This window comes from Dipodomys ordii, unplaced genomic scaffold, assembly GCF_000151885.1.
Source record: "Dipodomys ordii isolate 6190 unplaced genomic scaffold, Dord_2.0 Scaffold36, whole genome shotgun sequence".
Lineage (NCBI taxonomy): Eukaryota > Metazoa > Chordata > Mammalia > Rodentia > Heteromyidae > Dipodomys > Dipodomys ordii.
Window position 1 is genome coordinate 16,323,858 of NW_012267252.1, and position 70,969 is coordinate 16,394,826.

Here is a 70,969-nt window from a genome sequence, read left to right on the forward strand (position 1 = left end):
CCCTCCAGCTCCTCTTGAGGACCACATCATTGCCCTGAACCCCATGACGCTGCTGATGCAGACCTGTGCATCACCCTGCTGGACCAGTGGAGACCCCTGTCGTGTAGACCACCTGATTTCACGGCACTAACTTGCCCAGGCCCTGGCTGCATACTTCCCTAATGATTTTACTGACTCAAGACATTAACAGCAACCAAGGTATGATCAAAGAAAGTCATCCATCAGGAATCAGCCATCTTCATCGCAGCTTCTCAGCCTCCACAGGGTGGGGGGAAGCTATTTCATATATGTGCTGTTAAGTGAATAACAAATTGCTTTCTCTTTTTACTAGCTTTTAATGCTAATAGTGCCATTTATTCCTGACCTTCAGAAATAGGAGATATTTTAAATGACAACATAAAAAAAGAGTTCTTGTGTGAAAACCCAGGCTACTTTAGACGGCATATTATCACTTATAAGTATAGAGTGTGTCAACACCATGATTTCAGCATTCCATTTCTTTCTCACTGGTATATATTTCAGTTGACATTTATTGTTCTCCTGTGTACGTGTCAAGTTCCAGAATGACAACTGTGTTCAAGCCGTGATGCTCAGTATATATAAATTACATATAATCAGTGTTATCTATTAGAATGCTATTTGTGACAAATCATGTTCAAAATGAAGAAAATTGAATTGATTTTTCTGTTATTTTTAATATTATGCCACTCGGCAGAGAGCCTTTGATTGGATCTTAAACACTTTAATGTTCTACTTTTGTTTGCCATGGATGAGAAATGAGAGTTTGTTCTATCCACAAAGCTAAAACAATTTATAAAACAACAAAATCAAATTTCTAAAAAGGCATCCTTATTTCCCCTCCAAGGGAATAAATTTGGTAACCCTGTTGTTACTGGGGATAGAACTTAATGACAAAAGCCAAGCATGCACATTTAATTTCTAGGCATCCATTTTCTTCTATATTAGATTTTTAATTTTAATTCGGGGTTTGTTTGAAAAGCTTGGGAGAGTCTGTCTTTTCTCTCAAGCAATAGAAAAGCCATTGCAGGCTTTTCCTGGCTAATTCAGGCTTCACATCAGACTTCTTTTCCCTCCCTCTTCGCAGAGAGCTCTGACTGCATGAAGTCTTGGTCCTGGGGTCCTCCTGGAAAGGTATCTCTCAAGGGGGTGTCTTCTTGATGCATATTTCTAGCAAAATAAATTGCTTGCAACTAGAGTCTATCTATCCCTACTCTTGGCTTAATTCATGGTTTACAGCAGTGGCTGGTGAGTTAGGGCTCACAGAATAGCTTTCACACTTTTAGGTTGCTTTAAAGTTACAGAAATGAACAATATTTCATGATACAAGGAACCTATGGACATTTCAAATTTCCAGGTCTATTGATAAAGTTTCATTGAAACACAGTGGCCATTTAGATATTGCCTATCTCACCTTCCCTAACAGATGACAGAATTAAGTAGCTGTGACAGAAAGCAAATACTGTGGATCCTAAAATATGATCTGGCCCTTTGAAGACGTGGTCTACCTGTAGCTTACAAGGATTTATGTCCTACTAAGGGGGTTAAGAGTGTCTAGGCAGGAAACTGGGATGCCACTTGAACAGAAAGCTGCATTTGTGACAACCAATGTCATAGAAATGGTTTGGGTTTTGTTTTTTGTTTTGTTTTGTTTTTGCTGGCTCTGTTCACAAGTAGATAAGGAGAGAAGACCAAGGCAAAGAAGAAGAAAAAAACCAAAATAATCTTCTCAGCGACACATGTGACAAGTGCATACAAGCATTATAAAACTGTCTGGAATGTCCTTAGACATCCGTTGTCCAACACTTGTAACAATGCTCATAAAACTGGAGGAGTTTAAGCAGATGGAGGTGTTTCAGGCTAACTTGCATTGGTAAGAGGTCTTCCCAGCTGACAGACCCCAGAGCCAGGGTCTGAGTCTGTAGCGGGCCGAGCAGCAGCTGCAGCCAGAGAAGCCCCGGAAGATGTCTTTGTGTGGCCCTCAGTAGAGTGCCTAGTAGAAACAAGGGCCGAGGGACACTAGACTGGTGCTTGGCTCTGTCAGGCTTGGAGGTTATTTCCCGATGTGGTCAGGGGAGGCTAGGTGTACGATTCTTCCTCAACTTGAGAATCCTGACCAGTTCTATTTGAGATCTAGACAGACACATCTCACTTGCATCTGAAACGTATCTGCCTCCTCTGCTTTTTCTGGAAAGTGGGCTTGCTTTGGGAGCCTCTCCATCCTTCCCACCCCCTCTGCTGACAAAGCAGCTGTTGAGAAGGCAGACAGGCAGCGGCTCCCCCTGCATGCCAGCTTGGCCCAAGCGAAGCTCACGCTTGTGTGTTGCTCACCCTAGGTTCGGCGCCCCAGCACACCAGGGATATGTTCAGGAGAAGGAATTTGCTCCAGGAATCCAGAGGCCTTCGGGGGAGGAAGGAGCCAAGACCCCAAACTCTTGCAAGTGCTGAGATAGGATGGAGGCTGAGGAACAAAGTGGCAGGGCAGGGCAGGGCAGGGCAGGGAGACAAGTCTTAACCCAACCTCAAGCCTGTGCTCAAAGTGAATGGTGCTCTCCATCCCTCCTTCCTAGTCCTAGTGCTTTTAACCCTGGTCGAAGGAAATCAGAAGACTTACGAGCTTTATGCCTGCAAGCTGTGACACCTTAAGCCCTTTGTGTGTGCTGTGTAGCTTAATCCTCCAAAATAAAACTTCCTGAGGAAGATATTAGTACCACTCATAACCGAAGGTTGATACCTGAAGCAGTTAAGTTTCCTGCTCAAGGTCACTCAGCATTTCTGAGACACCCACAGGCATAATAGCTCCTCTAACACAGAGGTGTGGGCTTGTACATTCCTCCATTTCCTTCCTGAGCCCAATCAGTGTGAAAATTCCACTCTTCCAAGTAGTTTGTATTACTGTGGCAACGGCCAAGAGATGACCCATAGTATGTCACGAAGGTTCTGGGCGCAGACCAGGCCTCAGACTGCCTGGCTCTGCCTCCTATTGTGTGTGATTCTGTTTCCTCCCCTTGTCCTTCCTCTCTTCCTCTCTTCTTCCCATGATGCATGCTAAGCAAGCACTCCACCACCAAATTATATTCCCAGCTCCCTACCAAACTTTTCCCCAGCCTTTATATCCATGGTATTGCACAGGCTCTTTTATTCTATACGTAGTAGGAATTGGATGTTCAGAGAGGTTAACAAAACAATCTCGAGTCACACAGCTAAATTTGAAAGAGAGGGGGAAAAAAAGCTTAATTGAGATATGAACCCCAGGAATCTGGGAGTCTGCCTTCTGCCTGCATACTTCACAGCTGACCATGAGCAAAATTAAAGCTGCCATGGAAATCTGTTCAGAGACAACATCACGGTCTACACCGTAGGATCCAGAGACAGAGAACCCTGGCAGAGCTTCTTCACCCGAGACTCTGGAGGGAGCTGTCAATTACCACCCAGAAAGAAGAGACCCTCAAAGAAGCACTCTAATCACCATGGAGCCCAAACTAGCCCAACAAAGGGACCGGTTTCCCAGGGAGTTTTGTCTTATCAGGTAATGGAATTGTTTTTCCGTGGCAAGAATGAGCTCATTATGGATGCAGCTTGTGCTAATAATGATAATTTGCCAAGCGGTAAAATCACCTCTCCACACCTCCCCGGGCAGACAGACAGGATCTAGAAATTACAGGCTAGGAAGAAACAGAAAGGATAAAGATTAGAGAGAACAATTACAATGCGGAACTACTTACACAAAAGGAGTGCGAGATTTGTGTGTTGAACTTGGTGATCTTAGCCATGAACTTGCAGGAGAGTTTGATACTGTTAAGGCATTTTTAATTGCTTTTACTCGATCTCGTGGCCTCTGTCATTGGGCTGTTGTTTTTTTGTTTTTGGTTTGGGGTTTTCTTTTTATGATTTTGGATTAAAAGCTCAAGCTGTAGTTTTAAAAGATGGCATAAAACAAATTAGTCAAGGACTTAAATATTGCTGCCTGATGTGCCCTTAAGAGAAGAGCAAGATGAGGGTAATGGTAAGTTGTGTGGGTTCTGACACTCCGTAAAGTTCATTGCAAAGACCTTCAATGCCCTTGAGCGCCTCAGCTCTGCACACTGTAGCTTCTGTGAGGGTGGGGGAGGGGGCGAGGCAGACAGGTCTCCCTTGTCACTCATCTCTAAGGGGATCATTGAGATTCAGTGGCTCAGCAAGGCCCTGAATGCAAGGGCTGAATGCAAGGGTACTAGTTTCCCCTCCAGGATTATAGGATCACTCATTCAACATTTAAGAATTGTCAGGAAAAGGAAAGAAAAAGACACAGGTGGCTCATGCCTATACTCCTAGCTACTTCAGGAGGCTGAGATCTGAGGATCGAGATTTGAAGCCAGCCTATGCTGAAAGTGGAGGCATGGTCCAAGTGGTAGAGCAACAACTTGGCTGAGTAGGAGGGCAACACCCTGAGTTCAAGCCCCAGTACACACACGCACACACACACACACACACACACACACACACACATATGCACACACACACGCACACACACACGCACACACGCACACACACAAATGCACACACATGCACGCACACACACACGCACACACACACACACACAAATGCGCGCACACACACGCACACATGCACGCACACACGCACACACATGCACACACACTGAACTGGGCCTCGGACCCCGGAAGAGATTGTGAATTTGCTTCTTTTGAGATACGAGAGATTTTTCTATGCAAACACAAACCTCCAAAAAAAAAAAAACTAATTCAAATAAGGAGTTTTACATTTTTCCCCATGAAAGTAATGCCTGTTGGCTGGAGAAAATCAGAAAAAGCAAATAAAAACAGCGATTATCATCATCTAAATAACTACTATCAGAATTACAGGCTGCTTTCTCCCAGTTTTACTAAAGAAAAACAAAGGGTGGGCGGGTGTGTGTACACACTTAGGTTTGTTGCTCACAGACATTTTATGGCCTGTGCCATCCATGTATTATATCAAATATTTTCCCTTCAAAAACATCAACTCTTTTTTGAAGATGATATTTTTATTTCCTTATTTCTTCCAAGAACTTGATACATAGACATACACACTGCACATATTTGAGGCACACAATTTGATAAGTAATCGCCATCACATTAATAGAGTATATTAACTGTTTTCCAGCTCAAGTGTGTAGAGTTCTTTTTGTGTGTATGTGGGGGGTGGGGGGCAGGGTGGATGGGTGGGAGCAAATTTAAGCTTTTAGAATTAATTTATTTTCCAAATTTACACAACTCTTTAGCATTTAGTCTAGGCATCTGGACCCAGAGTCTGTGGTAGTAATTTTTTTATCCATAGCCTCAGTTTACTAAATATATCCTGAAATCTTCTGTAGAAATGTCATTGAAGAAAACCTCACAGTTCCTGAAGCTACTCTTTACAGACTTCCATCTCAGACAACTAATGCAACAAATCATTTAAACTCGGCTTTTCAATAGTACACACTTCTTGCAATTTTTCCTTTTAATGGATTGCTCTTCTCAGTTTACATTTGTGTTAGCAATTCTGAACTAATTCATTAACATTACTGTCTCAAATTTTATATCCCTACAAATCTCCGAAGTTATTGATGCATGGCTGTGAAAAGAATGTGTGAAATAACACAAAGCTAACAACAAAAATGCGAATTCAGTAAATACAAGCAGCAAAACACCAACAACCTGAAGGTATACTTGCTGTGATAAATTGTCCCCAGATACTAAATATGTATCTGCCAAGACACAAAGTCCATTGACCATTAACTGACTGGTTCCAAGTTTGAAGCATAGGTGTACTTTGAAGAATGTACTTTTAGATTGATAATTACAAAAATAGTTCAAAGAACTACTTGTCTTTGATCAGCATCTCCTAAGGCTGAAAATCCAGAGAACCTTAGTATAATTACCAAGAGATGTAATGCTTTATTTATTTTTTTTGGGCCCAGTCATGGGGCCTGAACTCTGGGCCTGAGTGCTGTCCCTCAGCTCTTCAGCTCAAGGCTAGCACTCTACCACTTGAGCCACAGTGCCACTTCCGGCTTTTTTCTTTTTGCTTATGTGGTGCTGAGGAATCGAACCCAGGGCCTCAGGCATGCAAGGCAAGCGCTCTACCACTGAGCCACCTTCCCAGCCCAGATGTAATGCTTTAAACTGCTTTAGTTCATTGGCTTTATTGGTACTTACCAGCATTTTTTTTTTTACTAATACTCTATTTTCCATCAAATCTAATCTAATCTAGCTTGCTTAGTTATCCTGTCTTCTTAGCTTACCTAATCTGCAACCTTTCCTCTGTCTTTCCTTGTCTTTAACTATGCCCTTGAGGCTTTCAAACATCAACTGAAATCAAGTCTTCCAAGCAAATGGCCCTCATAAACAGGCTGGGGTAGTAATACTAATATCAGATAAAACATATTTCAAATTACAATTAGAAAAAACAAAGAAGAACATTTCATATTAACAAAGTGAACTCTCCATTAGGTTTCTGTCTGATGTGGTTCCATGGTCTTGATTATTTTCTTCAGGTTATATACCTCCTTTTAGTATTTTTAGTATTAATGCTGGCTTCTTGTTCATGAATTCCTTTCATTTTTCTTTATTAAAAATTTTAGTTTCTCCATCTATTGAGAATGCTAATTTCGCTGGCTATACCAGTCTGGGTTGGCAGTTATTGGTTTTCAGGACCTGGATGGTATTTTTCCAGGCTTTCCTGGCATTGAGGGTTTGTATTGAGAGATCCACAGTGATAACTAATTTCGTTTCCATTGTAGTATATCCTTCTTTGATTTTTCAGCATTTAAAATCAGCTCTTTGCAATTCAGGTCCAGTGTCTTTTCTACAATGTGTCTAGAAGTGTTTCTTCTAGAATCCTGTCTTCTAGGTGTTCTGTATGCTTCTGTAATGTGGGTAAGGTTTTTTTTCTTTTGAGATTGGGGACATTTTCTGTAATAATCTTAATGAATAAGTGTTGCATCCCTCTGTTCTGGTATTCCTCTCCCCTTCATCGATCCCAATTATACATCAACTCTTAAGTAATACTGCACACTGTGACCTTGAGTCCTGTAGAGGTGAGGTTGCTGCTTTGCGGGACACTCGCTCTTTACGTGGTCATTGCTCCTCTCTTTTTGTGTGCTGTGCTGGGGCTTGAACTCAGGGCCAGGGCACTGCTTCTTGGCTTTTTTGCTCAAGGCTGATGCTCTACCACTTGAGTCCCAGCTTTAGTCCCAGCTTTTTTGGTGGTTAATAAGAGTCTCATGAGCTTTCCTGCTATGGCTGGCTTTGAACTGCAAGCCTCAGATCTCAGCCTCCTGAATAGCTAGGTTAACAGGCCTGAGCCACTAGTGCCAGGCACTTCAAGGGTTCTCTACCATTTCTGGAATACCCTGGTCACGCTGGTGAACTCTGTGGGCCTCTCCTCAAAATAATGTTTCCCAGGGTCTACAGTTCAATTATAAAATAAAACAAATCAAGAAAACAGCCACATCAGAGTTTCTTTCCCCCTATATTGGATGGCACTATGTTGGAAAGCTGGCTACAGTAACTCTAATAGCTACTGTAAATACACAGATGTGTATTCATATTTCCAGCTGCTTGCAACAAATGATGCAAAAAAAGTTGTTATTTCTGTAAGACTGAGGTGACCCCTATGTCTGTTGGTTACATTGATAAATGAAGGAAATTCTAAGTTCTGCTTGTGGGGCTGGTATCACTGGAGGTGGGAGCCTTCGTTCAGCAAGGCTCTGCATTCTCTCTGTGGTCTCTAGGCAACCTGGGGGTGGCGAGGAGGGAACCAGAATTCCTGCCTTGGAAAGCGCTCCTGACAGAAGCCTGCTGAACTCCTGGCTCCATTCATGTTTGAGCTTTGTGATGTCCGTGGCCCCCTCGCCCGGGAGCCGCTTCTGATTTCTGATGAGGAAGGTAGAGACAGCAGTCACTTGGCAAGGAACGCCAAGGTGTCACCATCACCACAGCTAGGAAGAGGCAGGCTGCAGAGTAGTGAGGCAGTGAGGCCCTGCCTACACCTCAGCTTTGAACTCCTGGGCTCCGTAATGATGACACATGTCTGTCACCAATACTTTGTGGGAGCATCTCTGGAAAGCTGGGAGATCTGTGCCTTCCAGCTGGAGCTTCCTGTGAACTAGGACCCTGAAAACCAAGGGTTGAAGTAGGCCAGGCCCCGGATATGGTGCAGATGACCGGGTTAGAAGACTGGGCCAGGGCATCAAAGAACCTGGGCCAGTTGTCCAAGGTTAGGAAGAGAAGACTGCACCCCGGCATTTCTCAAGGTCAGAAGTACTGGTGGCTCACACCTGTAATTCTAGCTACTCAGGAGGCTGAGATCTGAGTAATGTGGCTCAAAGCCATTCCAGGCAGGAAAGTATGTGACACATTTCCATTTTCCACCAGAAAACCAGAAGTGGCGCTATGGCTCAAAGTGGTAGAATGCTAGCCTTGAGCAAAAAATGCCCAGGGACAGCATCCAGGCCCCAAGTTCAAACCCTATGACCAGCAAGAAAAAAAAATGTACCTTAGGGAAAAAAAACCCACAAACACCATTAGTAGACTAACAGATACCTTCTTTATTCCAGCATGACCACAAAAATCTCCATCACTAACAGCATGTTCTTACCAACAGCACAGACAGGAGTTCAAGTACCCTTGTCCCTCAATTCCCTTTTTGCCCTCTAGGGGGTGGGTGTGGGCTGATTCTGCTACTAGCATGGCAGGCCTCTGGGCCTGCTGAGATCCACCTCTCCCCGGAGGCTGCACCCTTCTAGCCCTCTGTGTCGGCCTTCACCTTCTTGTGGCAGGTCACATTAGGCCACTTAGCACAGTCACCTGTTGGAACTCTGGGGTTCTTACTCAGGGGTCTCCCATGGGAAGGGCAGGTTTCTCCTGAAGAGGAAAAATCCCAATGTGAGCTGCAGAGAGGGCTCTGTGCACATTCTGTCTCCCTCTGCGGAGCAGTGGTTAGGATGAGCCCTCCCTGACTTACCAGAAAGGATGAGATCTGCGCACACCGGTGGCAGCTGGTCCTCCTGCTGAACATCTAGAGGATTAGGAGGCTCTTCAGTGATGACCTTATGCATTCTAAAGTGAGAACCAAAGCCAAGTGAGAGTTACTGGTTTTAATAATAATAATAATAATAATAATAGAAGAAGAAGAAGAAGAAAGAAGAAGAAGAAGAAGAAGAAGAAGAAAGAAGAACTACTATGACACAAAGAGATCCTGAGCAAGCACCATATGTTTAATTCTTATAACTTATACCCAAGGCTAAGATTTTTTTTCTTATTTTATTTTGTTTTGTCAGTCGTGGGGCTTGAACTCTGGGCCTGGGCGCTGTCCCTGAGCTCTTCAGCTCAAGGTGAGTGCTCTATCACTTAAGCCACAGCACTACTTCCAGTTTTCTGGTGGTTTACTGGAGATAAGAGTCTCACAGACTTTCCAGCCTGGGCTGGCTTTGAACCACGATCCTCAGATCTCACCCTCCTGAGTAGCTAGGATTACAGGCATGAGCCATGGGCACCTGGCTTTTCCCATGTTAAAGAAGAGAACAGCAGGGCCGTGCGAGCCACTCATGGGGTGTCCTGATGTCTCTGCCATCCCTCTCCCTCAGCATCTTGTGCCTGGACAGTTGGCCCTGTTGGTTTGTACTCTTAGCCCTTTCCCTGCAACCCAGCAAGGACCAGCAGCAGCAGGTGGGCGTAGGAGCTTGGTTGTATACTGGGAAGGCCCTGTAATACACAATAGCAAATCAGACCCAAACTAATCCCTACAGTGTGGATGGGGTGTTCCTGGTAGCCCGGCCCTCACCCAGTTCAGCTGTGCTGTGCCCTCTGTGGGTCCGACTTGAAGCCACACTTACTCCTCATATGTCTTCTGTTTTGCCTTTGCATCCCGCTCTATGATATCCAGAAAGTCCTCGTAGCACTGTTTTGCCATGACAGTATACCTTGTGGCACAGCCAATTTCAGTGACTTTGGCTCTAGGTAGATACCCCGCCCAGCCAGGGATGGGGGGCTCGTGGAGAGGTTTCTTCATATACTGGTAATCTGTAAAGACACCCAACAGGCAGCCCGCAGAAGCTCATTAGCATTCCAAAAGGAGATCTAGAAACCCCTAAGTCTACACAGCTAATGAAAGCAACTATGACTGGGTGAAGGTATATGTCAATCACTTGGGGGGAGGGCTTTCCAAGTCTAATTTCACTGAATTCTCTCACCAACCACAGGGTACCACAATCCCCTCCAATGTGTGGAGGAGCAGATGAAGACTTGGAAGCTGGAGGGGAGAATATCAGACTCAACACCTAGACTGTGCCTTCAGGTCTTGACTATGACTGGCCAGCTAGGTGACCCTGGAAAATTTCCTGCCCCCCTGCCCCCCTGCAGTTACCAAGCCTCACAATTCAAAGCTAGAAGACACCCTTGGAGCATCTGGTCCATCCTTCCCTTCCCTAGATGAAGAAACTGGAGCCAGTGGTTACAACGCTAGGCTATAAATCATAAACTTGTGCAGATTCTTTGTAACGCTTGAAAATTATATTTTCTTGAAAAGCACCCCAAGAACTATAGTAATCGAAGCACATACAGGACATTAGATTGTAAAATAATCTAGGCCAAATCACCACTGTGATTATTCTTCTATAATCATCTGTCGGGGTTTTTCCTGTTCGGTGTAAAACCTCTTCCTATGAGTAAATGGGGGAGCAGGGCCTAGATTCAAACCCAGGGCTGACTTTAGGAAGTGATCTCAGCCAAGTGACAGTTCCTCTAGAAACCTTACTTCTCCTCCAAAATGGAGATAACAGTCTCAACCATCGTGCAAGCTCACAAATGATCCAAATCCCAAAGCCGATGTTGGAAAACCACTTTCCTGGGGGCTCTCAGTACTTTCAGGCCTCCCCTAGGTGTTCCCAGGACTCCTCTCCCTCTCCCCAGGAATTCATCTTCCTGTAAAGACACTGAGCCCTGGGGGCTCCAGGCTGTCTACATGTTGCTTTTTCTGTGGCTGCCCAGTTTGCTGCTGCAGTTTCCGTCTAGGGCCAGGATCAGGAGTTCGGGAGTGGGCCATACCTAGAGTCATGGGGTGATAGAGCCGGGCATAATCATGCAGTGATCGCAGGACCGTCTCCTCCGACGAGACGGGCTTCAGTTTCTGACTGGTGGCCACTGAGTAGCGAAATCGATCCATGTCTTCTTTAAGGCGCTGCGTTTTCTCCTGGAAGGCTTTCATACAGTAGTCCATGTTGTCCTGGCTGGAGCTTTCCTGGCAGCTGAGGTACGGCACAAAGCCTGCAATGCCCCATAGCACCACAACCTGAGCACAGGGGCCTGTGCCGGACCCCAGCCACACAGCCTCCCCGTGCTCTCCCGCTCAGCCAACCATGCTGGGTTTGCCCACAGGCCATTAATACAAGTAGGGAGGTTTTCCCCACTGTGACTGGTCTCTCCCATGGAGGGGGGTAAAAAAAAAGAAAAAGAAAATGACTCTGGAGCTGGGGGTGGAAGGCCTATTTCAACAAAGGCGATGGCAGTCATACTCTTTGATAGCAAAGCCCTCGATGTCAGCCTGAGTCTAGCAAATGGGGAAAGCATTTAATGGACCGAAATGATAGTCTGAGGAGTAATTGAAATTATTCATCTTTTATTTTTGAAGAGAGAAAGCATATTTTCCTTGACACTTCCCAAATGCAATTTGGGATCTTTCTTGCTGGACCATAGAGAAATTGCAGGCTTATTAAAAGCAGGGACCCTATTACACAAAAAGGTAAATTCATTATCTGTGAGGCCCACTGGAGGACACATTTTCACCATTTCCCACAAAATAACATGTAATCATTACAATTAGTATGGGTAAAACACAACTATTTATTTAAACTAGATGCTGAATCCTAAGTACTATAGAGCATTGTCACAATTGAACCATTTTTTCAAAGCAAAAATGAGGACAACTGGTTAAGAGCTTGGCTTTAAACCATGGGGTAGGTAAATAAATATCTGCGGGGACGGGAGGCCAGTGTTTTTGCCTTTGTCAAAGAAAAACTGGCTTCTGGTTGGAAGTGGCGTAGACACACCCACACCCACTCCAGAGCCCTTGAGCCCACTACAGATCAGCGGCGGACTTTGTCAGTGTTGAAATCCTCTACCTGCTACCCAGTCTCTGCATAGCCGTGGGCAAGCCGATATGGAGAAGACCATGGAAACCCTTTTCTGCAGGGTCTACTTCAATCCACACAGATTTTCTAGAGGGGCATATTAGCTCTCTCTCTCCCTCTCCCTCCTTCCCCCCATCTATCTCATACACACACACACACACACACACACACACACACACACACACTCAGAATGATGTGGGCCACCTCTATGAAGCTTTGCTACATCAAGCCTTGCTTAAGACACAGACATTTCAAAGTGCATCTAAGTGTTGATTCCTTTGGTGACCACAAAATCATATGCATCCCATATGATGAGGATGTGTTATGTACCCCAGATAAATAGCTTCAATCTTAACCATGAAGATATCTTAATCTTAAATCTTAATTCCAGATGACTGTGACACTGCGGAGTTATAATAGAGTACCTAGAAGTGGGATTGTCCCAGGTTTAGGGAGGGCTATAAAGCTAGTGACTGGTGTCCTTGTAGGAGAAATGAGACTCTTGGGGGTAAAGGAGCTTGGGACAAGTCATGGGAACATTGAGAGAGTAATGCTTCCACAGGCCAGGAGACACCTGGGCCACCAGAAACTAGAAGGGGCAAGAAAGGACTCTCCCCTAGAGACTGGAAGAGAGCATGGCCCTGTTAACTCCTTGGTTTCACACTTAGGGCCTCCAGAATGGGGACTCCGTTTCTTCTGTTTTAAGCTGCTCAGTTTTATGGTAATTTGTGATAGTAGCTTTAAGATTTTTTCTTTAATTTTCCTTAAGAAGTTGATATTTAACAGTCATGTAGACAATGACCAATCAGAAACCTCCATCTAAATTTGTCAGAACCCACATCCAGTTTAATTATCGTTGGTAGGACTGGGGTAAGCCAGGGCAACCTTCCCCACTCCTGCTCATGGGACATAGGATGTGCTACAGAGGTAGGACACAAAATAAGTTCTCAGTAGCCCAGAAGCCTGAGAAGGAAGAGCCTTTAGCCAGAGGGATCCCTGGTCCTAGTTCAGCATGGACTAGGAGTTTTTCTGGACAAAAGACTTCCAGCATTACAATAAGGACACTCCTTGGAAAGCCAAAGCAGTTGGCTACCTGCCCTTTAGGGGACACAGGAAGGAATATAAGATTTTAAGTACAAGGAAACTTGGGAAAACCCAACTTGAGAAGGACAGGGCTCAAGTTTATGTGCTGTGTCTACCCCTGTAGCATTGTGTCCCTCCTGGTCCAAACTTACTCCACACAGAGTAAGTGCTAGCATACCACACCACGTCCTGGCCAGTCCTGTCTCCCCCTCATCCCAGCCTAGCTATCATCCATCTGCAGCCCTGGGTGCTGTGAGCGCTTATCTTCAATGCTGGGGGACCTGCGCTGGCTCAGTCAGCACCAAAGAAATGGACAGTGGGCCAGGGCAGGACAGAAATGAGGACCATAGGTCTCCAGAGCATCACCACTTACCACTGTAGCCTGGTGTGACAGGCGGCTCTCTCATGAAGGTCTTGGAAGGCTTCATGATTTCGCTCTCCTTCTGTTAACAATGGCAAGAAGGAACGAAATAGTCTCATCTCAAGTCCCTGCTTCAAGAACACATTGCACATGTGCAAGAGGCCCCTGGGAAGAGAATGACCTTGAGGCTGGGACTGTGGACCATCACCTTTAACATGATCTTAAAAAACAGATGTATGGATCACCAACCAACCAGGAGTGTCTTCTGTCCCTGGGAGGCTTCTGCCCATCCATTCATCCATTTGTCTGTCTGTCCCTCCTTCCATCCATTCATCCCTCCCTCCCTCCTTCACGAACTATGCAATGTGTTAGAGGTGAGTAATATAAAAACGAATAGGCAACTTCGTGGGTGAACCTCGTGGGTGGAGAGAGTTGAGGCACCCATACTCCCTGTGCGCCCCCCCCTTTTCTTAATCCGGGTGGAAACTGGTTGCGGTGGTCATTTTTGCCACCAGCTCGCTCCATCCCCAGAACACCTGGCAATATCCAGGGATATTTTCGTTGGCATTACTCCGGGGCTGCTCTCCTGGGGTACACACGAGAGCCCACAAGGTTAGTTCTGGCTGGGAAGGACCCCAGGTCCCTCAGGGCCGCCGCGGATGCGGTCCGGCCAGCCCCGCGCGGTGCGGCCGCGCGGTCGGGGCGTGCGGAGGGCGCTGCGGGCCCGGCGGTGGGAGCGCGCACTGACGGCTCGCGGTCCCCACGCGTCCCCCGGGGGGATGGCAGAGGCAGCCGGCCGCTGGAACAGGACCAAGGCTCCCTGGGGGCCAGCACTTCCGCTTTACGGATGGGGCGGAGCGAGGCCCAGAAAGCCGGGGCGAACCGGTGACCGAGTCCGGGGGAGAAAGTAGGCGAGAAGTTTCGAGATGGGGATCCTGAGAGGCGTCAGGGAAGGCGCCAGAAGGCGAGGACAGGACTTTCTCCTCCGCACCCCCTTCTATCCTGGCCTCCCCTCACCTGCGCGGTCCAATCACCGCAGGCAGGGCCTCCTGTGCCCCGCCTCCACCCCGGCCTCCTGACCCCCGCCTCCTGACCCCGGCTTCGCTGGGTCTTTGTGAGCTCACCCCCCTGGTGGGCGTGGCCTGCGCGGGGCCCCGCCCCCTGTGGCCCCGCCCCTTCCGGATGCGCCCTATCAGAACTGGAAGCAGCGCTCCCCAGCCTCGACAGAGGAGAGTGAATGTCAGCCCAGACTTGAGCAGAATTCATGCGTGGTCCCCAGCCAGGCACCTGAGCCGCCACCGTGCCTACATCTTGCCATGTGGGCCCGGAGGGCCTGGGCCGGCCCCTGGAGGAAGCCGATGGCTGAAACGGGCCTGGCCAGAGAGGTGGGAGGTGGCGTCTGAGCGGGCCCAAGGCTACAGGGGCCAGCAGAGGGGCCAGCCCAAGGCTACAGGGGCCAGCAGAGGGGCCAGCGGGAGCCTGGGAGAGAGGCCAGAGTTCAGGCACTTCCCTGGGCTAGCAGCTTCCACCTCCACCCATCCCTTTCTGTCTCCTATTAGGCAAGGCTGTTTGGGGGGTTTTGTTTTTCAGATATGCAGAACACATAAAGAAGCCCTAAATCAAAATGAAACCCAGTGTCTGGAGATATTGAATCACGTTCCTTTTTAACTAAACCTGACTCTCTGGGAGGAAGAGTCCTGAGTCTCCAACTCCTTGGGTTCAAACCAGCATACTACTCTATAAACCAGATGGAGAGCGACTGTGTGATCTTACAGATGGCTAGCCCTAGCTGCTGTCCTTACAGAGAAACTGAGGCCCAGCTGCCTGGTGGCATATGTTCTGATACAGGTACAGGCTATCTCCCAGCCATCCCTACCTCGACTTCCAGGAAACTGAACTTCAAGAGATGGGACCAACCACCATTTCTGCCCCTCCTGAGACACTCTCACAGGCCATCTGGAAGCTTCTAGAGCCTGGAAGAAAGCCAGCCAGTTTTGCATGCCTGCTAGGATGCTGGAGGGCAGGGTGCCACCTTAGGCCTTCTGCTTCTGAAGTGACTCATGTGGGTACATGGATTTGCCCCCCCCCCTGAATATCAGCTTTCTCTGGCCAGATCACTTTGTTCCCATATGGGAGGGAAATCTGTGGGCAGCCAGGGAGTTTGGTTCCCAGCAAAGGGCAGTCTTGTTAATAACGTGTATATCATCCAGAAAAGGACCCCCAAAACCAGTGAATGTAGATCACTACTGTTCTATAATCCCACTTACAAACCCACAATGAGGAAAAAGAAAGAAAATTCTGGGCCACGTCAGATCCAGAGTTTTACTTTATTAAACATCTGTGAAGACAAGAGCGTTTGCAGATACGCTCCTGTCTGGTTGTGAACTGCCGCAAAGTTCTGTGGTTTGGATTTATCCTGTGGTGAACAAGACCCCCAGTGGCTGGAATTTTAGAATATGGTTCCGTATTTCAAGCAGATGAGAGGTGTTAGTGATTCTATGGCCAACAACATTATACTAGCCATCCACACAGGCCATTCCCAGCATACGTGTGCAGCTTAATCACAGCCATTACATCTCTACAATGTGCAATTCGATCTTAGATTAAGAATGCATTTTGACTCCTGTGTATACTGGTGCATGCGATTCTTTGCTACCCTGGCAATTAACCAGACCTGGACTCTACAAGCTAAACTTGGTCTAAATAACATCCTAGGGTTGGGACAGACTGTCATCTGGACTGGGCCACCACTCCTCTGGCCCCTCCTTCCAGGCAGCTTGTCTGTCACTGGGCATTGTGAAAGCCTGCTGTCAACAGGCAACAATTCTCCTTTTGAGTAAGGTGGCTATCAGATAATAAATGCCAGTGACAACTGAGTAATGGGTCTGTACCCCAGACCTCATAGAAATGTTCTAAGATCAGGAAGTGTGTCTAAGCATATTTATCCAAGGCTCTTCTTCTAGAATATTTCAGTAGAAATGGGGACAAATTTAGGAGGGTTGTTTAAGGAGTTTAACTACTAGGGCTTCATCTCTGGAACCAGAAGAAAGTCCAGTAAAATTATCACCCCCTACTTCATTATCAGGTTTCCCCAACTTCAGATATCTATGAGCTTACTTAAAGGAAATAGGAGGAGGAGGCATCCTTTGTGTAAGGTGGGAAGCGGTTTACATTAGCCAGGGAAAGAGGGGCTTGACTACATTGCTCACACTTAACACTCAACCCAGTAGAAAAGCTTGCTTTAGGTACTTTGTTCCTTGCTTTGACCCTGGCTTACTGAAACATCACACACAAGTGGACTATGCTTTGTCCTCAAAGTGAATGCTTTGCCCCCATCAGGAAAGGTCAACAGCCCGGCAGGATGCAAGGAGTCTAAGAAGGATTTTCTGATTGGTTCCTCAAGTCATGTTTCAGGGTTCACATTGCTTACAGCACCAAAACATTCAGCTCTCCAAAGCTGGACAGGAGAAATCAATACATTATATGTTCCTTTAAATGCAGCATGTGAATCTTTGGGAGGGATGTGCGGGTGGAGGGGCTGATGAAGCTGTTGATCCAGGCGGGCCATGTGTTCACAGTGTTCTAACTCATAGGCATCGCTGTGTGTTGCTCAGTCTTGTACACACAGTCCATCCCTTGGTACCGGCACACATGGTTGATTAGTGAGAGCAGTTAGGAGATGAACCCGGAAGCTTACAGGCAGCAATGTCATCAACAAAATTAAAAAGCATTTCCTTTTTTTTTTAACAAGTAAAACATTGTAGAAATGAAGATTCTGTACAAGATTCTAATATTGTATGTACATAAAATTATATTCCTTATAACGAAATTGAAAGGCTTGTTTGTAGACTATGGCTGGCAACACCAAAGATCCATAACACTGAGCTTTGGAAGCAGAGCGAGCAGTGGGGAGACCCCTAGAAAACACACCTTGGTGCCTGGAGGTGAAATCCCCCAACTGAGTTTGAGACTCATCTAGTTCTGTGATTTGATAGTGTTTCATATTCTAGCAAGGATTTTTGCAGCAGGCAATGTGAAAAAAAGAAGATATGTTAAAATGAAATTTGCAATGCTATTTAAAATCTGCATATTGGTTGTGAGAATGGGTTGGGTGGACTCAACTTGCATTTGAAGTTCATTTGCTCATTCTCCATTCACTCATTCATTATGCATGCCTCCCGTGATGTGAAGTCAGAATGAATTCCAGCAAGTGGGAAAGACAACTTTGAACAGACCAGATGGACTGGGAATCAGATCCACGAAGCTTTATCCTCAGTTGGCTCTGGAATGTTGGAGAAAAGTGGCTTTGACCATAAGAAAGTAGAGAAGCCAGCCCTTCAGGTTGGTTCCTCATCTGTTTTCTGGGTTCCTTTTGTGATATATTTTCTCTCCCCAGATCCTTCCTGTGAGGGTTAAAAGGGTCACTCGCACCTCAGGCCAGGTGGGGCCCTAGCCCACTCACGAGGAATACAAGCTGTGAGCTAAACCCTTTCCCTAAAGGAACTCTGACTGGAGAGGTACAGACCGGCTGGGCTACAGCTTGGACAAAACAGAAATGTGGTAATTCTCTATTCCCTTGTAACTTCCACACTAAATGCAGGTTCTGGCCCTCCCCTTCAAGCCTGCTGCAGTTAACACGCACGGTGGAGCCAGGAACCTACTCTTCCCAAGCACCCAGGCAGTTCTGACTCAAGTGAGCCACAGACTTCCTTTAGAAAAGGATTCACCTAGGCAGATTTTCATGAAACATGTCATAGAAAAGGTTCTCCTTGCATGCTTCACCATTGGATTCCTTTCAAAAGGTGGGAATCGATGTTCAAAATTCTCAAGAGGGGCAAAGAAGAGCAGAAAGGAAGAGTTAGTTTAAAATGTTTATACTTTTCAAGGCAAGAGGCTGTTCCGGACATTGAGTCCTTGCTACGTGAGCAAAGCAAAGGGCAACCTATAGCCTCCAACTGAATTCCTACCAAGATGATCTAGAATTGCTTGTGACCCCGGGAGGTCAGAATTGGGCATTCCTTGGAATTATATCACAAGACATTCATTCATTCTTTTCCACAGTTTCATTTTCTTCACTTTTCTTTTTCTGTGTTAGCATTAGAGCTTGAACTCAGGGCTTCATACTCTCACATGGCTTTTTCACGACAGGCTGGTGCTCTACTAGTTGAGCCACATCTCCACTTTCAGCTTTTTACTAGTTAACGTGAGATAAAGTCTTGTGAACTTTCCTGCCTGAGCTGGCTTTGAACCACAGTCCTCAGCTCTCTCTCCTGAGTAGTGAGGATTACAGGTGTGAGCCACCAGTGCCTGGCCCTACAGTTCCATTTCTGAGGTTTCCATTACCAGGCTCCAAAAAAGTACCCTATCGTATTTTTGAAAAAGACTGACCATATTTTGAATTTTATTGCAGTGTTTTCATCACTGGTCTGTTTGATCATTAGTTATTGTTGTTCATCTCTTACTGTGCCTAATTTCTAAAAGGAACTTTTCCACAGCTATGTGAATATAGGAAAACGCTTCCTAGTTTGAGGCACCCACTGGTGATCTTGGAAGGGAGCCCCCACAGGTGAAAAAGGAGTACTGCAAGCCAGAAATTCTTGGGACATCCATTTTCACCAAAGCAAGATTTTTACCTGCTGAAAAGCTGTCCGCTCTCTTACTCTCCCAGATTCTAGCCAAGGCTGCTGTTATTCTCCACCAAACCTAGGAATTTAAAGAAACTAAAATAATGCCCAGTGTAGGCAATCTTCTTCCACCAGCTAAAAAAACAAACAAAAAACAAAAACCACTCCAAATCCCCACTGAATTGCCACTTTAACCCCACTGCAAGTGTGAAAAGAGATTCACTGCAGATGGGTGATATTTTATGTTGTCTGCCATCCTAAAGGTTAAAAGTCCTTGGCTGAAGCTTTGTTCCTGCTCAATAGATCTCAATTCTACACTACAGGGATCTGTTCAAAGCCAAGCAGATCAGTGCTGGGAAGTGTACTGACTCCATCTCCTCAAGTGACTTTCTCTTTTTGCCACTTTGGTACCTACGAAAACCAGCTGCTTTTCTAGGATCCTTGCATTTCCTAGTCCCTGATCTAGATCTTAATTTCTGTCAGTTTTTCTGACTCCAAAGTGTCCTTGAGAAATGCTTATTTCTCACCCTGGTTGGTCTCATCTTTCTTGCTGAAATTCAGGTGGGCAATGATGAGAAGGGTCAAGGTCGGGTCAAGGGCAGCCGAGGTTGAGGTCAGTGGATGCAGATGAGTCAGGTCCAAGGGGACAGGTGGCAGGGGGGGGATGCTTAGTAATTTAAGAAGTCAATGCCCACTTTGACACTCTTGGACGTGGCTATATCAACGGCTGTGGCCTTGATCTCGGTGTCCCCGAACTGCATGAGGGTCTGGATTTCCCTCCGGGCAGGCACCGCTGTGCCGCTGGTCCCCGTGAGATCCAGGCGGAGCGTGCCGCACTTCTTCACCCCGGGGTCGGTGATGAAGCTCACGTCGTCCTGCTCCGAGCTGTAGATGTTGATGACGATGACCAGCTGCGAGGGCTTGGCTGGGGTGTAGCTCCGCTTGACCAGCTCCCCCAGGGCCACGGACTGATCGGCAGAGATGAACTTGTCGAAGACGTCGGTGCACCAGCGGGTGCCGTCCTTCACCAGCAGCTTCTCGGCCGGGTGCTTGCCCTCCACGTAGCGGTTCAGCACGCCCACCCCGTAGGTGAGCGGGGACCGGCGCACCTTGATGACAGCGGGGTCCAGGCCGAAGAGGACGGCGCCCTTGAGGATGGTGAGGCCCACGTCCTGAGGGATGATGATCCGGCACTTGTCGCCGAAGGCAGACTGCACCGCCTGCTGCAGCAGCGGGGCCTCGGCGAAGCCCCCCACCAGGAAGAGGAACTTGACGGTGGACACCTCGGGCTTCTGAAACAGGTCCTCTGAGGAAGGGAAGAGGGAGGGAGGAGGTTGGGTCACCAAGAGCCAGCAAGGAGAAGGCAGCTGGGCTGTCTCGGCGTGTGTGATGGACTACATCACTCGGCCAGCTGGATGGCTGGCAAGCCTAAGTCCACTGACCCCGAGTTCTCGCTGAGCTCAACCTGTGGAGAGGTTTGTGGACCAGAGCCTCTCGCTGAGCTCAACCTGTGGAGAGGTTTGTGGACCAGAGCCCGCTGCTGCCAGCAAGGGCATTTTACCAGAGGGGCGGATCAGTGCACACAGAAGTCAGTGCTCAGGAAGGAAGAAGATTCTTACAGGGCTCTTCACCCACGGTTCTGTGGGTACATCGAGATAAAGATGTCTTCCTGCTACCAGGGGCTCTGAGCCGCAGGTGAGGTGTGGGGTGAGGATGAGGAGTTTGGACAAATGGGCCTCCCTAGGTCCTTGAGGAAGGCCAAGACCGTGGGATAGCAGCATTTCCAGACTCTCGCTGGCTTAAGTGCCAGCTCCTTCAGCAGGGTGAGGAGTTCTAATCTGTCCTGTCACTCCAGTTCCCAGCTCTCCGGCTTTGGAGGCTAACAGTTAGCTCGGGGAGGACAGGGTCTCAGCTGCTTTTCAATATCGGAGAAGCAGCATCTGGAGCCTGGGCCCAGCAACCTCCCTCAGACACGCCCACAGCCTACCTAGCCCCTCCCAGCGCCGGCCTGTGGCTGATTGGCTGGGGATGCTGGGCCCCCTTCTTATGGCTCTGTCCCTCCCCCCACACACACACCTCCACAGGTGACCAGGCACTGGCCGATACTTACGGAGGTGTTCAATGATACTGTCGATGGTTGGCTTAAAAAGGGCATTCATGGCATCTGGACTCATCCTCAGCATCCCCTGGGAGGACCACTTCACAAAGTCCACACTGGAAATGTGCCACAGAGAGGAGCAAGCAATGAGTGAGTGCACAGCGCCCTGGCTCATCGGCATAGACAGCAAGGGGTGTGAGCAACGGCACCCTCAGAACAAGTCCCTCACGCTGCCAGGACCTGGACCCTCGGAAGCTCGAGAGCCAACCGCTTCTGCTTGAGACACAGCCTCTTGCACGTCCCTTAGCTTTTTACTATACTGACCTTCCCCCAAGCGCAATGAAGGCCAAAGCCTAGCGAAAGACACAAGGAGGGGACGGAGGGACCTCTCTGGCTTTGGGAGGACTACCGGCAGCAGTCGATGTATGCATAGGAAAGGCCTGTAGGATGTATTTGCTGCAGTGCTGCCTTAGCTATGAACTGTATGCTCAGGTGCATCTTCTAAGCCCTGCACAGTGTCACATCATGGGGATAAGTCTACTCCTAAGGGAAGGCCTCGTGGCTCTAGCAAAGACCCAGCGGTGGTACAGAGCAGAGAGAACCATGGATTCGTGGTGTGGCTGGGTGCCAGTCTGACCCCACCCCTGAGTAACTACAGCTTCTGAGCCTGTCGCTTTCCACTTTCTCCAAGGCCAAAGCTGGTTTTCTCATCCTGCACCTGTCTCATCTCCCTCACAAGGGAAGATTTCAAGGTTAAACAATGTCACGGTGATGTCTGGGAAAACATTTAAGCAAGTTTGGGGTACCAAACACATGTCAGTTTGTTTGGAGACAGGGTCTCTCTGTACCCAAGCTGGCCTTGAGCTAGACATCTTCCTCCTCCTGCCTCCTCACTGCTGGGATTACAGGCGCCTGCCACCCTGCCTGGCTCAACAAACAGCTTTAAAGTCATTAAAAATCTATGATTTTTGTCTACTGGGTTTTAAATTGGGCTTTGAAATATCTTTTCAACAAACGGAGTGATGAACACGGGCTGGCAGACAAGTCAGATTCTCATGGAAGTCACTGAGCATTTAGTGAACACGCACTGTGGGGCTGGGACTGCAGCAGTGGCCAGAACCATTCCCAATGACTGTGCTAAGCACGTCACACAAGTGAGTTCATCGCATGTCCACAACTACTCTTTGAAGCTAAGGGGATTATTACTCCCATTTTTCCAGATGGGGGAAAAAAAAAGAAAGAAAACTGAAGTGCTCGCCCAAGTTGAGTCACTCTCCAAGATCCCACAGCTAGTGGGTAGGATCCGCACTCAGAGCCCACAGCCGCTTCCCTCCCGCCTGGGACTCAGAGCATACACAGGCAAGGCTAGCTTACTTGCTCTTCCTCAAGGCGTGTTCCACGCTGTGGCCGCGGAACTTCTTGTAGTAGTCGATGAAGGAGAAGGGTAGGGTGATGTTCAGTGGGTTCGTTCGGTCTGGGGCGGCTGCTCTTTTCCGAGATTCAAACGCTATCATCAAGTCCACCCAGGCTGCAGGACGTTTGATCTTGAATTGTTCGATGAAATCTTCGCCAAATATTTTACACAGAAGCTTTTCAAATTCATAATCTACTCCCAAGGATCCATAGGGTCCACCTGAATGGAGAAAGAAACAGGAGCCCACAATGAAAACACACACACACACACACACACACACACACACATACACACACACATACACCCACACACCCACACACACACACATACACATACACACACACACACATACACACACACATACACCCCCACACACACATACACACACACATACACACACACACACACACACATACACACACACACACACACACACACACACACACACCAGAAACTGAATCTGAATTGTGATAATCCAGCCTTCCCAGTGCTCTTCTCCAAGGCACCAACAGGCAGCAGCCCACAGCTTATAGTTATTTAAGTACCCTTAGTTGCTCTCATTCCATGGGGAGAACATTTTCCTGCAGAAATCTCTCATCAATAGACTGTTGTAAGGCAATAACATCTCAAATATGAGCCACACATTTAGTTAACGAGGAGCATCCAAGGAAAGCCAAGGGCAGAGTCCGGGAAATCTGCGGGTCTCACCTCATGTCTGTGTGATGCACAGCACGGGAAAGATTTGTGGGATCTCGAGATCTTTTGCCTTTTATTCATGTATGTTCTCTGCTGTGGCAACCTAGATCCAAGTGATTGAGACCTCTACAAGCCTGAGTTTATTCTAAATCATACATGGCAGTAGGTTCCAACTATGTCCTTGAACAACTTTCAAAAACAAACTCCCTTACAGGCACTGGTGGCTCACACTTGTCATCCTAGCTACTCAGGAGGATGAGATGTGAGGATTATGGTTCAAAGCCGACCTAGGCAGGAAAGTTCATGAGACTCTAATTTCCAATTAATCACCATAAAGCTGGAAGTGGAGCTGTGGCTCAAGTGGTAAAGCACTAGCCTTGAGCACAAAAGCTCAGGGACAGCAGCCCAGATCCCAAGTTCAAGCCCCAGGACTGGCGTGTGTACACGTATACACACACACACACACACACACACACACACACACCCCTTCCCTTGATGCCAAAACTCAATGAGTTTAACTACACTTTTTTCTTTCCAATTTCAAACAGGTGTGAGTGTCCCCACTGCTATGGTCCACATCCTGGTGACATGGAGAAGAACAACACTGAAAAAGGCTGACATAAACAAAACAAGTGTATGGGAAGGAGACCTTGTGAGGGATGGGAAAAGCAGCCGTGTACTGGCTCACCTGTTGCTTTATACAATTCCTTCAGGTGGCCCTCTGGTAAGCGGATCTGATGGACTGTCAGATCTACAGTGCCTCCCCCACTGTCCACAACGACATACTTGTCACCTAGTGGAAAAACAGCCATCCTTTAGAGAGAACACTTGTCAACCCAATCTCAGAGATGCTGGTGGAAAACAACTGGTGTACCTAGCTAAGTGCATTAACCCGCGCATTTGCACAGTGGTTTTGCTAATTAGAAGCACAGCAGGTTATTCATGACTTTAGAGAACGCAATCACATCAGCCCAGGAAGGCCAGCTAAGTATAGATGATAAAGAACCCAGAGGAGCGAGTCGTGATGACCAAAAGCACACACCTGGCATACCCCGTTACCTGCTGTCCAAAGCAAAACTTCTCCAGGATGGGGAAGCCTCCGCCCCTACCTGTCTTTGGAAACGTTTATGTGGTTTTACAGCAGGCAAAACTGTAGCTCCCCCAAAGGGCTCTGCCACTAGTGTTGAACATTTTTATCAAAGCACAAACAAAAGGAATGATTGGGAATGCAATTAGGGGCGAGGGGAAAGTGCTGAGGAGCACACATACATTAAAAATAATCCAACAAGGGCAAAGAGCATTCAAGTTCAAGGACGCTACCTTCCTCCAGCTCGGACCAGATTTCTCCTATGACATTCTCCACCAAAAAAGTCCGGCTCTGCCGATTACGCCGTATGTGTTCCTTCGCTAGTGGCCGACAGAAAGAAAATGATGATGGGTAAGAAAGCATGAAAAGGCAGACAGTCATCAGTAGTCAGTGGAGACAAGTGTGAGCAGGTGCAGGAATGGAAGGTCTATTGACACTTGACCGAAATGATGACGAGACGCAACATTAGTAATTGCAAAGCCAGCTCTGCCCAGGAAAAGCAGCAACTTCTGACAGCCTTCATCCATTCATCTGCTCCATGGTGCTCGCCTGTACCCAGCAGTAAAGCCCACCCAGAGGACATTCTGACCTCTGCTGACACCATTCTATGGGTTAATGACAAAGGGCCAATTGCCTGGCTTTGCTGCTCCAAGTAGCGTGCCAATCAGGGCACTCAGTGAAAACAATCTCTGGTCAAGGAATATAAGGGATGTAGGTTATGTTTCCCCGACCTAGATCCTAGATAAATGCATAGATTGGGGAGCCATTTCCTGACTCTCTTCAAGCCAATGTGCTCTGCAGCCACAAGGTGGTGCTTCAACCAAAGATGGCACCCGAACCTGGCAAAGCTCTGAACTGTGAAGCTCAGTTAGAAATCCTGGGGTCAACCTCTGCGGGCGTCCACCACCTCTGCTGTGGGTTGGACCAGCGCACAAGTGATCATCTTTATGTTCAGATGAGGGAACCAGGTCAGAGAGGTTAAAGGACTTGCTGTTCCTACAACTCTTGTGTTACAGCCCAAAATATCCTCTCAGCCCACACAGCCTCATGTCTTTGAGATTTAACAATCTGTAGGAAAAACCAGGATAAAGGGATGGCTAGGGATGGGCAAGGTGCTTTGGAAAATACCTGGGAAGCAACAGAGCATAGAAAAGACAGCCTCAAGCCAATCCTTTAACCCCACTGCGTCTCGGGTTTCCTCATTCTTAAAATAGGGAGTATTACTAGTTGGTCTAAATTTCTCATGGGCAGAGGAGGGACTAGTTCCGAATGTATTCTGGTTCTCTAATGCAGAACAGATGCACACAGTAGGTGATGATGAAGGCAAAGCACCTACTGTAAGACCTGATGGTCAGGCTCTATGACTGATTCCGAGCAGGTGAAGCCCGTGGCAACCTGTGCCATCCATCTCCTCCCCCTCCCCCACCATGTGCTTTGGGTTTTGTTCTTCCGGTCTCCAAGCGAGTGCTTTCAAATGGTCCAGGAAACGGATGGTTATCCAATAAAGCACTCTTCACCCCTGCCTCTTTCTGCAAGAAGCACAGTGAAGCCCGGTTTACGAAACGACTTCCCTGGGCCTCAGGAAGTCTGGGCAGTGCTGAGTTCTTCAGTGCCGGGGTAGAGTGGAGAGGGAGGCACCCCGAGCGGGCGCCTCACACTTCCTCCCTGCTCCCCTCGCTGGCTCTAAATGAATGCGAGGAACAGACCTCATTAGCGAGGATTTGATTTTCCAAACTATCTCCATGGCCCACAAAATGGCATTCATAAAAAACAGCCAGGCGAGGCTAATACGTTCTGAGCTCCCAACATATCATCTCATTCTTTAGGCAGATTAAACCCAAGATTATAAACAAATGTATCCTTTTATTGAGTTCATTAAATCCTTGAGGAGTCAAGTAATGCCCACAGCAAAGCCCATTTGCCAGCTGCCCCCCCTCCCACGGGCACCCGCCAGGCTCTGATCCTTAGCAGCCTACAAGCAGGTCTAGAAGCACCTGGCTAAACACCACCCGGGCTCCTCACCTCATAATTTTCCATACCTGCCTGCAAAGGCATTATGACCAAAGTTTTATGGATTCCCCAAACCAAATAAAACCCTCTAAGCACACACAACAGCAGATCCCACAAACCATATGCATGCACGCGCGCGCGCGCACACACACACACAATAGCATGAGGAGAGAAGCGCTAAGTCAAAGGAAAAGAAACCCCAAACTGAGCTCTCAGGGAAGTCTGTCATTCAAAGCCAGATTTCCCCCTAAGACAGAAGGGCCATACACTTCCAAAGCAAGGCAGCTGACTCTGACATGAATCTACATGTATGAGCCATCCTTCTTCCCAGTGAGACAATAAGCGGGTTTAAATACATGGACTGTCCTGAGTACTTGAAACACGAATGCATTTGATTTTATTGGCAGTAGGGCTGACCTTAGCATCCTGTGGGGATGCTAGAAAGGGATCCATCCATCTCTCAGCTTTAAAGCAAAGCTACCTTCCTTCCTTCTCAAGTAAATTGGATCGCTAACATAGTCCGGGACAGGTGACCCGCAAAGCTCTATGTACAGCCCGGTGACTGAGGTTCACAGACTCCTAATTCCAGGGATTAAAACGTAAAGAGGTAGCCTCTGGGGAGTCACTCTGTGGAGCAATGCAATGGGTGGTCTGCAGAAGACCCCAGTACATGGCGGGAAGGAATGTGCATTTCTTCTGGGCAGGTTTGGGTGGGCTTTGAAGAGTAGAAATTCAAGCTTATGGTGTAGGCTATGAGGAAAACGGGCTTGGCTTGTTGGGGACAATCCTTACTGATGTCTTCATTCCCGTCTCCACGGGCCTGGCACCTTCCAGGGCAGCCTGGAGTGGGTGTAGGTGACAGACACATGTCTGCTCTGAAGGCCCCCATCTGACAGCACAGCAGAGCTGGGGTGGACCCAGCACACCCCACTAGCACCTACACTCCTGGTGGTGCACTGACCCTGATCTAGCCCATCTAAAACCTCTGGAAGCCTAGATAGACCCGAGGAATATGGACACTGAGGAAAGCCATGCTGGGGACCAAGACTGTGGCCATCTTGCATGTAGGTAACCATGGAGGAGAAAAAGCTCCTTCAAATGCCCACACTAGACTTCCACAAGGGGGCGCTACTTCCTACAACCAAGTACACATCGCAGCTACATTAGGACCTTAATGAGCTCATCACACACGAGGCAGCCCAATGAGTCAGCGGCAAATCAACAGTCTTAATGGAGGAATTAATAACAGGCAAATTACATGAGAGTAAGAATCAGTTAATCAGCAAGAAAGATTAAGAGCCTAGTAAAAGGCAAGGCCAAGAACTGCTCTCAGGTTCCCCCCTCAGATTCTTGAGGACAAACAAGTCCCCCTCCAGATACTTGGTGGATCGGGGTCCTGAGTAGGGAGGTCCCCACCCTCTAGGTACCCTGATTCTTCCACCCAGCACTAAGTATCTTTTGCATCATCCCAAGTAGAAGAACATTCAGGGCTCAGGAGGGGCAGAGAGGGAGGGAGAGAGAGAGCAGAGGTACCCTGTGTAAACCCCGCTCCTACTGTGTCACTGCCGCGGTACCCATTGACCACCGCCTTGCTGCTGAGCTCGATCATCTGGTGCAGCCGCAGCTTCCGGCAGTAGATGGAAGCCGCCTCGGGCTCCAAGGAAATGATGAGCTGCTCCGAGTTCTCCGGGGAGGCCAGGCCCGCCTGCAAGAGAGAAGCAGAGCTAGGAGCCAGGGCAGGCCCAACCGCAGGACGCCAGGCCTCATGCCGACACTCCCAAGAAAGGACACTCACTCTGCTTGCTTGGGACATGGCCTCCACAGGCCTCTTCAGAGCTCATAAAAAGGGGTGACTGGGTGCTGCACCCCCAAACACCTCAGTGTGTCCATAAAAATAGGTCTGCATCCCCAAGAAATGCAAGGCTCTCTAGCCATGAAACCTTTTGCACTTGAGGCTTGCTTGGCCCAGAATGAAGACGGACCAGGGCGGAGATGACAGGATACACGGGTGATGGGTTCCACATTCAAGTGGTAGAGGGATGGCGGCGTGGAGGTCCCGCACTTGGAAACACACCACGGGATGGAAGGAAGGTGATCTGTTTCCGGTTATAATAGGCCTCATAGTCTGACTGAGGTAGAGCAGGCCCTAGGGCTGGTAGACCCCAGTTTGGCCGGCATGTGACTTTGCTGTCTGGACATCCGACCAGAAGTCCTCAGCATGCCGGGAGGGGCTCTGCCACCTGCCTGCTGGGGACAGCAATAGTGTGAATTATACATATAATACATGCTTAGATCAGATAATACAGAAGCATTTTAACATTTCTTACAGCACTGGAGTTTTGAGCTCAGGGCTTCACCCTTGCTAGGCAGGCACTCAGTGTCCAAGCCACGCTTCCAGCACTGATGTGCACTGGGTATTGTTGAGAGAGAGTCTTACTTCCTGCCCAAGCATCTACCTGGTTCATGATCCACCTATTTTTTGGCTTCCCATTGTAGCTAGGATGACAGGTATGCATCACCGTGCCCAGCAAAATAAATCATGTTAATGACAGAAGAATTCAGCCCCCAAGTTCCCATCTACAGTCTTTTATCTGCAAACATTTGGGAACTTGGCTGACAGAAGGCAGAAATGCTTCTCTGTGGCATGTGACCTGTTCCAGTCATGGCTACTCCAGGCTCAAAGGAAAGCTAATCCAGGAGGCCCCAGAGCCACCCTTGTGAGCATGCTCAGAGAGAGGAGCCCTGACCCATGTCCAGGTCCCTGCTCACCTCCCCCCAGCTCTGAGCCAGAGCAGGACTCTCACTTCAGAGCTTGATCAGGATAGAAAATAACACATATTGTTCCTGTCTCCACTGTGCGTCTTCTCTGTTGTCAATGCCCAGGGAACTGTCATACCCACACCCCTCCCCATGCTCTACACCAGATGTTTGAGGTTTAGTAGACAAAACAAAACAAAACCCTTACCAGTAAACAAAAGCCTTCTTACAAGCCTGTGGCTATGGGCAGAGGCACTCAGGTGGTTTCACTGGTGAGCAAGGGAGGCAGGGCATCCCTGGGTTAGAATATTGGGAATGCACAGACCGCTGGAGCTTTGTACCCAAAGGTGCAAGGTCCCAGCTTGCCCAGGACAGAGGGATTCTGACACAGGAGACTCAGCGCTGAGCATCAGTCTTGAGTGGCGGTGCCAGCACTTGGTGGCGTCTTGATCCCCTCAGAGCGGGCTCTGCAACTCCCTCAGTAATTCTACTCTGATTAACTTGAGCTATATTCGAGGTGCCTGGGCCTGGCACTGTGACAAAACTCCCATGTGTCGCTCACACTCCCTTCTCCATTGACTTAAAGGTGATATTGCTCCACCAACACGGTAGCATCCACACCCACCATCGGCCTGCTCCAAGGATCCGAGAAGCTGTGTCTGCCCTTAGACAATATCGTCCATGACTCAGGCAAGAGCGGTTTCCCTCTGCTCCCTGTTCAAGCAATGAAAAGCCCCTCGGCCCCAGCTTCCCTTTCTTCCATGGGTCCTACCAGACACACTGTGTGCAAGACAGCTGCAAGTTAAGATGTCCAGGGAAAAGCAGATGGGGTCACACACCTGGAATGCCAACAGGAGTGGAAAGAGCTCTGGATCGCAGCTCTTGGAGGGTGCACAAGGAAGAAATCCACAGCAGAAAACAGAATGGGTCCCCCTCCTTGAAGATGGCTCATGCAACTAAGCATTCCATCCGAGCCTCGTAACACCCCAGGACCTCCTGGGGGAATAGAGCCCAATGGCAGCTTCCCCAGAGAAGGGCACAAAGGCATAGCTCTGCAGTGCTCTCTTCCAAAACTGAGACTAGACACTGAGCTGGGAGAGATGGGGCCCTGGGTGGAGCCCAGGGATTCTGCATGAAGGAAGAAAGCAGCTCCGAGACACATTACAGACCTTTGGTCCCGTGGGCGTGTTAGCCTACCTGGTAGGATTTGCCACAGCCGTCCCCGGATGCCAACGAGAGCCAAGGCCAGGCCTGTGGCCGAGCAGACAGGAGGGAGAAAGAGCTGCCCACAAGCTCCTCGTTCCTCTACCCACCCTGGACCTGAGATTCTGAGCAGGTGCTCTGACTTACATGGGAAATCAAATCAAGGAGCACAGGCATGAAAACGCTTGGGTAATAGGACACGGCAGATGGTCTTCCCTGCTCCAAAGCTCCTGCCTCCTGCCACTGAGAAGCAACGCCCAGGCCACCTGAGTGTGCCCCAAACAGCACACGCAGTACCCCACAGGAGGGCGTCTTTCATCGGTCCCTCCCCACTGGGCTAACTTCGGCTCCACAGAGGTAGGGGCTCCCCAATGCACCTGGGAGAAGCTCCAGGAGGGGACTGGGGGTGAAGAGAACCCCACTGCAGAGGCAAAGCAGCAGCAAGATGAGGGAGGTGTTGGCAAGTGTTTGGGAAACCCTTTTGTTGGACCCAGTTTCTTTCGTGTTCCCCAGTAAGACTAAGAGGGCAAACAGAGGAGCACTGGGGGCAGGGGCGAGGCGGGCAGGGGAGAAGGGCCGCTCGCTCTGCGCAAACCATCTCCCCAGGAGGATCCGGAGCCACTCGCGGCCTTCAAGGACAGGAGAAAAGGGGGAAGGAACCAACCAGACCCCCAACATCCTGGACACCTTCATCTCCGATGGGGTCTCCTTGCCTGGACTGTAAGCTTCATTCTGCTCAGGCACTTGAGCGGAAATAGAACATTCTGTCGGTGGGCTCTGCCTTTGGAGCTGGAACCTTAGTTACTGATGTGTGCTCTCCCTCCGCTGGGGCCCCTGTCAGGCCCTTCACCTCTATCAGATGACCCTGGCTCTGCCCTTCATCCTGCACTGTTCTGCCCTCTGTCTCTGCTGAGCTGAACAGAAGCATGCCACAGAGGAATCTGAGGATTCTCCAAATAGAAAATGTCGGAAGCAAGAGCCTGCTATTCCACTTGACTCCCCAGGAATCTGGGGCAGCAGGAGCAGCCTTGGGGCTGCTTTTAGAGCTGTTCTCGTGACTCACTCAGAAGAAACAGGCTCCCCAGCTCTTCCTTGGCTTTCCGATCTGCCAGGAAAACCTGCCAATGGGATTGCGTCCACGACTGAGAAAAACGGCCACATCAGGTAAGTGCTCTGCTAGTCTGTCATCAAGTTCAAAAGGGCCCCGGCTGCACCAGGGCGGGGCGTGCTGCACTTGTCTCTCCTGACAGGATTATTTTTTTTTCATGGCAGCTTGTTCTGCCAGAGAAGCAAATACCAGCTGCCTTGCCTCCCGTTAGATGACATCATCATGCATATGGTAGCATCATTTATTTAGCAGGTTTCTGGAACCTACTAGAGTTACACATTTTAGGCAAAATGCCTTCAGGAAAAAAAAAAAAAACTAGACTATTTCCCGCCCAAGTTTCCTCCCATTTCAGATTCATCACAAACTCTCCTCTGCTTCCATTTCTTCCCAAAGGCTTCAGAAGCGGATCAACTGTCCCCTCTGCTCCTGTCTTGTCCCTGGAGACTGGCAAAGGGTCTGTAGGCATCCTGCCTGCCTCATCAGAGACGGAGATTCAACCCATTGCTGCAGGAAGCACCGAGTCTAAGAGACGGATGATGTAGATGATGTGGGAAGTGATTTGAGCAGAGACCCCCAGCTCCAGAGCTGACGATGCTGCATAGAGCGTGATCCCACATCTGCTCCAGACCTCACGCCCTCCGGTGGGAGGGTGGCACTCAGCATCACATGACTGTGCCCTGGTGACAGAGTCCTCCAAGCCTAGGAGGGTCTCTGTGTGTGCCATGCACAGAGTGGGCATGCCCAGTTCTCCATTGTTCTGATGACACCCACATTCGGCCACATTCTCCGGGCTTCTTTGCAGGCCAGCTGGAGGCACGGTGGGTGTAGGGATTGGCATGCAGTGGCGAACTTGTAGAAGGAAGCACACGCCCACCCAGTAACCCAGTCCACAGAGATGGACACCTAGCATCCTCAGAAGCCAGGCTGAGGTTAATACTTTTTTTTCCCTTGGGTCCTGTGTCAGCCAGGATTCTCCAGAGAAATGGAACTAGTAAGGAACACAGATACTAACAAATAGAACTGTTACAAGGATTTGGCTCACAATTATGATGGCTGATAAGTTCCAACATCTGCAGCTGGCAAGCTGGAGACCCAAGAGATCTTGTCCAAGGTCAGAGGTTCAAGTTCAAGACCCAGGAAGAGCCAATGGCCAATGTCTCAGTCTGAGTCAGAAGGTGGCGGGGGGGACCAGTGTCTGAGCTCTGAGGCACAGGCAGGGGAAGCCCTTCTCACTCAGGGGAAAGCCCTTGACCCTACTCGAGCATTCAGTTGATCAGAGGCAGCCCAACCACAGGAAGGAGGGCATCTGCTCTAGTCAGTCTAATCATTTAAAGGTTGCGCTTATCCAAAACGCCCATGCAGGAATACCAACCACCATTTTTTAACTAGACAACTGAGCACCTTTTGGCCCAGTCAAGATGACCCACAAAATTATCCGTCAGAGGAACTGCTGTAATTTCCTAATTCTGTATTAACAATGGCGGTGGAGAGATGTAGCAAACTTCATTTCCTTTCTTCCTGGGACTCTTCCACAGGGTAAGCTAACGAGACTACAGAAAGATCTGCCAAGCAGTGATGCCCGCAGTGCATCTCTTGCAATTCAAAAATTATGAGTTACTTGACCATGAGCTAAAAAAAAAAAACAGAGGAAAAAGTTACCTACTCTATGTATGGTATGTTCTTGAACTTCAGACAGCAAATTCCCTACATTCCTTAACACTGCTCACGTGTAGGCCTGCTGGGAGCTGCCATCCTTTTCTGTCCGAAAGGCCACCTGTAGGCCACCAAGGCCAAGGCCACTGTCCCCTCCCCTGCCTGGCTTCCCTCACAGGTGCCCCAATGTGGGGTGCTCTTCCTGCCCCACTGGCTCAGAGACACAATCTCAGAAAGAGATGGGCCCAGGGTGCCTCCTGCTGACCTGCTGACTGGTCTCGGCACCAATTTCTTCTTCAGGCTAAACATAAAGCTGTGGGCCTTTTTGACAGGTCACACATCTGTGGCTGAAGTCTTCCCATGGGTTGAGAACTGTGAGTGGAAGCCATGAGCCTTACATCTCCTTCCCCAGGAAAGCCCAGAGCGCGGGCGGTGTCTTTGCAGATGGCTGTGGCCCGACATCTCACCATGGGGCTGTCTCTGAAGGCTGACACTGCAGCAACCGCTCTGTCATGGTCAGGGCTTCTTTGGCCAACCAGACTACATTCCATCTTCCTGTCTTCTTAAAGAAATTGCCTGTTTCTGGAGCTCCCTCCCTCTTCCTTCAATCCTAGAAAAACAAATCTATTTTTGGCAGCTCCATACCCAGAGCCAGATTCTCACGCTGCATGGATGGATGGAGGGGAGAGCAGAGGAGAAAGCTCAGGAAGGGGAGAAAGAGAGGGGAGGGATGCTCCCTGCCCTGGACCATGTGTGAACTGAACTCTGCATGCTCTTTGGGGAGAAAGCCCTGAGCACCGAAGGCAATGCATAACCCTGGGGCTCCCGTGACCACCCAGACATACTCTGTGACTCGGTGTTGGTTCTGCAAAGGTGGGCATGTGGTTCCTGAGACGTGTGATCAAGGGGGCAAGGAGACATCTGTTTTGTTGGCGACGGGCCCCATTCAGGCCTGAGGCTAAAGACTCAGACACTGACTCCAAGGCACAGAGATTTGAAGCGGGCCCCAGGGGAGGGGCTGAAGCCCTCCAGAGCCAGGTCTGCCTCTGGAGAATAGCAGGGCCACATGGCCAGCTGTTTTAAGTTCAGACCATCCTAGAAGCCTGCCCTGGTACCAGCTCCCTGCAGACTGTGAGCTGAAAGTCTTAAAGGTTTGTGGCACTGATGCTCTCAGGGATGGAGGGCCCTGTCTCAGAGGATGACAAACGCCCTGTTGACCGGCACACCATGCAGCCAGGCTGCCAGTGGCAACACTCACCCCTCTCCAAGTTCCCTCACAGTCCCATGTGGCTCCTACAGGAAAGCATGTAGAGGACCGTCCTAGGCTCTTCTTTTCCCGCTGCCGTTATTTTCCGCCTCCACACCAAGCTGACTGAAATGCCTGGTTCGTGGCCCAGAATTCCATCTTTATTCTTTTCTTCCTCAAATATCCTTTCTCAAATAGACCCCACGCCTTTTCCTTAAGACTCTTAAGTTATATTTACCCACAGGAAATGCCCATGCACCTCGGAGACTCAGCTGAGGATACATAACCTGGAAATACACAAAGAAAACTGAGCCCAAGCCTGCAGGCGGCAGCTCGCCCCAGGAGCCACGGCCTATTCCTTCCCACAGAGGCCTCCTCCTGGCCTCCACCAGCGGCCTGTGCGCTCTGCCCTCACCTGGTAGGCAGCTTGTCTCATGAACTGCTTGGCCGGCTGTTTCCAGATGGCAGGAACCGTGATGACCCATCTGACATCTGAGTTCTCAAACTCCGAGCCCGCCTGGTCACTCAGCTCCTAACGCAAGGGGAAACAAGAGGCGGCAGGTGGAGGGGCGTTGCTGGTGAGAAGGACACGTGCTTTCTGAAGAGTCAGCAGGCAGGGAGTCTGAGATCCTCCCGCTCCCCCAAACGTGGCCCCAGAGGAGAGAGGCAGGTAGAGAGACATCGCTGTGGCCACTTCCTAGTTAGGGACAAGTGACAATCTCCTGATCCTGTGTCCCTCTCTACAAAATGGGGACAATCCATCTGTGGATTGGAGAGGACTGTGAAGAGGACTGATAGCTTCGTTTACTGAGAGCTGTGAGGGCCAAGTTCTGTGAGTGCTGTATGGGCCTTCATGTCTGTTAGCCCATCCAAGCGTCTAGTTAGGCTGGGCGTGGTGGCTCAGGCCTGTAATCCTAACTACTTGAGAGATGAGACTGGGAAAATCATGGGACAGAGTTATTGTGGGTCTGACCCACCCTTCCACTGAATTAATGTCCTCTTTTGTCAGTAAACTTTATTTTTCTTTTGTCTTTTTTTTAAAAAAATCTAAAAGTTGTAATTGTGGTAGAAATACAGGAATCAAAATGTACTATCTTGGGGCTGGGAAGGCGGCTCAGTGGTAGAGCGCTTGCCTTGTATGCCTGAGGACCTGGGTTTGATTCCTCAGTACCACATAAGCAAAAAGAAAAAAAGCTGGAAGTGGCTCTGTGGATCAAGTGATAGAGCGCTAGCCTTGAGCTGAAGAGCTGAGGGACAGCGCCCAAGCCGAGTTCAGGCCCCATGACCAGACCCCCCCAAAAAAAATTATTTTTTTTTAAAAAAAGACTTGGGCTGGGAAGGTGGCTCAGTGATAGAGCGCTTGCCTTGCATGCCTGAGGACCTGGGTTCAATTCCTCAGTACCACATAAGCAAAAAGAAAAAAGCCAGAAGTGGCGCTGTGGCTCAAGTGGTAGAGCGCTAGCCTTGAGCTGAAGAGCTGAGGGACAGCGCCCAGGCCCAGAGTTCAGGCCCCATGACCGGACCCAAAAAAAAAACCAAACAAACAACAAAAAAAATGTACCATCTTTACTATTTCTAAGTATACAGTTTAGTAGTACCAAGCACATCTGTAAAATATTTTCTAAAAAATCTGCCTGTGGGCAATATAGGCAGATATTTTTTCTTTAAATCATTTTTGTTTTTGTTTTCTTGAAGGTCTCCCTGGGTTTTTAAAATGCACATGATGGAAGACAGGCACTGGTGGCTCACGCCTGTAATCCTAGCTATTCAGGAGGCTGAGATCTGAGGATCACAGTTCAAAGCCAGCCGAGGCCAGGAAATGAGATTCATATCTCTCTCTAATTAACCAGAAAAAAATCAAGAAGTAGAGGTGTGGCTCAAGTAGTAGAATACCCATCTTGAACAGAAAAGCTAAGTGAGAGTTCTGAGGCTCTGAGTTCAAGGCCCAGGCACACACACACACACACAAGCAGGTGATAGAACTGAGTTCAAGGCCAGTCACACATACACACACACACATACACACACACAAGCAGGTGATACAACTGACATGTCAGGAAAGACCCAAGCAGGCTTCTGGCTATCATACAGGCTAATTTCAAGTCTTGAACTAGAAAAAGGGCTTAGTGGTGGGCTTTCCAGCCCACTGAGGAGGGGGAAGAGGAAAAGGTTCCTGGGAGGGAAAGGCACCCACGTTTAGAAGTGTGTGCCTCAGGCTCCTCCAAGAATGGCTGACAGCCTCGTGCGTGTGACTTCTGTCACTCAATGTCGTTGGTGGATATTCCGTTAGAGCTTATTCGGGTCATGTGAGCGTGTCCTCCCCGCAAGCCTGGCCAGGGCACGGGGAGGGCCGCACGGCTCCCACGTGACTCCGCCCCCACCTCATCACCTCGGGCTTTGGCAAGGGAAGAGGGCAGCCCATTCCCTGGAGCCCCTATGGCTGAGGAGACAAATTCACAAATAGCGTTCCTGTCGACCTGCTGCTTCTGAAGTTCCCCATTCGGTCTGGACGAAGCTCAAAACATCAGGGTTCTTAAATGATCGGATTCATACCCCTCACCCCAAATCTGTAGGAGGAGACCCTGAGTAAGCAGCCATATTCCACTTGAAATTCCTAGGTTTCTGGCATTGTGGATCAGCGTGGTCACAATTCTCTGTGAATGTGACTGTCTTACATCTATTTTCTGTTTATGACTAACACCACCAGCTGGGAACTTTATAAACAACAGAAGTTGATTTGGCTGGGAAGTCTAACGCAAGCACTGGCACCTGCTCAGCTGAGGGTCTTCTTGATGTATCCTAACACAGCAGCAGACATCGCAGGTTAAGACAGTAAGTGTGCCAGCTGGAGTGTCCCTCCGCTTTTCTTACAAAACCACGAATGCCACGATGGGGCCTCCAGGCCCATGATCTCTTCTCATCTAGCCACCTTCCTAAAGCCTCACCTCCAAATGCCATTAACATATATATTAGGGACTAAGTCTCCAATACATGAACTTTGGAGGGACACATTTAAACCAAAGTGGTGATCCATGGGGGCTCAAACTGTCAGCTTCTCCCAAAGGCTGTAGGGCACTGGGAGGGAGGGAAAGGAAGACAGCGGAAGCGGGGGAGGGGGAGGGAGGAGAAAGGAGGAACACAGCCCTAACAGCCACGATTTGTCAAGCATCTACTGTATACCAGGCCCGGTGAGGACACTTCATGGCCCATATTTCATTTAACATCCAGTGAACCACAAAGTTTTTTTTTAAATACCATTATTCAGGTTAGAAAAGTCAATCTCAGAAATGGTGAGTAATTTGCCCAAGACAGCTGCTAAGTGAGCTTCCTGTCTGCCTTTTTAACCTATGCTATAATTCACAAATGACAGAATTCACCCTTTATGTGTATATAGCAGTAGGCTTTTGTCTGCTCCAAGGCCATGCAACCAACTCCACGATCTGATTTATTTCATCACCCACAGCTTTTTGAGGCCAGTCCTTACTCCTCCTATCGCCCACCCCACCCCTGACAACCACTAATCTGCTTTCTGTGGCTTTGTCTGTTCTAGACATTTCCTACAAACAGAAATGTACAATAGGTGGCTTTTGGTACCCGGTGTCTTTTGTTTCGCCTGAGTTTCGCATCCATATTGTAGTATGAATCTGTATTCCATTTCTTTTTCCATGGCTGAATAATTCGGCTCTGTGAGGACATGCCACATTTCTAGTTACCTTTCTGTCTGCTGATAGGCATCTGAGTTGTTTCTCCTTTTCAGTTATTACAAATAATGCCATAAACGTTTTTGCACACGAATGTTTATGGGAGCGTGTTTTCATTTCTCTCTGTACCTCCCCTAGGAAAATTGTTGGGTCCTATGGTCTCTCTATTTGTCTTTTAGAGGATCTGTCAAACTTTCCAAAGTAGTGGCACCATCTTACCTTACTGCCAGCAGCATCCGGGGACACGTCTGACCCCAGCCCTGGCTTGTTCCCTGCAGGCTGCCCCTCCTGTAGCCATGGGGCCCAGCGCCCCTGGCCCGTCATCACACCAGCTGACCAGCTGACTGGCTCCAACCTGTGGCCCTACCTTCAGTGCCTGCTCCTTAAAGTACTGCAGGGCATAGGCAAAGATTTCCAGGGCTTTGACTTTCTTGCCATTGGCGGCTGTCAGGTCTGTATCCATGGTGAGGTCCTGGTGGGAAAGAGTAACGGTGAGATGACAGAAACCTGCCTTTGGCTCTGGGGGGGCCTCAAACATCCTTGTGTTCCCCCAAGTTTGACAGGTATCCTACCATAGAAGAGGCCCAGCCGTCCCTCCAGGCCCCACCTTCACAGCTCCCCCATTCCCTCGCTCCCTCTCTTCCTCTGTCCTGGCTCTTCTGGAAGCAGAGGTTTCAGAGCAACAGAAGAGCACAGGAAGAGTGGACAGGCGGCAGGTACCACGCCATTGAGATTTACATACTACAGCCACACGTGAATATTCATGGTCAACCCATGGAGCCCTTCCACCAGTGGACACCTAGATCACACCAACTGTGTGCATGTGACACTAAGCAGAAGGAAGGCGGCTTCATTCCTGCTGAGCTGCCAACCAAACCACCAAAATAGAAGACCTCCTATTTTGAGGCCAATCCACTGGGAGCCCAGGATGGCTGCCTCCCTTCCAAGGCCAGAGGCCAAAGCAGCTGCACATGGTTCTGGAGTGGGGAGGGGAGAAGGGGCTGGGAACTTTGTACAGATGCTACCAGATGCTGTGCAGCAGAGGTCACTAAAAACGGTGAGAAAGGTCCCTGTGGGAAGAAGGACAGACACAGAGTAGAACAATGGTGGAGGATGCTCATTAGGGCCGGAAAGAAAAAAGAGGGAATGGGTAGGACCCCCAGATGGAGACAAGCTAGAGAACGATGCTTTGCCCTCAGAGAAGGAAGGCTGGTGAGTGACTAACCGGCATGTCCTATCCGCACATGCTCCCTCCTCCCAGCCACCACCTCCCTCTCCTGCCCTCCCCACCCCCAAACTCCCCTAAGTTCTGGGCTCCCAGGCCCAGGAAGGTGGTTAAGTTCCAAGAAGCCACAGCTGTAAGTCAAAAAGTCCCTGTACTCCTGCCAGCACAATCCTGATATTCAGCACAGAAGGCCATCAGGCCAGCTCTAAGCTGGAGGATTCTCACACCCGCGCCCCCGCCCCGCCCCGCAATGTGGAGAATGGCCTGGTGAGGCCTGCTCACCCCCGTGGTGTGCAGCTTCATCTTGAACTTCTCCAGGTACAGCCACTGCTTGGCCTCGTTGGGGTCCAGGTCGTGGTAGAAGTCTCTGGCGGCATACCCGAAGCTGTGGAACTTCCTCTCGGGCGTCAGCAAGATGGTGGTCGGGGTCTTCTGGTTGGATACGCCAGGGTCACCTCCCTCCCATCGCCTGCCGCCACAGGAGGACAGAGGTTACCAGCTTCCTTTCAGAATTCCAGTTCAGGCACAGAGTTGCATAAATGTCTGTATGCATCATAGCCATCAGAGATGTGGGGGCTCTGAAACACCCGAGAGTTCAGCTGGCTAGCAGCAGCTAGAGACAGGACCTCAGTTAAAACGAAAAGGGAGCCAGGTATGGTGGTACATGCTTGTAACCTTAGTTACTTGGGAGGTAAAAGGAAGAGGGTCCAGAGTTTGAGACAAAGCTAGTGAGATACTATTCAAAAACAAAAGCAAAAGGGCTGCAGGCATGACTCAAGTGGTAAAGAACTTGCCTACCCTGCAAGAGGACCTGGGTCTAATCTCTAGCCTCACAAGAGATGGGAGAGGGAGGGGGAGAGAGAAAAGAGAGGAAGGATAGGAGAAGGAAAGAAGGGAGGGGAAAAAGGAGGGGGAAGGGAGTGAGAAATAGAGGGATAGAGGGAAATTGGAAGGGGCCAGTGCCAGGTTCTTGCTCAGTAACAAAGTCCATGTTTATCCATATGCTGGTGACATAAGGATGAAAGATTGATGTCTCTGCCTTCACATAACTCTGTCTGCTGTGTAATGTAGTTGTGTCTGTTTTTAATCTGTCAGCACTGAACGCAAATAGAGACGTATAGAGCTGGCTTGAGTCTGTTTGGAACAAGGTAGGAACTGAACAGAGGCATAGATTCTGCCTAACTTGCCGGAAACAAGGGAAAGAATCTGAGATCAGAGAAGGCAGAGGTGCTAGCAGGTGGGGTTGAAGAGAGAATGCAGGACTCAGGGAGCCCAGAAGAAGTGCAGAACAAGTGGATCTCAAAGGACACTCCAGGCTGGGTTCAGACATGATCCATAGGCATCATATCTTTAAGTGAGACAGGAATGCCAGCTAAGCACCATCCGCCAACAAGGCTCGGCGCTCAGATGGCTCTGGAATCAATCATGGCTGACAATTTCCCTGTCAAGCTCCACCAAGATGCAAACCTTTAGCCTGGAGGCCACAGGGTCCCTGAGGAGACCATATGGTGACGCAGGGATAATTCTTAAGCTAGGCAGCAGCTCTGCACACTGTGTTTCACAAAGGAACTTGTCACAGCTGTCTACAGAGACATTCTCGGTAGATAATGACCTCGTGCGCTTTTTCCCCTTCAAATTCCTATTCCTTCATTCCGATTTAAATGCAAGAGATTAAGCTTCCCCTTCAAACCTTTGTCTGTAGGATGGTTATGTTAATATGCTCTGATTAAAAACCAAATTCAACCTTCCTCCAAAGCCCCAGCACTGAGATGATGAGGTCTCCAGAGGCCTGAGCCGTACACAGTGCTGCCTTGTAAGTATTCCTGCAAACAAGTTCAAAGTTATTGTCACTCTTTCTTCTCTATTTTCATTGCCTGGCCATCCCAGGGACTAGTGTTTCCTAGAACTAGCTGGAAGCTGACCAATAGATTCCTGTCATGTTTTCATCTGGGTTTTCCATCTCAGGGGGCTGTACAGAACTGTCAGCACCTCTGACTCACAGAGGTCCAACCCAAGGGACCATCCAGGCCTGGGAGCCATGCGGTGGTAGAACTGGATTTCTGTTATTTCCTAGTGAGCGGACATTCTCCAGAGCCTCTGATGACAATGACCTCTGGCTGCACCATCTCTGATTTTCCAGAGAAAGTAGGGGCTCCATCAAGGTTTGGTGAGAGTCACTTTTATGATGACTTGTGTTGTATGAGACACTTTAGAAAACTACCTAAAATCTGATCACTGAATTCCACAATCACTCAGTAAAAGTCAACGGAATGCCAATTACTATACAGCTAAAGCAGGTCTCCTAGGTGGAAAATGGGTGTGATACATCCCAGCCTTCCTAAGCTTGGGGGTGGGGGACAGATACCATAGGAAAGTCACAGGTTAAGATTCTGACAGTCAATGTTGGTGCCAGGACAGATCAGTGTCCTCACAAGGTGCTGGAGCCTGGGGATAATGAAGTTGAGAGCCACCAGGCTGCTGTGTGTATTAGAAACCCGAAGGGAGCATGGACCCCTGAGCGCCCCCAGAGGCCCGGGGGTAACCTTTAACCTAACCTGTGGGGCCACTGGGCTGAGCTTCACCCTCACAAGCCCGGAGCTTTCTGCTGTTGGCACCACAGCTGGTGGTGTCTACACCCACTGGTGTTAAACCACTTCCCTGCCTACATTTTCTTATGCGTTGAGCACATAAATCTTATTTAATTGCATGGATACCACATGAGGCAGGCTCTACCCTTATCCTCATTTCACAGATGAGGAAACTGAGGTTTAGCTGGTTCAACAATTGCCTAAAGTCACACAGAAAATGGCCAAACCAGCCCCTGGACCACCTGCATCACAGATGTCTCCTCCTACCCAGGACATACCAGGAAATCACCCTTCTAGATTTCAACTATTCTATACACACCAACTAAATCAGAATTAAACCAGTGTTTTGACAGATGGGAGAAAAAAATGGCTCCTCAAAGTGGCCCAGTGGGTCACTGGATTGAGCTAGACCAGAATTTGGAGTTGTTCTCCATCAGCCCAGTGGCTGGCCCCGCCCCCGAGTCCACATAGGTTGGGACTGGCCACACCGCCAAGCCCACGTAGGTTGGGGCCTGCCCCACCGCCAAGCCCGCCCCACCCCACAAGGCACTCACCTCATCACGTGGATGCATTCTGGCTCCTTGGTGAAGCTGTAGGCATAGCCACTGGAGGTGGTTCCAAAGTCGATGGCCACCACCACCAGAAACGTCTGCTGTTCGGAGTCATTAGCATCAGTGTCATTCTGCAGATACAGAGTGATGCACTGGGGTGGGGGGCTGGCGGCCTTCAGGAAGACACTTCCACCCTGCCCAGCTGGACACTCGCTGCAGACTGAGGGGCCCCCAGGTTTCCACTCAAGTCTGTCACATGGCATCCCTGGGGGAATCCCTGGGCCGCTGCTGGTCAGCAGAAAGAAACTGGGAGGGCAAGGGCCGCAGGCACTGCCTTCCTGCTTCTCTAATAAACAGTGCATGCAATGATTCATTACAGAAATGTGGTCACTGGGCAGAAGCCTGGTAGCTCCATGTACCCCCCGCCCCCTGCGACCTCCCTGGGTCCTCATGCAGCTGGCCTCACGGCCTCATGCACTCTGCCAGCTCTGCGCATCACACCTCCCAGTGCCCTCTCCATCTGTGCAGCATTCCACCCACATGAGCAGTGTGGCCACATGGAGACCCTGCCTGACCCCGCTGAGCCCCAGGTCTGGGGCAGGCCACTCAAGGTTCCACTGTTTTGTGGTTTGCTTTTTAAGCAACATAGAAAACCCCAAATTATAAAATCAGCTTTTTTGTTTTTTATAATCCCGTCCTGGGACTTGAACTCAGGGTCTGGGTGCTGTCCCTAAGCTTTTGTGCTCGAGGCTCACATGCTTCCACTTGAGCCACAGCTCCATTTGGGCTTTTTAGGTGCTGAATGGGAGGTAAGCGTCTCAGGGACTTTCCTGCCCAGGCTGGCTTTGTACTGTGATGGGATTATAGTGTGTACCACTGGCGCCCAGCAAAAACAGCATATTTTGTATTTGGCCTTCTTGGCTGGAGCAGGAAATGAGGACATTACTACAAACCTCTAACACCCCCATCTAAGAGTTCCCCCTAGATGCAGTGTTTGAAGACCACAGAACCTAGCCAAGGTGAACAGCCCTCCTAGTTTGCCCAGGATGGAGAGAGTTTCCAGGATGCAGGGCCGTGAGCAGCTCTGAGGACACGAAAAACAGCTAGCCTCCTTCCTGAGTGGTGGCTCCCAAGTTCTCAGCAGCGTCTCATGCACAGCCACTCCATTCTCCAGTGCGTTATTCCAGCAGGTTCCATGCACCCTTGAGAACAGCTGCCCATGCCTGCCGTATCTCCCTGTAGTGCAGGGTCTAGGGAAGGGAGGGAGAGCCAGCCCAGTCTCCAGCCCCTGCCTGCAGGCGAATCCTGCTCAGGTCTTCTCTCACAGGCCAACTGTGGCAGAAAGCGATTCCTCTGCCACAGGCCCTTGGACATGCTGGCCACTGCAGTGGAGGAAGCCACTGTATCAGAAATGAGAGGATGGTTTGCAATCTCTGGATCCTGCGTCTTCCAGAGCTGCAGGGCCAGGGGAGCTGTCAGGGCTCCCGTGGCTGACACAGGGCTGCTTTTATCTCCTAATCTCCTCCCAGTGGATGCGTGGGGCTTTCCAGCAGCCTGACCTGAGCGAGCAGGTGTGCAAGTGTGCATGCGTGAGTGCATACACACAGATGCAGACACAGACACACACACACACACACACACACAGTCTTACCACAATGTGGGAAGGGGAGAGAGGTGTTATTCCTGTGTCCCCAAGACTCCGGGCAGGAGATGAATACGTAGATGTGGGGGCTGTTTCTGAAAGGAAAGACAGAGCTCTTTAGAAGTAGAAAGGGCTGACCAGGGAGCAGGAGAGTAGCTGGCAGAGCTCTGTGACCCAGGCACGTGGCTTCTCAAAAACCGGGGAATGTGTCCTGACAGGCAGGTCCCGATCCAGCCAGGGTCTGCGTCCAGGCCAGCTCTTCTCCATCACTACCAGGCCTCTCCCGGGCCACCTGACCCCCAACTAGGCTGGAGATGCTGCTATGTCATCCGAAGGCTCTGGCTGACATCTCTGTAGAGCCAGTGCTTAGCTGAGGCACCCGTGGACAACAGGAGGCCTGAAGTACCTGAGTGGGTGTGCCCAGTTTCCTAGGTGTTTTCCGGAACAGTATCCACAGCCCTCAGCTCCCCAAGAGGAGCATGGGACACTTGCCCCCACAGGGTAGCAACTGTGTCCTACGAGACAGGTGCGCTCCTCCCTCACTCTGGCTTGGAGGCCCCAAAGAGCACCGTGAACTTACCTCTTCATTCATGCATACAAAAATCACAGGAAAAAGGCAGCCGCAGTAGCAACCCCGTCCCTGCCGCTGGGGCCCACGGGAGACCCAGGTCAGAAGGACCAAGAACAAGGCAGCACCAGCACTGCGCTGCCCATTGCCCCAGAGCTGTCTCAATTATTCAAACACAGATGCTTGTTCTAGAGACTTCTGAGTTCAGCAGCTCCCCTGCCAGGAAGGGGTCCCCAAGGGGAAGTCACACACTGTCACTGGGCAGTGCAGCACATGTCCCCGGTGCCCTCGTGCCCGCTGCCCAGGGCTGGCAAGGCTCCAGAGCAGCAGAGAACTGAGCAGTCCCTCTGAGAGACAGAGGTCAGGTGCAGCGCACTTGGGAGACCCAGGGCCGGGGGGGGGGGGGGGGCGCGCAGAGGAGCTCACTTAGTACACATCCCGCAATGCCCGAGAAAGAAAGACCTGCCTCCGAGGGAGCCCAAGGAGCATGTACACCCACCGCTGCTGCCCGCTCCCTTTGCTTTGATCCTGGGCTCCTCGGCCATTTCCTACTTACTGGGGACTCCCACAGCGGCAGCGCAGTGAGTCCCAAAAAGGACGAAGGGTGAAAGGAAGCAGGAAAGAGTGAATGTGGAGACCCCTTCCTTGTCAGGCCCACAGCCGCTCTTCCCAATCAGGCTCAGCTCCAACTTCCACAAGACAGGGGAGCAGAGCCACACCCCTGTAGAGGCAAAAACCCAACTCACCAGGCAAAGGGATTTCTCATACAAACAGGCAGTAAGTTGATGACAAGATTCCCCATGTCACTAGCAATCGGAGAAAAACAAATCAAAAATACAGAACTATACTACTTCACACCCATTAGCGTGACTGTAATTTTTTTTAAGTAAGAGGAAAAGAATAAGTGTTGACAAAAGAAGCAACTCAGAGCTTTGGGCACAGACAGGTCTATACAAAAGTGCAGCTGCTAAAAAGTCAGATACAGAATTATTATAAGACCCAGCAATCTGATCCTACATATCCCAAAGAACTGATGGTGGAGACTCAAAGAAACACATGCATGTGAATATTCATGACAACAACCCAAGTGTCTATTAACAGATGAATGAATAAACAAAATATGATGTATCTATACAATGGAATAGTATTAAGCTGTGAAAAAGAAGGCCATTAGCTGCACACAAATGGACAAATACTACATAATTCTATAATAGACATGAAATGTCCAGAATAAACAAGCTCATAAAGACAAAAAGTAGATTAGAAGTTATTTGGAGCTGGGCCAGAGGGAGGAAAGAAGGGGGAGTTGTTGCTTAATGAGGGCAGAGTTCTTGACTGAAGTGAGAAAAAAGTTTGGAAATGGTGGTGATGGTTGTGCAATGCTGTGAATATAATCCATGCCACTCAGCTGAACATTTAAAATGATTACAATGCCTACACTTAGAAAATGAATGATGGCTGGGTTCTGGTGGCTCATGCCTGTAATCCTAGCTACTCAGGAGGCTGAGATCTGAGGATGATGGTTCAAAGCCAGCCCGGGCAAGAAAGTCCATGAGATGCTTATTTCCAATTTACCACCAGAAGACCAGAAGTGGCACCGTGGCTCAAGTGGTAGAGTGTTTGACTTGAGCTGAAGAGCTAGAGACAGTGCCATGACAGACAAAAAAAAAATGATGGAAATATAAAACAGGTTCTGGTTGCTATTAGAAGGGGGAGGGTAAAGGAGAGTGAAGGAAGGTGTATGTAGTCAAAATAGGTTTATGTAAATTTGTAAAAAATGGAACAGTGAAGACTGCTGAGATTGGCTTGGGAAGGGGAGACAAGGAAGAGGGCAGGTGAGTCTGGTCAAGGTACAATGCATATATATGGGCCATCAACATGACACCTTGTGCACAATACAGCGATTCATGCTACCAAAGCAAAATACAGCAAAGATGCTGACAAAGAACTACTAAAACAGTTTAAAGGGAAGGGTTTATGTGATACACACGTGATCAGGGAGGATGTACTATTATTTCTACTGCTATCAGTACCCACAGCTCCTGGCTGTTGAAGCGAGTGGAGATGTGAACTCAGTTCCCGGATCTGCTGATCACATAAAGCAGGGAAACTCTGCTCTTCCACAATAGGTCCCCAGAGAGCTGATGCTCCCTCCTGTCGGTGACGGCTCTGTCCTGCTCTCGGCCCCAGGGCAGCCTTTGGAGAGGGGCCACTGACCCCAGAGAGCTGCCCTCATGACACCTGCTACCTGCAAGCCCTGCAGCCATGTGTCTGTTCGCAGTTGCACAGAAGGCCTTGGAAGAAACCAGACATCTAATTGCCCAGAAAAATCTGGTGTTGGCAGTTCGCGAATGTGCTACGATCCACACACAATCCATCCCCCCTGCTGTTGCTTGGCTCTAATTACCCCATCACTCCCGTCTCTCTCAGAGCACGTCCCGGGTCAGCCTACTCATCTGCAACATGGCATGGCGCCAGCCACACACTAAACATTTCCTGGGACCCTGGGGTATTTGAGGAGCAAAAACCAAGAGCATTTTGGTTCTCCCCCTACCACCCACCCCCACTGCCTCTGGAGCAGTGTTAAACAAACCACTAGCTGGCTAATCACTCCTAGGCCTAGATGCAGCTGAACTTCATGGACTCCTTCCATTCGAAGTTGGCACAGTGTGCGCACCGTCGCCATATACCCAGTATTCGAAATCAAAGGCAATCCACCAGTGAATTCCACCACGCAGCACAGGAAAATACCAAGCCTGTAGTGGCACATTTGTGCTCAGGCTAATCCTAAATATTTCATTCTTTCGGATGTCAAGGTAGTCCTCAGAACTCTGTGTGAAAAGCCCACCTAAAAGCATGGGTGAGCAGTCTTTAGTCGGGTCTGTATAACATCATTCATGGGCTTTACAACATCATCAATACAGCTGTGGACAGCTGATGACAGCCAATAAGAAGAATGAGAAGAGTATGTATCAGTCTAGCCATCCATCTACCAAATAATTTCTCTGGCCTTATATGGCCAATGGGCTGGATGTTCCCTACTCTTTCAATATGTTAACAGTACAAATGTTACTTCTGGCAGGTTGACTGAAATCTCTCATGCTCCATAAGTAATTAGGATTAAACACAAAAAGTCAATGAAGTTGGCCTGCCACTGGTGGCTCATGCCCATAATCTTAGTTAGTTAGGAAGCCAACATATGAGGATTCAGGGTTCAAAACCAGCCTGAGGAAAGTCTGTGAGACTCCTACCTCCAATTAACCAAAAAAACTATTAGTAGAGCTGTGGCTCAAGTGGTATAGTGCTAGTGTCCAGACCCGGAATCTAAGCCTTAGGACCAGCATAGGGAGATAAAAATGGGTTAGGTTAGTATTATCTAATAATCTCTCTTTGAGTATTGACAGACAAAAGCTAACCGAGAACAGGAGAGAGTTAAAATACGGAATATCCGTTTGTATGAAGACCACCCAAAGCATCTTACGTGTTAAGCAACACATCACCCCCACATCCCGTGCCAGACATGGTGTCTCAGTCAAGCTTTCGGAGGCTGGAACAAAATAGCTGAGGTAGGCAACTTAAAAGGAGGAAAGGATGTGACTCGAGGTGACTTGGGGCCTATAGGGTACAGTGTATCTGTCAATGTATTTGATGGAGACTTGTAACCTTATGTCCATCAGGAAGCAGAAAGAGACCAGGGTCTCACCCTCTCCTTCAAAGACACACCTCCAGTGACCTCCCTCCCTTCCAGTAGGTTCCATCTCTTAATGGCTCTACCACTTCCCAGAGGTCTTCAGGGATAGCATCTCCAAACCATAGTAGAATGATGCCATGTGTCACCATATCAGAAAAAGCACAGATCATTTCAAAAATGCAAACTGTTAACCACGGAACTCTGATTGCGCTTGGGGGAGCTTTCTCTATGTAGGGAGCCCCCTAAGTCATTACCTTCCCATAAGTTAACAGCATTTTAGTCTTGTAGAGTTAGAATTGCAGACAAATTGTTCAGTAACTAATACAAAAAAAAAGGTTGGGCTGGGAATGTGGCTTAGTGGTAGAGTGCTTGCCTAGTGTACATGAAGCCCTGGGTTCAATTCCTCAGTACCATATAAACAGAAAAAGGCAGAAGTGGTGCTGTGGCTCAAGTGGTAGAGCGCTACCCTTGAGCAAAAGAAGCTCAGAGACAATGCCCAGGCCCTGAGTTCACACCCCAGAACTGGCACACACACAAAAAAAGTTGATAAAGGTATTTATAGATATTCTTTAACATGGAGAGACCCCCACCCGTAAGGCATTCTTCAACCAAGTCCCTTTCAAAATAATGTTTGCAGGCTAGAGGCATGGCTCAGTGGTAAAGCACCTACCTAGCAAGTGTAAGGCCCATAGTTCAAATGCAGCTATTAGCAAAAAAGTAAAATAACTTTTGCAGAATAAAATGAATGCAAATAAATGTAAATGCTCTACAGCAATGTAGAAGACATAAACAAACGGATCACTAGGTCAACAAGTCTACTGACCAGACTTCTTAGAATTCCGAACCAGAGTTGAGGCGAGCGGAGTGGGGAGGGGGTTTTAGTCTCATTGCTTGTTTCTGTGATAGAAGAACTCAAAGGTGAGCCACATGGGGTAGTTCACACCTATAACCCTAGCTACTTGGGAGGCAGAGCAGTTTGAGGTAGCCTGCGCAAGTTAGTGAGACTCCATCTTAACCAATAAAAAGTGAATGTGGTGACACACCCTTGCCATCTCAGTTATATGGGAAATATAAACAGGAGGACCACAGTCCAGGTGGGCCTGGGCCAAAATCAAGACCCTATTCAAAAACTAATGAATGCAAAAGGGACTGGGGAGCATAGATCAAGTGGCAAAGCACCTGCCCAGCAATTGTGGGGCCCTGATTCAACCCCTAGTACTGCCAAAAAAAAAAAGGAAAGAAAATAATTGGAATGCTAATTTTTTATCTGGCTTCCAGCTATGAAATGTAAGACATGCAGAATTCAGGCCACTTTTAAGTGCTCCCAGTTCTAGTGGCCTTAATCAAAGCAGATGTTCTTAACATAAAACGTCTTGCTAATAGAACCTCAAAGAACATCATAATTTCATGAACTTACTTGCTTGTTCTTCTCTGCAGGAGACATTAATCAGCAAATGGCTGTGAGCAGAATAGTAGATCTGAGACAGGGCAGTATCGATCCCACTCCCTAAATACGACAGATGAAGACAGAAACTCTCTAGCTGGCCTTCTTAAAGGTCCAGTCCTTACAGCTTAAAAAAAAATGGAACATATGGCTAGGTGCTGGTAGAATCCTAGCTACTCAGGAGGCTGAGATCTGAGGATAGCAGTTCAAAGCCAGCCCAGACAGGAAAAGTCCATGAGACTCTTATCTCCAATAAACTACTCAGAAAACCAGAAGTGGTGCTATGGCTCAAGTGGTAGAGCACTAGCCTTGAGCTGAAGAGCTGAGGGACAGCGCCCAGGCCCAGAGTTCAAACCCCACACCTGACCAAAAAAAGAAGGAACATATATATATATATATACACATATATATATATGTACATATATATGTATATATGTACATATATATATGTGTATATATATATATATATCTGTCTATCTATCTATATCTATATAGATATATAGATATATTCTCCTATGCACCATGAGATGACAGGTATTTGCTGAAAGTTGCCTAAATCAAACTACTTGAGGGAAAAAAATCCCTCCTTCTTCTCTATTATATGTTCCCCTTCTAGTGTCATCTTTGAAAATTGATCAGCTCAAGGTCATGTGTAGGTTACTGGGAAATGTCTTTGAAGAAGGAGAATAAAAAATCTTTTATTACCCTATAACAGGCTCCATGGCCAGCTGAACTAATGCATTATTACCGTAAGGCGAACTTCCATTTCAGTAAATAATTCATGGGCTTTTATTTTTTTTTTAATCACCATGGTTGATGTCCAAAGTAAATGGAAATTTTATTGGCATGAACAGGGCAACCTACTCACTACAAAGAACACTGAGTATAAAATAACCACTCTCCAAATGCTAAATAATAATTATGGAAATGAGCCTTTGTCATGGCAGAAACCACAGCACCAAGAGCAGGCTGAATGGAGGTCTCAGCCAGGCCTGTGACACAGGGCGGTATCTTCCATTCATCCACCCACCTGTCTTGTCTGTCATCTGTTTGTCCATCTATCCATCTATCATATATCCATCCATCCCTTTGGTACCCATGACATGTTAAGAGCTGGAGAATCAGAGATAAAATAAGCCATGGTCCTGTCTCACTGAGCAGTCTCTGAGAAGACAGATGGGCAGAAGAAGTATCTTGGGGTCATCTATGGGGTGAATAGGAGGTGCTGATGGTCTGGAAAGCATTCCCTTATGTTTCTCAGTAGTGTCTGGACACCCAGAGGCACAAGTCAGAGGCCCAGACACCGGTGTGGGACACTCAGCTTATGAGGGAGAAAGGAAACCGGCCTGGCTGTCCCTGTGGGCCTGCAAGGACTTGTGCACTTCACTGTCATTGGGACTGTCTCAGCCCCTGGATGGTCAGGAAGCAAGAAGCGTCACTGGAGGCCCTTCCCGGTGTCTGAGATGGGATCCTGTGGCCATCTTACTTTAAGGACCAAGAGATTCTTATTTAGTTTTGTCCTTGAGACGAGCTGAGATTCCAGTGTCATATGGGGAGGCCAGGAAGTCTCAGCCAAGGCTCTGACACCTTCCCTTGACTCTCATCCTGAGAGCAACAGTGAGCTGAGACATTGATGGCAGATGTCATTTTGGGACACTTTGTTCTATACGAAGAAGCCTAAAAGGAGGTGCCCGTGTTCCTGCAAGCACCTAGCACGCGAACGGTTTCCCCCACACTCGGACCCAGCTTTAGCCTTGGGATGGCAGGTGCATCACACCTGGCAGTCTGGGCGTGGCTAAGAAACAGGGAAGCTATGGAACAGCAGCAGAACCCGAGTGGGCCCACTGGACAAGAAACTGGCTTCTCTCAATGACAAAGAGCGTTCATGTCAGACATAGAGGGCAGAGGTGAGCCTCGGGCAGCTCCTCAGGCCTGCCTTCCTCGCATGAAAGGAAAACTGACAACCTCAGGGCCTCCACCACTGTGTGTCAACACACGGAGTAACAGCTCCACCCACCATCTTCTGAATTCCTTCATGGATTCAGATACTTATGTCTGTCTTTTACTTTAGCCTCCCTGCAAGATTATTCCAACTCAAATGACCAACGTGAAATTATTAGAAAAATGCAAATGCAGCCATCTACTGGGAAAGCGATCACAGTCAGCTCTCACTGAACGAGGCACTTCACAGGTGCATGGCAGGAAATCCTGCCGTGAGGTGCCATCATTACTCTAATTCTTTGGATGGGAAAAGCGATGCTTAGAAAGTTCAGCAGCAGCTCACACTGCCAGTCAGGGTGCCTCCCACCTGGACACAGAGCTCCGACTTGACGCCTGATGCACCCTGCACTACGAGGAGCATGAGGTCTCTTACAGGTGAGACAGATGCTAACTCAGTCCACTTGGTGCTGTTGTTACAGAATAACAGAGACTGGGAAAGTTATAAAGAACAGGGGATTATTTCTTACAGTCCGGAGGCTGGAAAGGCCAAGTCGTAGGAGGTAAATCTAACAAAGGCTTTCTGCTCCTTCATCCATGGTAGAAGTAAGGAGGACAAAAGAGCAGGACTAAGACAGGAAGAGAGAAAACCGTCCTTCTATAAGAACCCCACTTCTCCAAACATTAACCCAGTCCTGGGATTCTGGCCTTATTCCTATCAGGAGGACCAAGCCCTCATGACATCATTTCTTAAAAGGACCACACCTCACAGTATTGTCGCATTGGAGACTTGAGTTTCCAACACATAAGCTCCGGGACCCAAACAGTAGCAGATGTGAATGTAAATTCCATTTCACACATGCACAGATAGTGTGGGGGAAGCCAGGGTACCATCACCAGGCTGGGCATCACCATTCCTTGCTGGCATCTCGGTTCCAGGTCCAGAGATTCCAGGTTCATTCCTCACTGGGTGCCAAGCTAACAGGGTCTCCATTTCAAGAGCCATTGCTTCTTCAAAATCTAAAGGCTGTGAAGACACAGGGGTTAAAAGCACAAGCACACAGGCAAAGCCAGAACCCAAAGGCTGTATGGCCTTGGCTGAGCTATTTCACTTCTTGGAGCCTTGTTTTTCTCATCTAGGACACAAAGTGAAGTGATCCCAGTGAGATAATTTATAGAAGTGCTATGAAGGAGAAATGAAATAATACCTCCAGAACTTGGTGCATAGTAAGTGCGCAAGAAATGACAGGTGTCATTTCCCCGTGTATTATACTCATCGCCATCATCATCGTCATGGTAAGACTGGTGGAGCTGCTGCTGAGCGAGGGACCAGGGGCCGGCAGAGCCCTCCACTTATGTACAAGGTCAGCAAATGTAGTTCCATTGCAGTGTGCTTCTCCAGGCTTGTAAATCTGTGCTAAAAATTCCCACCAGACAGAAACTTGGCAAATGGAGCCTTCAGGAAAATGCTCTGTGATGGGAAACATACGGGGTGGTGTTGCCAGGACTGAGAGACCGTCTGGCCCTGTCTTCCCACTCGGCTGCCTGCGTACCACGGGGCACTTCCGGAACCAAGGATCACTTGGTGAGCCATGTGGCCATGACCTCAGTGTCCTGTCTTCTAAGAGCAAGTCCAGTTTCCCATTTTAAAATGGAACAGGTCAATGAAGAAACTCTCTCCCACTCCAGGGAAAGGATTGCACCTGCTGGGGCCTCTGGGAACCCTGGGTTTAGACTTCCCTAAGTGTATGGAGAACGAGGCAGGGATGGTTCTTCTCTCAGTGGCTGTGGCACAGCTGCCACCGCTGTTCTGGGGTTAAAGAAAGCATCTCTGCTGCTCCTTGCCAAGTTGGTCTCAACCCGAGAACCCTTCGCCTCCCAAACGTCCACCATCTGTCCTTGGGGAAGTGGAAGGAAGAGGAGGCGACAGCAGGAGAGCTGTCACATCTGGCTCACCTCACACTACCAAGAAAAAAACTGTGCCTTGTCCAAGGAGAGGTGGATGTCTTCAGCCCACCATGTGCCCCAAGCCTGAAGAACCTACGCACGAACCAAACCACCAACTCCTTGAGCCAGGGCAGAGGCATGAGTACTAACAACCCTCTGCAGAGCTCCTTAGAGGAAGAACTGTTCCAACACAGCTGTGCAGCTTCTGCACCGTACAGAGGCACTGACTTGTGGGACACCTCCCAAGCACGGCTGCCCATGCCCAGAGATGTCATCTCCGTACACTCAGAGGCCACCGAGGCAAGGATGACATCATGTGCAGGGGAATTTTTCAAATTTCTGCACCAAAGCACAGTCAAAGGAAAGACTTTATAGTCAAAATAAGGAAGGAAATGCCGGAAAAAGCACTGATCTGCCCATCTCTGGGAGTTCAAGCAGAGGCCAGGCAATGTCTCTCTGAGCTGCAGAAGAGCAAAAGAGAGGAAGTGGAGTGGGAAGGGGGCTCATGATGCTGCAAGATCACTACAGAGCGCTGGCTTTGAGCCACAGCTGCTGTTCTTGTGCCTGTGTTCTGAAGCACAGCGGTCTGGACACAAGAAGGCTGAGTCAGATCCCACCTCGGTGACTAGCTGCTCCTAGTGGACAATGCTGTCCACCCTACCTCCATGTCTCACTGTTCATCTACACCCCACTTTTAGTGAAGTAAGAGAAATAACCCTCTCTGGACCAGAGGTAAATCCTGAAACATCTAAGCCTGTCATGGGACAGGCAGGGAATGGGTTTGTTCTTCAGTGTGGATTCCTGGGAAGGTAATGTTCTTGCTGTGCAGCAGGTGCCCAGGGAAGAGGGAAAGATCTGCAGAAGAGAAGGCTGACATCTGAGGTTACCATCGCCACAATTCTGTGGATGCAGCCTCCATCCAAGACTTTCTATGAACTGCCAAGTCCACCCACCTGACAGGGGCCCCATCCGGGAGACAATTCATTTCATTTTTCTGTAAACAAGACAAAGTCAGGTTTCCCCATGTTGTAAATAAAAACTGATGCAAAGCTGTGTAACCTTGAACAAGTTACTAAACTTCTCAGTAGTTTGGTTTTCCTTATCCATTTTAAAGGAATAATAACTCATACTTCTTGGGATTAAGGAGGATTAAACAATAATAATGCAGACACTGTCTGCATCTTACTTTATCCTTACAAATAACCTAATGAGGTAAGAAATAGGAATTTATCAGCCCCATTTAACAACAGAAGGAACCAAGACATGAAGAGCTTTAAAGTCACACAGCTAGCCAGGCATGGGGACACATGCCTGTAAGTCTAGCTACTGTAAGTGGAAATAGGATCATGAGTTTGAACACAGCCTAGAAAAACTCAGCAAAGCCCTATCTAAAAAACAAGATGCAAACAAAAGAACTAAAGATGTGGAGTCTTGAGGTAGAACGCTTGCCTAGTATGTGTGATGACTCCAGTTCCATCCCCACTACTGAAGGATAAATAAAATCACAGAGCTAGTAAGTGCCTGTCTCCAACACCCAAGCCCTTTCCCTCAGCCACGTTCAGTTACAAGGTCCAGGACTGGGTAACTGTCTGGAGTCTGTATCACTGGTAACTTACAGTAAAGAGCAGTTGCCAGTTAGTGAGCTCCAGATGGACTGTGAATGGGAGTAACTACTAATGGGTGCCAGGTGCTTTCTAGCGTAAAGGAAATGTTCTGGAATTAGATGGTGGTGATGGTTGCACCAACTTGTGAACACTAAAATCCACTTAACTGTGTACCTCAAAAATGCCAAGTGTTGTGATGTGTCAGTTACAGAATGGGTAGAAACAGCCTTGTAAATACAACTGGCCCCCGTTTCATCTGCCTTAGGGATCACAGCCTGGCCTGGGAATGAACCCATGCCCCACCCACCCTGCTCACGACTCCCTCCTTTCTTGCCACTCCTGAATCTAGCCTTTCATTTCTGACTCTGGGAATAAGGTGGAGGCCGCAGCTGGCACTGGCCTCTCCTGATACCTTCCTCTCCTAACAGATACCTTCTAGTCTGACAACGTCAGAACCTGGGCACAGAGTGGACCATGGCTGTATTTTCAGTTCTCCCTGAGACATTCTGAAGTCACTAGCCAGACAAGAATGGTACCCACTCCCCAAGTCCAGGGATCATGATGCCATCTCCGCTGACCCATCAGGTAAGAAGTTCTAAAATAAGTGCTGGGAGAAGATGTAGTCAAGCCCACCTTGTCAGGAAGGCAATCTGCACCAGCATGAAGACACTGAGACTATATGCTTGTGGCAGAAACTGTGGGTTCCAGAAGGTAAACAAAAATGATAAGTGTCAAGAAAGACTGGAAGAGACTAAAAGATGAGCCAGGATTGTCTGCTGCAGCCTGGAAGGGAGGTGGGTGGCAGCTGCCCGGGATGCAGAAACAACCTCAGGAGCACATACCACACTCAGAACAGGTAGCCCTCCCCACAGAAGGCTCAGGAAGGATGGGACACCTTTCACAGACTTCCTAAGACTTAAAACCGAAGCTTACAAACATAGTCACTCCTTACTTTTCTAATACAAAACCTGCAATGGTGGATTCACTATTTTACAAAGAAAGAATCTGTAACTGGGTCCAGTTACTGATTAACATAAAACTTTACTAAGTCAAGCTGCTGTTAAGCATGCCTAGCAAAGTGTCAAGAGTGACTCTCCTCTGAGGGAGATAAGATAGAATACTTAGCTTCCAGAGCAGAAGAGGGAAGTAAAATAAATGCAGATCACTGAGTGAAGCATTTTCCCAGAGCCTGAACTACTCAAAGTTTATTCCCAAGAAATGATGAAGGCCACAGAAAAGTGCTTTCTATAGAATTGGGTTTAGAGCCAGGCAACTCAGGAGGCTGAGATCTGAGGATCGTAGTTCAAAGCCAGCCCAGGAGGGGAAAGTCTGAGACTCTTATCTCCAATAAACCACTAGAAAACCAGAAGTGGCGCTATGGCTCAAGCGGGACAGTGCCCAAGTCCAGAGTTCAAGTTCCATGACCGACCAAAAAAAAAAATTGGATTTAGCTCCACAGAGCAGGAGGTAGGCACCAAGCCACAGGAGCCAGGGGTTACTGGAATGTCCTTGACCACCCTAAGGCCAAGAAGCTGTGATGAGATGGGCAGAACCCTCCTCCCTTTGGACATATAGCTTTTACTAATTGAATTATTTACTCATTTTAAGCAACTACATTTTATATTTCCCTTTTTGGCAGCTATAAATTGTTTAAAGGAATATGTTTTAATGTGACATTTTCACACATGCATAATATATTTTGATCATATGTACCCCATCTGTTACCCTCAATTATTTCCCTCCTTTGTCCATCTTGGCCTCTTCCATATCCCTAAATAAGGATAGGAAAGTCTCTACTTTTATCTCTTATAGTTCCCCTTCTTTTTTTTTTTAAGTTACCGTTAAGTAGTTGTACAAACCCTAATACACTGTTGGTGAAAATGTAAACTTGTTCAACCACTCTGTATGTATGGAGGGTCCTCAAAAAATGAAACATAAAGCTACCAGATGACACAGCAATTCCACTTCTGGACCTACAAATCAAGATACAGTAAAGCTACCACCACAACCATGTTCATTGCAGCACTATTCACCATAGCCAAGGTATGGAATCAATCCAGATGCTTCTCCAATTATGAATGGGTCAAGAAAATATGGCATATATATACAATGGAATTTTAGTCATCCATTAGAAAGAATGATATTGTACCATCTGTAAAGAAATGGAAAAACTATCTTAAGTAATTCAGGCCCAGAGAAACAAAGGATACATGTTTTCCTTTATATGTAGAAGCTAGATTTAGCTCATAAACTTGTAAGTACATATGTTGAGTGGTATGCAAATATATGCAAATGTATTAAGTGAAATATGATAGATTCAAGGAACAACTCAAATTAATTCCTTAGAAAATCAAAAACAAAGTTCAATTAAATAAACACAAGCTCCCCCCAGCTCTCCTTTTTAATAGGATTCCCAGCTCAGAGAAGGCAAACTGACCACCAAATTTTGGTAAGTTTTTTTATTTCAACTCAAAGCAAGTCAATGTCACTCAAAACAAAACAAAAACACTGGTGTGTACAAGTCGAGGAGGAACAAAGCAAACAAACTTCAAATTCCTTATCCCCAATCCTCCCCCATACCCACACAAAAACACAGAGTCCCTTCAAGCTCTTTACTATTGTAAGCAGAGGCAGCAGCAGGTAGACAGCAGTTCTCAGAACCATAGGAAGACTAGGAAATAATGCACGTACTGTGCTTTGGTGGGCCAAGCACAGGCCACACTGATAGCCTTGTACAGATAGGAAAAGGCTCAGGACATGTGGCCTCCATGATTCCTTGTTATAGACCCTGTGAGACTTGGGGTCAGGGAACTAATTTCCATGCCTGCACACAGTGGTCTGTGCTGGGCATAGGCAGTAGGTCTTGGCCATCCAGGATGGTCTGGTTTTTCATTAGTGCTATCCCAAAGGTCCATCCCATCCCAGGATACAGGACAGCCTCTCCATTGTCATGCTTAACAGCTGCTCCCTCTGGAACTCAATCAGCAACCATTTCCTCTGCAGAGATCCTCCTGGAGGGACCAGCCTGACTCCCTGAAGCACACTCCACTGAGCCTAGAATGTCTGTACCCATGTGCTGACCTGACCTGGGGAGCTGTCCACAGGAAGGGCTCAGACTTGGAAAATATTAGGAAACAATGTAGGGCTGGTCACAGGAACACCCAAAGGCCTGCTCTCCCAGTCCTTGGCCTCCTGACCTCTCTCCCTCTCCACATACCTAGTCTGGAAAGCTCCTGGATGACATGGACACACTCTGAGGCATTTTGGGTTAGTGAGTGAGAAGGGTTTAGAGACTAAACATGCAACCCCACGAGTGCATTTTAGCCACCAATTGTAGCACATCGCTCCCAGCCTTGGTCATCTACAGACCGTAATGTCCTGTGATCAGACCCAATGCTAGTCTATCAGTTGCTTCCATTAGGCCCTGACTGCTACGCACCTCCCATTATTATTGTCCCCTGCGCAACCCCCTGCTCCAGCTGACCTGCGTGCTCTGCCAACTGAGAAGCCATCTGCCATTGTACAGCCTATCTTGTGCAGTCTGCAGGCAGAAAGACCTTCCTCTTTCCCATGGGAGGGTCCTCACAGCTGTCCTTTAGACAAGGCACAGCCCAGAGCCATTCCTCCAGGGATGGGGGAATGGGGCTGAGGATGCAGAATTCCAAGGTCTGCTGCCCTTTTCCAGCTCTAGCTGGACAATGTCCCCGGCCTCCATTTCTACAGCCATAAACAGAGCTCACAACTGTCCCACTAGCAGGGTTGAATAGAAATCACAGGGTAGACCACTAAGAAAGCCCCAGCACTGAGCAGGGTACAGAACAGCCTCAGATCCACAGCGCATGTGCCAGCTGAGGGTCTCCAACTGTGGGCAGAAAGGAGGATATGCTTAAGAGAGGATCACACAGGCACAATAGCTATGCATATGATCATATAAAATAATGTTTTATCGAAATGAACCCCAGGAGGTGGAAACAAGAGGTTTTTCTTTTTCCTTTGTTGTTCTTTTTGTTTTCATTTCCTTTTGTCTTGTTTGTTCAGTTATCTGTTTTTAGGAGGATGAGAGGGGACAAAGAAATGGTGGGACAAAGGGTGAACAAATGCAGCAGCGGTATTACGAGGTACTATGCTGAAAATGAACTATATAACTTGTGGGAAGGGACTGGAGGGAAAAATGGGGAGAGAGTGAGGGAAGGAAGGATATTGTTCAAAAAGAAATTCACTCGTTATATGATACTAATGTAACTGTAACCCCTCTGTATTTCACCTTTACAGTAACAATAAATAAATTCAAATAAAAAGATCCTGGGCAGGAATGCACGAGGACTCCATGATTCCATGTACGCAGAGTTCAGGAACAGGTACGCACAACTAGTCTAAGGAGTGGATAGGGACTAGGAAGAGGCCCAGGGAACTTTTTGGAGTGAGGAAATTGCCCTCTGTCCTGATCAGCATGGGGGTTATTAATTAACATTACTCTCAATTGCTAATATAATGAACTATTACCAAGTTAATGGCTTAGACAAATTTATTCTCTTCCAGCTCTAGTGGTGAGTCATGGACACAGAGCTCACCAGGATGACAGATCTCACCAGGATGAAGTTGAGGTGTGAGCAGGGCTGGCTCCTCTCGAGACTCCAGAGGAGAAGCCATGCTGTGTCTTTTCAACTTCTAGGAGACATCCACAACTCTTCCTCACGTCCCCTACTCCATCTTCAAAGCCAGACACACTGAATCTTCCAAACAGTGCCAGGTTTGCCCGCCTCCTCTTTCAACTTATGAGGCTCCCTGGGACTACACAGGCCTTCCCAAGCAATCCATCTCCCCATCTCCAGGTCCTTGCCATAATCACACCTGCAAGCCCCTTCTGCCATGCGAGGTTCCTTATTATGAATATAGTCCTGAGGCCTGAGGTATGAACACTGTCTTAGTCTGTTTGGGATGCTGGAAGAGTACATGATAAACTGGATGGTTTATAAACATCGGAACTTACTTTCTCATAGTTGAGGAGGCTGAGAAATCCATCTGAAACTGAGGGAGTCTGTTCTCTGCTGTCCTTATGAAGTGGGAGGGGCAGCGTGGATCTGGGGAGCTTCTTTTAGAAGGGCGCCAGCCCATGTGTGAGGGTTCTGTCTCTTGGCATGATCACATCCCAAAGACCGCTACCTCCTGAAGTCATTACATTAGTGAGCAGGATATATGAACTCCAGGGGACAGACGTACAGTTCTGGAACATCAGTGGTAACCGTTATTCTGTCCACCACACGTGGCTCTATGTGTATGTACAAATCCACCAGCTGGACATTTGTGTGTCTTGCCTGTCAGCACATATATAACTCCCAGAGCCATTCAGAAAGAGCAGTCAGAGCTCCAAGTGTGGGATGTGGGGGCCGCATCCCTTGCACAGTCTGGGTATGCCCTCTCACTACATCCTTACCCCCTCCATCACTGCCCTGCTCTGTGGCGACTGAGTCACACAAGGGATGAAACCGCTCTTGCAATGGACAAGAGGTAGAGCTGCCTTGAAAACAGTCTGATGACTCCAATCCCATGCTCCACCTTCTCTCCAGGGCCGACCGAAGCCCTCTATTATGAGAGTCAGGTGGGCAACCCCGAGGAAAGGGGTCCCACCACAGCAGTGGTACCCTAGCATCTGCTGTGTACTCAATTCATAAATGAAAGGAAAAAAGAATTATGCCAGTTAGCTACTGCTCTCCAATTTGTTGTTTTACCCCCAAAGTTTAGTGTTTAAAGATTACCACTTACTTACTCATTTGGGCCTAACTCTTGCAACTAAAGTCATGGGAAGGCTTGACAGGCACTAATTGGCCCATAGCCTTGGACCTTGCCTGTGCCCACCTGGGCTGTTGGTCGGGGGCCTTAGCCCCCCCCCCATGTGTCATCACAGCAGGACAACAAGGATTTCCTGAATAGCCAAGAACAAGTGGACAAGTCCCAACACAACGACAGGCACTGCGTGTTCAGATGCTGAATGTCCTCCCGAAGGCCCATGTGTTGAAGGCTTGTTCTCCAGGGCAATGATCCTGGGGGAGAGGGGGTAGAACTTTCAAGAAGGCAGAGCCTGCTGGGAGATTGTAGGTCACTGGGGAGTGTCCTTCTAGGACCCTGGTCTCTTTCTCCTTCCTTCCTTCCCCGCCTCTGCCTCTGAGTGACAAAGTCACATTTTGCTCTTCCGCTGCCCCTTGACACCCCACTAGTGGCCTAAAAGCAATGAATCCATGCTGTCATAGACTGGAACACTTTTCAACATCCCATAAGCCAAAACCGAACTTTTCTCTGTGTAAGTTAATTGTCTCCGACGGTCTGCTACAGTGATAGCAAGCTGGCTAACTAACACGGGCATTATCGAGCCTCTGCTGGCTTCATGTATGCTGCTGCCCTAGAAACCAAAACAAGTCACATGGCTAAGTCCCAGGTCCAGGCAGAAGGAGGCTACATTAAGAGTCTGGAGATGTGATTTGCTACAGGCTATTAATGCAGCCCTCTAGCACAAGGGAATATCAGCAGAAACCTTTTGTGAGAAGGAATAACTTAGCTCCATGAAAAACCACACAGTGGTCTGAGTAAGGCCCCTAGCTTCATTCATCATAGACCATTGCTGAGTGCCCAAAGGCCAAACTTGGGAAGCACAGCACTGAACAATGACCCCACTGTTTCCAACAGAGCCAGAGATGGCCACAGACCCCTTGTCCGTGCAGCACTACAGATGGTCGAGATGTTATACACAATTCAAGGTCCCTTGTTTAGCTTTACCTGCAGAGTGGCACTGTCTTTGTAATGCAAACACTGGACAATTCATACTCAACCTAAAGAAGCATGGTGCCCAATTAGGTCTATGTGATTAAAAGATCCCCCAGTGGTGGGCCTCCAGGCAGGGCGGCAGTGGCAGATGCAAAGACCTGCCTCTGTCCTTAAGACACACCCTTCTGAGGGTCACACTACTCTGTCTCATGTGCCAAGCAACCAGCTTCTGGGACAAGTGTCTTCCACCCCCATGGAGATGACCATATATGAACAGGGACACAGGCCCTCATCTTAAGACAAGCCCTGGCAATCTGGGTGTGTCAGGCACACACTCAAACACACACACCTGGGCTAGGCCTCAGCTCTCATTTCAGTGGATTCTCAACCCCCTCCTAGTAGTGCTGCCTGGCCCAGGGCATGAAGAAGGGCACCACCCTGCAGACTCCACCCCTCCCTTCCTCACAGCCAATGAGAAGAGGCCTGAGAAGGTCCACTAAAGCGCACTCACAGCCCTTGGCTATAAAAGTCCCTGGCACAAGTTGCTAACGGCACAGAGTGAAGCCCTGGGACTTCCTCCACTGTAGGGCACAAGTTGCTAACGGCACAGAGTGAAGCCCTGAGACTTCCTCCACTGCAGGGCTACTCCAGACCTTCCCCTCCACACGAAGCAGGCTTTCTCCAGATCCCATATGCAAAATTCTCTGGGTGAAGAATCCTCCCAAGCTGGAAATATTCTATATATGGATGCGATGGTAGTTGCATAACTATCTACATGAAACTATATACTTGAAAAGCGGAGTTTCACCTTATGTAACTTCAATAAACTCGGCTTCAAAGAATCTCCCCAGCAGGGGATCCCTGAGACTTAGCCAGCTTGGCTCCTACTTCCTGTCTGTCAAGAGGGCTTTGAATAATCCTGAGAAGGCTGAATATTGAACACATATATTTTTGTGTACTTGACCTCTAGGTGGAAGGGGTTGTCAACTGCAGTTTTCCCATGAGATCACCGGGTTCATGGAGGCTGAGTAACTGGGTCAAGTCAAGGTTGAATGAACAGCAAGTGTGGAAACCAGGATGAAAAGCAGGCCTTCCTAATCTCACTAAGCCCATTTCACCACCACCGAGTGCTCACCCCTTGCTACATGCCAGGCACGGTGTATTGGGTGCTTTCTATACTTAATTGAGGCCGGGAGAGGCTAAGTGGTTTCTCTGAAGCCATGGAGCTAGTAAGAGGAGACATCAGGATCCCACTTGATTGACCTTAGCCCTCGATCACAATGAAGACTTGGAGTCTCACCCTCTTCTTAGGCCTGGCCCTGAGTGGCTCCTTTCCCCTCCATGTCCATACCTGACCTGTACTAACATGTGCCCTCACCACCTCAAGGGATGACAGGACAACTCTTCACAACACCTTGCTGAGACTGGTCTACAGTGGAAAGACTCAGAACTGTGGGTAGGACCCTTTAAAGAGCATCTATCTGTGCAGCCCCGGAGGACCTGTGCAGAGGCTGAAGTCACCAACTTCCTGGCCAGAGCAAGCATAACTCCCTCCACCTCCTTTTCTCCAGCACTTTCTGGGAGAGAAACTGAGGCATGGGAGTTGGATGTACCCGGCTCCTAGACGCAGCCTTGCTCCCTGAGCCTCCACCAGCATCGTGCTGTGTGAGCCTATGTAGACTCACACAGAATACATCCTCTACCATGGGCCTCCCACCCCTGACCTCAGGCCTCTCCTGTGAGCCTCTCTAGCCTGCCATTGAATTCCCACAGTTCATGGAAAGCACTGAGACAAATGCTTTGGATGATGCACTTGATGTTATCGAATGAGCAGTGGGTCCCTTCCGCGGTGCTTGCACTGCCTGCCGGGGCTTGACTCGGCTGGCCCTGCTAACCATGGCCCTCTCCCAGCCACGGGGAGACCCCCGCCAGTGGGCAGCAGGAAAACACACACCAAATTCTCACTGGAGGGACCCAGTGCCAGTTACTCCATGAGACATTTAGATGTAAGGAAGGAACTGTCTCCAAGAAAGAAGAGATAAAGCAACATGTTCAACTGATTGTCCATTCATTCTCCCCACCTGTGCATCCCCTGATGAGAAGCCACGTGCTGTGCATGGCTCACGCAGCTACCAGGATGTGACTGCTGGTAGCCAACAGTCACTTTCTGAGCACTGGGCAGTAGATCTGCTTAATTCCCCATCCCAGCCAGATAGGCCCGCCCTCTAGCTAGAGAGGACTGTGCCCAGGTCCCTGAACCTAGGGACCTCCTAGGAAGTAGGAGTGGGGAAACACAGAGAAACAGAGAGGTGGCAGTCTAATGTGTAACTAGAACTTGTCCCTGGGCACTGTAAAGGGCACATGGGCCCAGCACCTCATGGCACCACAGATGGTAGGTCTAAATGGAGATGGGAGGACAACAGGCAGGACAATACAGAATCAAGGGTGGGTAGCAGGCAGGGAGGGCAATGCAAATCAAGAGTTAGGGCAGGTACACTGCAGGGCAGGAGCACTGAGCCCAGGCCAGTGGGGGTGGTGAGCACCTCCTTCTGCGTGGATGTACCTGTCTCACCGTGGTGCACAGCCCCTGCACTCAGATCTCTGAGAGGTTCAGGCACTTGGAACTCACTGTCTGGGTCCTGCATCACCTCCTCTTGAACTGCCAAGTCGCCATGGCACAGGTGATGGCCTTCGCTGGATTAGGTGGTGGGGCTGAGAGCGGACACTCTGGTGAGGAGAGCATCCTAACTTGTTTCCTCCCCAGGCAACGTTCCAGCTCAGCACCGGGAGGGCACTGAGGCTTTGAACACTACTTGACGGGGCTCTTCATGGTGACTTGAAATCAGAACTGACTGCAACATTTGGAAATCAATTGTGGCTCTAATGAGACTCTCTCCACTTTATGGCACTTGTGAACTGAAGCACGCTGCTCTTGGAGCTGGGGCAGATGAAAAGGTACTGACCCGAAGAAACAAGAGCCATACAAGTTGGTGATGAGGCAAATGGCTTCTTCAACCAGAATGGCATGGTGTGGAAGGGATTCTCCAGTACCACAGGATGTGGGTAATTCTCTTTCAGGGTCATAGAAACCCTGAGGTGCTAATGGATGAGGTTCAAGGTAAACAAGATGATGCCCAGGCTTTGGTTCAGATGGAAGAGCTTGAATGTGGAAAGGAGGGAAGATGAAAAAATATGTGCCACCACCTGTGGAACATGTATCTCTTTGAGGAGGTTGTCTAGCAATTGTGTTTCAATGGATGGGATCAGGATTTCAAACAGTGGAGATCACTGACTGGGAGACTTGTGGTAATTCTGGAACAGTTCCTGCCATTGTGAAATTGAATCAAAGCACAGTACCCACCTTGAAGAGACCCTCTACCTTCTGGTGAAGGGAGCTGGACAGATGATTACACCCTCGTCAGAGCTGTGGGGCCTGCGAGTGAGATGGATCTGTTCACCATTAATCCATGACTTAGGGTGGCAATGTGGGGACCACAGAAAGCCCTGCTGGACGGGGGGAGTGATGGGTCACACAGGAGAGTCCCATGTCTGCCACTGCCACCTTCCTCCAGCACATCTGGCTGCACAGTCTATATGCTAGTGTCTGACGCAATGCCTTTTTCATGCTAGCATGTCATGTCTAAAATGCATATCATAGGGGAAAAAACAGTAATGCCTTTCCAATTTCCCATTGAGCTCGTCTTGTCTCTGACTACGATAGCACTGACCTGTACTTCACGTCTCAGTTATTAACATTTTCCTCTAACGAGTCAGATTGCTTTCTGTCTTTCAAAAAAAAGAAAAGAAAAAAGAAAGAGCTTTATGTATAATAAATTGATAACCATATTAGCTTAATTAGATACCTGGAAACTGTTAAGTCCTCTTAATATTGTTAATCAAGTTTACTTGCTAAATGAAACCTGCAAAATCATATCCAGAGATCTGGGGGTTTGTTTTTGGTTTGGGGGTCTTTTTTGGTTGGTTGTGGGGCTTGAACTCTGGGCTTGGGCGCTGTCCCTGAGCTCTTCAGCTCAAGGCGAGCTCTCTACCACTTGAACCACAGTGCCATGTCCAGTTTTCTGGTGGTTAATTGGAGATAAGAGTGTCACCAACTTTCCTGCCTGGGCTGGCTTTGAACTGTGATCCTCAGATCTCAACCTTCTGAGTAGCTAGGATTACAGGCGTAGGCCACTGGCACCTGGCTTCCAGAGATTTTTGACAAATATGTCCTTCCTTCTGGAAGGGGGAAAAGGAAAGGGAGAAAGAAACTGCCAGGTTCCCCAAACTCCCCCTGGCATCCTCACACTAAAATTACACTTTGGGTTCATCTCCAGCTAGACACAGTTCAGTTACGTGCAGCCTAACACACCAAAGAATGGCCTTTTATAACAGATAGTGTCCAAGGACCAGGCATAGAAAGACCACGCATAACAGCCAAGATCAAGTGAAGGACAAGTTACAGCTTGGCAAGAACAAGACTCCAGCTACAATGACAGAGACGATTATTCACCATAATCTGATGTCACACCTCATTCCTCCAAGTTAAGCTTTTACTTCCTCAAACACCATTTTAACTGCAGGGAGAGATGAGTCATTAATTTATTAAATGCAATAAAGTTTAGATGCTCCCGGCTGGTTGGGAGGGCCGCTGGGCTGCTGTGTTGCTCCCAGACCACTGCGGGGCGGGGCTGGAAGGAGCGATGGGGTCAGCATCACCCACCCGGTTCTTCCAGAGTTTGTAATTGCTCTGGAGGAGCCTGTTTCCTTTCTGAGCTCAGTTTGTCCAATTATAAAATGACAGGGCTGGCCCAGGCCTGATGTTTGACCACCAGGATCTTAATTGGCTGCAGGTGCAGTGGTGAGCTCCGTCTTCAGACAATCACTCTGAGAATAGGACTCTTGACATTTGTGTTGTTTTCCCATCCCAGCCAGCAGAGATGGCTTCTCCTGAACAATGAGAAAAAGAAAAGAAAGGAAGGAAGCGGCCAGAGGGGTTCTGACTTTAGAGCAAGGAAATCTGGGGGAGAAACCAAGAGTGGCTGGGCTAAAAGAAGAATGTTGATCTTCTGTGTCCCAGAGGGACTGGGAGTCTGCACAAGGAGACCTCAGACACCATCACAGCGAAAACCCAGTGGGACGCTGGGGGACTGATCCACTAAAAAAGAAAAAGAGCAAAGGAGGGATTGTTTTATTGTCAGTGTAGAGGTAGCAGAGACACCTGCAAAACCCACTAACCTTTGAGATCGTGAGGTGTTCAGTAGAACAATGGAACTTAGATTAAAATCAGAACACCAGCTGGATGCCAGTGGCTCCCACCTGTAATTCTAGCTACTCAGGAAGCTGAGATCTGAGGATCACAGTTTGAAGCCTGCTTGACGGAGCTGGAAAGTCCAATGAATCACCAAAAAGCAGAAGTGGATCTGTGGCTCAAGTGGTAGAGCACTTGAACACAAAAGCTTAGGGACAGTACCCCGGCCCTGAGTTCAAGCCCCAGGATGGGCGCAAAAAAAAAAGAAAGAAAGAAAAAGAAAAAAAGAAAAACAAAGAAAAGATCAGAACAGAGTAGACAAAACTACCCAGTATATCTGCATACATTATAAGAAGAAATCAAGTCTCCACAGTTCAGGGCTCATCCTCAGAAATGAGGTGAGAACAGGTAACCACGGGCCCTTTCCTTGGCATAACCCTCTCTTCTGAAAGCAAGTATTTTAATGCATATTCAACCCATATTGAGTATGCATAAATATGCAGAAAGACAAGCGTTTATGCCATAATGCAGTATACCTTCCTGAAAATCCTCACATTCTGCAAAACCACACACTAATGGGACTCGCGGGGACAACAGAGTTGGGGCATGTACCTGACACCTACAGAAAGCTGTTACCAGAGCCTTTCTCAGCCTGGGCAGGGCTCTAATGAAACCTGGACACCATTCCTCAGTGTCTGCCCCGGGCTCCGCCTCAGAGCCTTTGCTTCGTAGGCAAGCATTCTCACTGAAATGAAAAACCTTCTTAGTGTCATCTATACCCACAGTCGTCTTTAGAGTGGCAATGTCACAGTAGCTCCTACAAGTGATTTCTCAGATCCAATATAGAACTGTGGGGACACGAAAATAATCATTAACTTCAGTTGTCAGGTATGACTATAGATTTTCAGGTTTTAGAAAAACAATTCTTCATAGAGTACCTTTTTTTTTTTTTTTTTGCCACTGCCAGGGACTCACAGACTTTCCTGCTTGCGCTAGCTCAGCTTGTTTGCTCAGTTGGGACTCTAGCACTTGAACCATACCTCTAGCATGGCTTTTTGCTGGTAGTTTGGAGATGGAGTCTCATACTTTTCTGCCCAAGCTGGCCTTGAACCATGAGCTTCTAGATTCCAGCCTCTAGAATTATGGGTTTGAGCCATCACCACCTGGCTCAAAGAGTAAGTACTCTTTAATCCTAAGAAAGTTCTTCTTGATCTACTAAAATACAAATGAACTAGAAAAAAAAAAGTAGAACCAATACAGCTTTTGCATACATCAATATCATTCCCTATTTTCCCTGTTCATCAATCAATCAATACACATGTTGTAGAAGATGACCCTTGTGTGTGTGTTTGCAAATGGGGTGTTCTTTTCACATTTTTATCAAGCTGATTCAGCCAAGCTGAAGACAGTTCTATCAGCTCCCCAATCCTGGCTGTCCGGGACCCACCTCTGTGCCTGGGAACATGCACGGATCACAGTGCAGCAAAAGGGATTTCACATGAGGCCTTGCAGCTCTCCCTCTCTCGCTGTCCTGAGACCATCTCATAGGAAGGCCCAGCTGGCTGGACTAGAAACACCCAACCCACAGCCAGCAACACCCTGTGAGTAAGACCATGGCAGACTCCACCCCCCAGAGACACCAGACAGCTGTAGTCAGATAAGATACAACCATCGGCAAGATCAGCAAAAGAACTACCCAGCAGAGACCTTCCCCCAGAGTCTGAGCAAATAAAGTGATGACTGTTTTAAGCCATTAAATATTGGGATGGAGCAGGATGCCAGTGGCTCATGCCTGTAAACCGAGTTACTGAGGATCACAGTTCAAAGCCAAGCCGAGCAAGAAAGTCTGTGAGGGGGCTGGGAAGGTGGCTCAGTGGTAGAGCGCTTGCCTTGCATGCCTGAGGCCCTGGTTTTGATTCCTCAGCACCACATAAGCAAAAAGAAAAAAAGCCGGAAGTGGCGCTGTGGCTCAGGTGGTAGAGTGCTAGCCTTGAGCTGAAGAGCTGAGGGATAGTGCCCAGGCCCCGAGTTCAGACCCCACGACCGGACCCAAAAAAGAAAAAGAAAGTCTGTGAGACTCAGATCTCCAATTCACCACCAGAAAACCGGAAGTGGTGCGTAGCTCAAAGTAGTAGAGCACTAGTCTTGACCCAAACCGATAGCAATAACATAATGTGACATTTTGTTGACTAATTATATAATACTTAGATAGTTTTCCCTGCTTAGGGACCAATACATCTTTATTCAGTTCACACTGATGCTGCCAACCTTTGAAAAGAGGGCCTCTAAGCAGCCCTGACAGGGACAGTAGCTCCAAAGACCCTGGGGAGACTGAACAAAAGTCAAGGACTCTGGTCAACAATCCAGGCTCCAGGGAAGGCAGCACAGAGCAGGTGTATCAAGAACCTGACTGAGGAGGGACTGGGGATAGAGGTGGATGGGAGAGCAGGCCTAGCATGCCCAAGGGTTGGGTTTGATTTCCAGAACAGACAGAGAGGAGGGGAGGAAAAGAAAGATGAAGGGAGGGGGAAGAGAAAGGGAGAAAAGGAGAGAGGGAGAGAAAAGAGGGAGGGAAGGAGAGGAAAGGAGAAGACGGGGTGGAGGAGGGGAACTGAGGGAGAGAGGATCTTTTTAGGTATGTAATACCTCAAATGACTGGCTCAGGGTTCCCCAGCAGCGGTGTCCTGGAATGGCTTCTGGCCCCCTGGGACATCTTGAGCTTCCAGGTTCCAATCAAGACTGATGGAGGAGAGCTTTAGCAGACACAGTTCTGCAAAACTTCAGGTCCAGGTTGCAGCTCTATGGATGGGGCCAGTCTGAGGGTGGAGACGAGTCCACCTGAGCATGGAGGTTGGCAGTCCTGGATAGAGTCCAGGAATGCCAAGACTTCGAAGCCCCTTGGCTACCCCATCAGAACCACCAGTGAGGACCTCAGAGCCATGGCAATGGACCAAGTGGAAAGCAAATGAGCTAGCAGCTCGGGCAGATTCCAAAATTCTGGGTTGGCTAGATCATATTGCTCATGGTTCTTGTTTGCCCCTACCTCACCGCCAGGGCCTCAGGCCAGCCCCTGTCCCCCATCTGGAGCCTCCTGGACAAAATGCAGCTGTTGATAACTGGCCTATCACCCTCCAAGGGATCCGGGAGAATAACCAACCTCAACAGAAAACAGAAAACTCGCACTCAGCAAGGCTATGGGAGTAATAATGTTGACTCTGAGGCTGGGCGCTGGTGGCTCACACCTGCAATCCTAGCTACTCAGGAAGCCGAGATCTGAGAACTCCAGCTTGAAGTCAGCTGGGGCCAACATGCCCATGAGATTCTTATCTCCAATTAATCACCAGAAAAACCCAGAAGTGGAACTGAGACTCAAATGGTAGAGCACTAACCTTGAGCAGAGACCAGGGACAGCCTACAGGCCCTCAGTTCGAGCCCCAGAACCAGCACAGAAAGAAAAAGCCATCTACCCTGTGATGTCTGTTTCACCTTTTCCACTTTACAGATGAGGAAACTGAGGTGTGTAAATAACCAGCCCAGAAACCCAAAGCTGGTCA

At 48.6% G+C, this 70,969-nt stretch overlaps 2 protein-coding genes across 3 annotated transcripts; both read right to left on the reverse strand.

Moving 5' to 3' along the window:
• Positions 1-8,593: 8,593 nt before the first annotated feature.
• On the reverse strand, positions 8,594-14,687 carry LOC105986677 (chromosome unknown open reading frame, human C10orf82). Of its 2 annotated transcripts, none has more exons than XM_013017704.1 (6): positions 14,631-14,687; positions 13,626-13,695; positions 11,088-11,306; positions 9,878-10,064; positions 9,007-9,101; positions 8,594-8,906 (listed from the first exon to the last, which is right to left on the reverse strand). In XM_013017704.1, the coding sequence occupies exons 2-6, from the start codon at positions 13,678-13,680 to the stop codon at positions 8,785-8,787; spliced, it is 678 nt and encodes a 225-aa protein (XP_012873158.1). In that variant the 5' UTR covers positions 13,681-13,695; positions 14,631-14,687; the 3' UTR covers positions 8,594-8,784. The 2 variants fall into 2 exon arrangements, with proteins under 2 accessions (XP_012873158.1, XP_012873159.1); XM_013017705.1 differs by lacking the exon at positions 14,631-14,687 and adding an exon at positions 14,016-14,085.
• Positions 14,688-19,545: 4,858 nt separating this feature from the next.
• Hspa12a (heat shock 70kDa protein 12A) lies at positions 19,546-44,307 on the reverse strand. Its single transcript, XM_013017643.1, has 11 exons — positions 44,226-44,307; positions 42,578-42,705; positions 39,718-39,904; positions 38,578-38,682; positions 34,925-35,041; positions 28,076-28,247; positions 24,766-24,852; positions 24,134-24,238; positions 22,710-22,968; positions 21,348-21,451; positions 19,546-20,543 (listed from the first exon to the last, which is right to left on the reverse strand). Exons 2-11 carry the CDS (start codon positions 42,580-42,582, stop codon positions 19,906-19,908), a joined length of 1,779 nt encoding a protein of 592 aa, XP_012873097.1. The 5' UTR covers positions 42,583-42,705; positions 44,226-44,307; the 3' UTR covers positions 19,546-19,905.
• Between the last annotated feature and the right edge of the window lie 26,662 nt (positions 44,308-70,969).

Bases quoted from the DNA above. Each gene is read 5' to 3' on its own strand.
- LOC105986677 (XM_013017704.1), bottom strand. From the start codon at position 13,680: ATGAAGCCTTCCAAGACCTTCATGAGAGAGCCGCCTGTCACACCAGGC. The intron at 11,307-13,625 runs GTAAGTGGTGAT...GGGGCATTGCAG, and splicing joins TGTCACACCAGGCTACAGTG to GCTTTGTGCCGTACCTCAGC. The intron at 9,102-9,877 runs GTAAGTGTGGCT...TTCTCACTTTAG, and splicing joins AAACAGAAGACATATGAGGA to AATGCATAAGGTCATCACTG.
- Hspa12a (XM_013017643.1), bottom strand. The intron at 35,042-38,577 runs GTAGGGCCACAG...CCCTTGCGTTAG, and splicing joins TTAAGGAGCAGGCACTGAAG to GAGCTGAGTGACCAGGCGGG. The intron at 20,544-21,347 runs GTAAGTATCGGC...TCCCTTCCTCAG, and splicing joins CAGTATCATTGAACACCTCC to AGGACCTGTTTCAGAAGCCC.